At 38.9% G+C, this 72089-nt stretch overlaps 1 protein-coding gene across 1 annotated transcript; it reads left to right on the top strand.

The window, feature by feature from the left end:
- Nucleotides 1-15225: 15225 nt before the first annotated feature.
- LOC136403444 (cytochrome P450 3A12-like) lies at nt 15226-53703 on the top strand. The gene is made up of 13 exons (XM_066382182.1): nt 15226-15382; nt 19073-19166; nt 21292-21344; nt 24315-24414; nt 32146-32259; nt 32518-32606; nt 33908-34056; nt 35906-36033; nt 37466-37532; nt 44063-44223; nt 48172-48398; nt 50563-50725; nt 52928-53703. The coding sequence occupies exons 1-13, from the start codon at nt 15312-15314 to the stop codon at nt 53021-53023; spliced, it is 1512 nt and encodes a 503-aa protein (XP_066238279.1). The 5' UTR covers nt 15226-15311; the 3' UTR covers nt 53024-53703.
- The last annotated feature ends 18386 nt before the right edge of the window (nt 53704-72089 follow it).

The raw sequence follows: 72089 nt of genomic DNA, 5'->3' as shown, positions 1-72089 counted from the left end.
CTTCTTGTTAAAAGAAAATACATTACACAATTTGGGATTACTTTTTAACTTTTGTCCCTCGCTGACATTAGTTGAACTGTTTATGAGTTCACCTGGGTGGACATTTTTAGATGATCCTGCAGCAGTCAGATATCGGCTGAACATTGTGATATATTCTCTTCAGTCACAGCCTTCATGAGCCAAACTTAATATCTAGGCCTGAAGCTGCTGCAGCTCACAAATCAGGGTCATTCCTGGTAAGAGCTCCTTTGCAAAGGAAAGACATAATTATTAATGCTTATTTTATGAGGCTAAGCTGTTTAACCCCTATCGTACTGCATATCAGTCACATTTGGTGGATGCCTACTAGCCATCTGTTTAAATAACAGAGAACATACATCATACATGTCCTTGCAGTCCATACAAAGCTCAGGGGACAACCAGGCCAGGTTCTCACCACACTATTTCCTTGTCTCCCTCTATCTGGTATGTTCTCAGAGTTTCTTACCCAATGTGTTGTGCAAAATTAAAATCCCAGAAGAACTATGACTTCACAACAACTAGGGTGGCTATAAAGAAAAACCCCCCACAAGTGTTGGTCAGAGTTTGGAAATACTGAAACCCTTTTATGTTGTTTGTGGAAATGTAAATTGGTGTAACCAGTGTGAAAAATAGTTTGGTAGTTCTTCAAAAAGAATTACCAGACAAGCCAACAATTCCACTTACAGGTATAGACCTAAAGAGAACTGAAAACGATTTCTCAGGCAAATACATGTACCCACATGTTTAAAGAAGCCAAAAGGTGAAAACAGCATAAAACTGTGGATTACTGGATAAGCAAATTGTGGTATATATATACAACTTAGTAGTATTTAGTCATAAAGGGAATGAAGTACTGATATGTGCTACAATAAGAATAAACCTTGAGGCCCTGGCCGGTTGGCTCAGCAGTATAGCGTCGGCCTGGAGTGCGGGGGACCCGGGTTCGATTCCCGGCCAGGGCACATAGGAGAAGCGTCCATTTGCTTCTCCACCCCCCCTCCTTCCTCTCTGTCTCTCTCTTCCCCTCCCACAGCCAAGGCTCCATTGGAGCAAAGATGGCCCGGGAGCTGGGGATGGCTCCTTGGCCTCTGCCCCAGGCGCTAGAGTGGCTCTGGTTGCAGCAGAGCGACGCCCTGGAGGAGCAGAGCATCGCCCCCTGGTGGGCAGAGCGTAGCCCCTGGTGGGCGTGCCGGGTGGATCCCGGTCGGGCGCATGCGGGAGTCTGTCTGACTGTCTCTCCCCATTTCCAGCTTCAGAAAAAAAAAAAAAAAAAAAAGAATGAACCTTGAAAATTTTACCATAAATAAAAGAAACAAGATATAAAAGCCACATATACATAATTACATTGATCTAAAAGGGGTAAATCCATAAAGCCAGTATGTACATTGCTAGTAGTCAGGGGCTTAGGAGAGCAGAAAGCAAAAAGGCATTGCTCAGTTGGCACAGGATTTTATCTTCAGTACAATGGAAACGTTCTGTAAGCACAGGGATGTGGTGGCAGTGCAGCATTGTGAATGCACTAAAAGACAATGAACTATTTATTCTAAAATGACTAATTTTATGTTATGTGAATTTTACCTTGATCATTTTTTTTTCAATCCCAGAAATGCACCCTAATAAGTACAATACACATCAACATGGGGCCTGCCAAGCCCATTGGCTATTTCCAGAGGATCTGCTCAGCCTTCAGCACCCTACTGTCTGATCCAGGGTTGACCCATGACCCTAGAAACAGAAGATCCTCAGCTTTGCCTGTGAACTGATTAGTTCCTTATTAGCAGTAATAAAAGTTGACATGATTCAGGCACTGTACTTTTCAGTTAACAAATGGTAAACACGATCAACAATGATAAGGATGGTAAGCTAAGCCTTTCTCACAGCCTGAGGTGCTCTCTCTTTTCCTTCTTCTGTTTGAAAACTCCTCTATCTATGGTAGTACAACCAGAGTGTCACCTCCTCTGGGAAGTCCCTCACCCAGGTTGCTCCAAATCCACCTTAACTCTGCTTTCCTCAAGCTCCCAATGCCTTTGGAGGTATCTGCTTGCAGTGGAGCACTCCACCTAGGTCCTCTGCATAAACACCTTTGTGACGTTCTTGTTTGTTCTTTGTCCCATGTACATCATAACACCAGGCACAGCGACAACCCCATTTAAACTGATAAGCAAGGTCTGTGGCTCTGGAGATAACCTGTGACTGATTGAAACAGGGCATCTTGTGCCGGACCTCAGGAGAGGATTGAACTTGGCTGACCCCTGGCAAAAGTCAGTGGGTATGGCAGGCAGCATGGTGACATGTCTCCTTGGGAACCATTATGATCTGCACAGAAAATGAGTGTTTGTTTATCTTCTGGGGAGATTGTTCATTACTTTTAACTGATTATCAAAGGAACCCACGTTCTGACTAAAGGTCAAGAACTCCAGCTTGTGAACCCAGCTTTCTCCCTTCCCCACTCCCCTTGCTGCCACTAGATCTGGTCAGTTCATGCAGTCTCATAGGGATAAAAATAATTAATTTTTTTCAGTAATTTTATACTTTTCATTTAGGATTTCATAAGCAGGATTTCTGACAAAACTAAGTAATGATGTTCTTTCTATTAACAGCAAAAACAAATTCACTGATGGGATTTTATTTATTTAAGAAGTTGCTATTTTTGAGTGAGAAGATGGCAGCAGAGTAGGCAGAATCATTCACCTCCTCCAAGGCCCAAAATAGAATGACAACTAAATTATTGACCAATTAACCTCATAACTAACTGAAGAGTATCTGAACAGAAGCCTTATAACCAAGGATCTTCAGAAAAAACACAATCAGACTGGAAAGAAGGGCAGAGATGTGAAAAAGGCTACTACTGCTCCCACATACACTGACTGAGAACCCAGAGAGATACCTCGGTTGCAAAGGTCCCCCCTGAGGAACATGGGGTCCCAACTCCATGCCTAGTTGCCATGCCCTGAGCAACAGAGCCAGGAAGAGAAACCCACATAACATCTGGCTGTACAAATCAATGGGGATTCTGTATGCTAGGAGAGATGAGAGTCTGCTAGAAACCCAGGTGCCCTCTTAAGTGGTCAGTATACAATATGTAATTTGCAGCCACTCACTCTGGGCTCCAAAAAAAAGAAGTATGACTAGTAGCAGACTGGAGTTCCATGTAGACAGCTGGTGTGGGTTGTGTGGCTCTGAGGGAGCTGAGGGACAACCACAAGGGTCCCTGTGCTAAGTCCCTCTCCTGTGCCACTCACAAAAGCCATCTTTCCTCAATCAAGCACTCCTCTTCAAACTACATTGGCCTGGAAGTACTGCACAAATCCTACCTTCTTTACCTCTTTTCCCTTGCCCTGATGAGCTAATGCCCTACAGACAAATATGCTTCCTGATCGTGTGGTATAGATGTTTCTGTAGGGATCTTGAGGGCAAACAAGGGAGAATCAAAGACAGAGTTGTGTGGCTCTGGGGTAGAAGATGTTTCCCCTCTTCTTCCCCATAACATACTAGAGCAGAAACACCACACACAGCACCTTTTCTCCCTACATGGACCAGAGTAGCTGCACCATGTCCACTCAGAGTGCCTAAGAAGTTGCACCCACTCACCATAGGCCAGAGCTTGTGCACACAGCACCAGAAGTGCCAGAGAAGCACTCCCAGTCCCTCATGGGCTAGAGCAGGGTTCACCTTGCCCCTATCTAGAGATGCACTAGCTCATCAAAGGAGAACCAATAGCTACACCCTCCTGAATCTTGGTGGCCCTACTCTACTGAGCTTGTGCATGGCAATATTGTCAGCAGGATGTGGCCAACCCAGTCCCCTAGTGCAAAAGACTATCCAGGAGATAAGGACAGACTCTGGGGAAAACTGAGTTGTGTGGCTCTTGGGCGGGGCCATTTTTCTCTTGCATAGATTGATGCTACCATTCCTATACAGAGCCCTGCTTTCAAATGGCCAAATCTTGGTCTATTTGGGCCTGATGAGCACTGCTGGCCTTACCCCAATGAATACTTAAGACCCTGTCCCATCACAAAGGTTTCAGGCACCTGATCGGTAGCAGCTGACCATGGTATACCCTTAGACACTTGCTGAGTGGCCTCAAACCCTGCACTGGCACCAAGTTTGGATCTGTATCAGTCTAGTGAACACCACTCACTCCTACCTGGTGACTCATTGAAAGCTTCTCTCATGCAATTCAAGTACCACAGAGGCTCTTCTAGTAACTAACAGGAAACTAACAGGTGAGGGTATATCTTGGGGAGCCTTGGACTCTTTGCTAATCTGTCCCCAGGCTCAAAGATGATAAAAACCAGCTTTGATATGCACCTCCTAAGCACAAGTCCTACATTCCTCCTAAGCACAAGTCCTGCAGAGGCAGCTATAAACTGTGGATCACTTTGTAGCTCCAAACCAGTAGCCCAAGGCTGGTCACAGGCAGTGCCTGACATTGACAAGCACTGAGTCCCCTCCTAAGTGGCCAAAGAACCAACATACCCAGTGGTTCAGATTACATCAGAACACAACCGAATTAGCTCCACAAATAGCACACTAAAATGGAGATCTTGATAGACAAAAGACCCTGTTTGGGCTAATTCAGCTTTGTGGAGTCAGTCCTTCAATAGATCATACATTGTACTCAGGGTTGACTCTCATACCAACCAGAGGGGCAACCCCACCATGATGGGCCAACAGCAATCAAGACTCAGCTACAAGATAGCTCATATAACCCACACAAGAGACATTCCTGCAGCACCTAGGTCAGATAATCAGGGTGACTTCACCTCTGAGCTCAACAGGACATCTACTACATAGGCAACCATATCAAGGCATAGCAGATAAATGTAATACAAAACACGGATACAGAGAGACAGCCAAAATGTGGATAAAAAGGAACATGCTCCAGCCTGACCTGTGGTGGCGCAGTGGATAAAGCATTGACCTATAACGCTGAGGTCACCGGGTCGAAATCCTGGGCTTGCCCAGTCAAGGCACATATGGGAGTTGATGCTTCCTGCTCCTCCCCCTTCTCTCTCTCCCCCTTTTCTAAAATGAATAAATAAAATCTTTTAAAAAAGAGGTTAAAAAAAAAAAAAAGAAACATGCTCCAAATGAAAACAGGAAAAATCCTGAGAAGAACTAAATGAAATGAAGGCAAACAAGCTATCAGAGTTCAAAACAATGGTTATAAGGAAGTTCAAGGAACTTAGTGAGAACTTCAACAAAGAGTTAGAAAGCATAAAAAAAGGATATAGTAATCATTAAAAGAACCAGTCAGAAATGTAGAATACAATATTTAACATGAAGGATACACTAGAAGGAATCAACAGCAAGCTAGAAGAAGGAGAAAATTCAATGATTTGGAAGACAAGATAGCAGAAAACACCCAATCAGAGCAAAAAAAATAATAAAAATTTTTTTTAAAATCTTCCGTAATCTGGTGAAAAAAAATAATACACATATCCAGGAAGCACAGAGAATCCCAAAAAGATGAACCCAGAGAGGCCCACACCAAAGTACATCATAATTAAATGGCAAAAGTTAAAGGAAAAAAAAAAGAAGCTTATAATCAGCTTATAATCACCAAAGACAGTTAACTACAAGGGATCTTCCATAAGACTGTCAGCTGATTTCTCAAGAGAATCATATCAGACCATAAGTAACTGGCATGAAATATTCAAAGTGATGAAAAGCAAAAATGTATAAACAGGACTACTCTACCTAGCAAGGCTATCATTTAAAATGGAAGGAGAGATAAAGAGCTTCCCAGGCAAGAAACAGATAAGGAACTGCATTACCACCAAAGCAATATTACAAGAAATGTTAAAGGATATTTTTAAGAAGAAAGAAAAAAGAGAGAGAGAAGTTAGTTATAAACAATAAAATGACAATAAATAGATATCTATCAATAATCACTTTAAATGTAAATAAATTCAGTGCTCCAATCAAAAAACACAGGATAGCTGAATGGCTAAGAAATCAAGATCCATATATACGCTATTTATAAGAAAGTCACCTCAGAATGAAAGATACACACAGACTGAAAGTAAAGAGATACAAGCATATTTCCTTCCCAGTGAAAATGAAAAAAAAAAAGCTGGGGTAACTATACTTATATCAGATTAAATAGATTTGAAAACAAAGTTTGCATTAAGAAATAAAGAGGATGCTACATAATGACAAAGAGATCAGGATATAACAATTATAAACATTTAGTCACCCAACATAGGAACACCTAAACATTTAAAGCAAATACTGATGAACATAAAAGGAGATATTATCAGTAATATAGTCATAGCAGGGGATTTTAATATCTTATTGACATCAATGAAAATATTTTAGTTACAGAAAGTTAACAAGGAAACATCAGCCTGATCAGGCAGTGGCACAGTGGATAGAGCGTCGGACTGGGATGTGGAGGACCCAGGTTCGAGACCCCGAGGTCACCAGCTTGAGCACGGGCTCATCTGGCTTGAGCAAAGCTCACCAGCTTGGACCCAAGGTTGCTGGCTTGAGCAAGGGGTTACTTGGTCTGCTGTAGCACCACGGTCAAGGCACATATGAGAAAGCAATCAATGAATAACTAAGGTGTCGCAACGAAAAACTAATGATTGATGCTTCTTATCTCTCTCTGTTCCTGTCTGTTTGTCCCTATCTATCCCTCTCTCTGATTATGTCTCTATTAAAAAAAAAAAAAAAAAAGGAAACATCAGCTTTAATGACAAACCAGACCAGATGGATTTAATGGAAATTTTGAAAGATTTCACCCCAAAGCACTAGAATATACATTCTTTTCAAATACACAGAACATTTTCTAGGGTTGACCTCATGTTAGGACACAAGACAAATCTCAGTAAATTTAAGAAGATTGAAATTATATCAGGTATTTTCTCTGGCCAAACACAAGGAGGCTAAACAATGAATGGGTTAACAATGAGATCAAAGAAGAAATCAAAAGTTACATTGAAAAAAGTGTAAAAAATCACACAACCCAAAATCTATGGGATACAGCAAAAGCAGTCCTAAATAAGAAATTCATAGCATACAGGTCTAACTCAAGAACAACAACAACAAAAAACTCAAATAAACAATCTAATCTTACACCTAAATGAACTAGAAAAAGAACAAAGCCCAAAGTGAATAAATGGAAGGAAAGAATAAAGATCAAAGTGGGAATAAATGATATAGAGACTAAAAAAAAAAAATACAAAAGATGAATGAAACCAAGAGCTGATTCTTTGAAAAGATAAACAAGATTGACAAACCTTTCAGACACATCAAGAAAAAAAGGAGAGAGGATTCAAATAAATAAAATTAAAAGTGAAACAAGAGAAGTAGCAACTGACACCACAGAAATATAAAGTATAATATTATAAGAAAATATGAAAAACTATATGCCATCAAATTGAACAATCTGAAAAAATTGGATACATTTGTAGAAATATACAATCTTCCAAATCTGAATCAAGAACTATAAAAAAACCTGAACAGCCTGACCAGGTGGTAGCACAGTGGATAGAGTGTCAGACTGGGATGTGGAAGACCCAGATTCAAAACCCGAGGTTGCTTGAGCGCAGGCTCAACAGCTTTAGTGCCGGGTCTCTGGCTTGAGCATGAGATCATAGACATGACCCCATGGTCACTGGCTTGAGCCCAAAGGTTTCTAGCTTGAAACCTAAAGTCTCTGGCTTGAACCCAAGTTTGCTGGTTTGAGCAAGGGGCACTTGCTCTGCAGTATCTCCTCTGTCAAGGCACATATGAGAAAGCAATCAATGAACAACTAAAGTGCTGCAATGAAGAATTGATGCTTCTCATCTCTCTCTTCCTGTCTGTCTGTCTGTCTCTATCTGTCCCTCTATCTGACTCTCTGCCTCTGTCAGAATAAAAAAAAAACCCATCAAAAAACTAAACAGACCGATTACAACTAATGAAATCAAAGTAGTAATCAAAAGACTCTCAGGAAACAAAAGTTCTGGGCCAGATGACTTTAGAGTTGAATTTTATGAAACATTCAAAGAAAAACTAACTCCTATTTTTCTCAACTGTTCTAAAAAATTCAAAAGGAAAAAAGACTCCCACACTCATTTTACAAGGCCAGAATTATCTTGATTCCAAAACCAGGTGAAGACAGTACAAAGAACGAAAACTATAGGCCAATATCCCTGATAAACATGATGCAAAAATCCTCAACAAAATATTACCAAACTGAATCCAACAATACATTAAAAAAGATCATAAACCATGGCCCTGGCAGGGTAGCTCAGTTGGTTAGAGCGTCATCCCAACATGCCAAGGTTGATTCTGATCTCCAGTAGACCAGAGAGCATATACAAGAATCAACAAATGATGGCATGAATAGGTGGAACTACAAATCAATGTTTCTCTTTCTCTCTCTGTCTTTCTTCCCTTCTTTCCAAAATATAATTTAAAAAAAAAAGATCATACATCGTAAGTAAGTGGGATTTATTTCTTGGTTGCAACTTTGATACAATATCAGTAAATTAATTAACATAATGCAACACATAAACAAAATGAAGGATAAAAAATATCATATGATAGCCTGACCAGGAGATGGTGCAGTGGATAGAGTATCGTGCTGGGACGCAGAGGACCCAGATTGGAAACCCAAGGTTGCTGGCTTGAGTACAGGCTCATCCAGCTTGAGCATGGGGTCACTGGCTTGCGTGCAGGGTCATTGGCTTGAGCATGTGATCATATAACATGACCCCATGGTCGCTGGCTTGAGCAAGGGGTCATTCACTCTGCTGTATCTCCCTGGGCAAGGCACATATGAGAAAGCAATCAAGGAACAACTAAGGTGCCTCATTGAAGAACTGATGCTTCTCATCTCTCTCCCTTCCTGTCTGTCTGTCCCTATCTGTCCCTCTCTTTGTCTCTCTCACAAAACAAATTTTAAAAATCTACCACAAACAAACAAACAAACAAACAAACAAAAAACATGATCATATCAACTGATGCTGAAAAAACATTTGACAAAATCCAGCACTTATTTATGGTAAAGACGCTCAGCAAAGTGGGAATAGATGGAACATCCATTGATGGGATTTAGTCAGTTTGCACTGGTTCGGTAGAACCGATACCTAATTTTTGTTGAGTTCGGTAAACCAGTTGTTAAAATGGCACTTGTAATCAGGGTTCTCTCTAAGGTGGGCAACTAGGCAGCTGCCCAATGTGGAAATCAGATTACATTCATTACTCTATTTTAACGTTCATCTGCACAACTGCATATTCTAAGCGCCTGTAGTAATGTATATTCCGTCTACAGATGAAAAAAATTGCAAGTGAGGACACCAATCAAGAATCAATATGGAGCCCTGGCCGGTTGGCTCAGTGGTAGAGTGTCAGCCAGGGCACATAGGAGAAGTGCCATTTGCTTCTCCACCCCCCACTCCTTCCTCTCTGTCTCTCTCTTCCCCTCCCGCAGCCAAGGCTCTATTGGAGCAAAGATGGCCCGGGCGCTGGGGATGGCTCCTTGGCCTCTGCCCCAGGCGCTGTAGTGGCTCTGGTCACGGCAGAGCGACGCCCCGGAGGGGCAGAGCATCGCCCCTGGTGGGCGTGCCGGGTGGATCCCGGTCGGGCGCATGCGGGAGTCTGTCTGACTGTCTCTCCCCGTTTCCAGCTTCAGAAAAAAAAAAAAAAATCAATATGGAAATATCTTAAATAACAGTTTTATTGTTTTTTGTTAGATATTATTGTATATTTTTCATTAATATTTTAAAACTTTCTTATAACATAATATAGTTTTGTTTACCTCTTTTATTGTTCTTATTTTAAAGCTTTTTTTTTTAAATATAGGGACAGAGATAGAGTCAGAGAGAGGGATAGATAGGTACAGACAGACAAGAACGAAGAGATGAAAAGCATCAATCATCAGTTTTTCATTGTTTTTTTTTTTTTTTTTTGTATTTTTCTGAAGTTGGAAATGGGGAGGCAGTCAGACAGACTCCCACATGCAGCCGACCGGGATCTACCTGACACGCCCACCAGGGGGCCATGCTCTGCCCATCTGGGGCGTCGCTCTGCTGCAACCAGAGCCAGTCTAGTGCCTGAGGCAGAGACCACAGAGCCATCCTCAGCACCCGGGCCAACTTTGCTCCAATAGAGCCTTGGCTGCGGGAGGGGAAGAGAGAGACAGAGAGGAAGGAGAAGGGGAGGGGTGGAGAAGCAGATGGACGCTTCTTCTGTGTGCCCTGGCCGGGAATCAAACCGAGGACTCCTGTATGCCAGGGCGACGCTCTACCAGTGAGCCAACCGGCCAGGGCCAGTTTTTGGTTTTTGTCACCTTAGTTGTTCATTGATTGCTTTCTCATATGTGCCTTGACCATGGGCCTTCAGCAGACCAAGTAACCCCTTGCTCGAGCCAGCAACCTTGGGTCCAAGCTGGTGAGCTTTTGCTCAAGCCAGATGAGCCCACGCTTAAACTGGCAACCTCGGGGTCTCGAACCTGGGTCCTCGGCATCCCAGTCCGATGCTCTATCCACTGCACCACCGCTTGGTCAGGCTATTGTTCTTATTTAAGAATTAAATACATGAAATAATAAACCACCTTTTGGTATATGGTTTTTTAATACTTAAAATGGTCATTAGGGCAGAGAACTGATTGTTAAATTACTTGAATCCCACCACTGAACATATCTCAATGTAATAAAAGCCATATATGACAAACCCACCGCTAACATTATATTCAACAGGGAAAACCTAAAAGCATTTCCCTTAAGATCAAGAACAATACAGAGATGTTCCATTTTCATCACTCTTATCATGTTAGTACTTGAAGTCCTAGCTACAGCAATCAGACAAGAAGAAATAAAAGGTATCTAATTGTTTAGGATGTGGTGCTGGCTACATTTTAGTCCTAAGGAATGACTAGCCTATGGCTGTTGGGCTACATTCCAACCTGCTGGACCAGTCCTTAAGGTGAATAGGGCCAGGCGGTGGTCTATTAGGCTTAGTTATGAAGTCAAGACAGCTAAGTGTGATTTTATAGGAAGAATAAAGCACATTAATTTCCACAAAGTTTTGTTTCCAAAAAGAATAATAAAAGCTCTGTGTTTAGGTGAGTGAATTAAGTTGTCACTAGTTATCAGATTAACCTTACCCTTTCCTTGTTTGGTGTATTATGTGTACTTCTCCGGCTGGGAGCACAGAGGGGAGATCCGAACCAATAATACCTTTAGTAGTCATGACTGGCATCTGTCTTTGTTCCCGTTCAGATGAGTTGGAGTCTTTTCACAGGAAGACCCACGGGGGTGTTGCTGTGGGGGGGGGGGCATGAAGAATCAGAATTTTAATCACTTGCCATTGTAGCCTTGAGTCTCACCAGTTCCCATAGTGACCTTTATTAGGGAACAGCGTTGAATATTGAATATTGGTGTTTAGGAGCAGCAGAAGACTTTTCAGTCTCCATTCATATTAGCTTATTTTTAACATGTTGCCACAATCCATAGCTTTTGTGAAGCCACTGCAGTTACTAAGTCTCAGCCTTTACATTTATAAACTGGGGAGAGTAGCATAACCTTATTAAACATTACTCAGTAATAGGCAGCAAATTGGGCCAGACTAGTTGAAATTCCTGGGATTTTTTATGCTACTTTTCCTGTGGATCAACTTCTAGCTCCTCATTCCTGTCCTTTGTTGGTATTCCAGCTTGCAGCCCGTTCTTAGTTACCTCACTGTAAGACTCCATTATTCAAGATCTTCTAGAGGTGTGCTACATTATGGCACATCTATATGTCCCTCTCCCTCCGCTGAGAGGCTGTTCCCGAGGACGGGAACTGTATGTCTTGTAGCCCACAGCCTGGCATGATAACATTCATGCACTTGGCTTTGAGTCAGTGCACAGAGAAATAAATGTATTTGTGTTACACTTTCCAGTGGCAGCTATGGAATTTAACAGGTGCCTCCTGGAGAAAACCTTAATGCAAAGATGACACACTCTGATGGTAGAACTTTCAGGCTGCATGACAAGCTTCTAAGTAAATAAAAGGAAGTCGGGACTTACTGCATTTTAACCAATGTGACATCCACCTACTCAGTCCAGTTTCATGTAACCCTTGAGAATTTCAGGCCCCAGGGACCTAAAGAATTGACAAGTGAGTATCACTTTCTGCAGAAGGGCTGAAAGTGAGGAAGGATAAAGAGAGAAGGAAGTACACAAACACAGCTCAAATGTTTCCTGTTCCTTTGAATTTTAAGAACATTTAAGGTTTCTTTTTGACATAATCTACAGTCTCTCAGGCCAAGCAGACATAGAACACGGGTCCAAGTGATGACAACAAGTTAGTAGAATTTCCAAACCTTCAGTACTTGAATCTCTCCCAGCAGGAATGTGGCAGAAAGGTCACAGGACACTGACTGCTATTAGAACCCTCCTACCAGCTCTTCACAGCCCATAAGAAAATTCCCACTAGTCAAAAAACAAGGAAGCTTTCTTCTCTCAGCTACATTTCCCCAAAAGAGCTCATGTCATATTTCTGGAGTCCTGTGTGCTATGTGTGCTGCCCAGAGTGACATATATCATGTCAGTGGTGGCTAAGGAGTTCAGGGTTCACTTGGCCATCTGGGCTGCTGTTCTCTTCACATCCATTGTTCTTGGACTTGTTGTCTTTCCAGAGAAATAAGCCATTATTTATACATGAATCTGTTTAACTCCCTGTCTTTGCAGGGCCCTCTGAGGGGTAAGATAGTAAGCTGGATGAATTGATGAGCTTGGTGTAGACATGATCATCTCCTCCAAGTTCTGCCTTTCCTTCAGGGGCCCCTGTTCAACACAATCCTGATGGATCCGTCCTGATGCATCAATGTGCAGCAATGAGGAGGCAAGGCCAGGCCCTCTTGTTGTGTTAACAATCCCGGAAGACGAAGTGGTCACCAAAGAGCCACAGGGAAAGGAAGCACACGGGATCCTACAATATCACTTCTATCAGCTCAACTCCACCAACCTTTCTCAATGCCTGCTATATATTATATAAAGTGTTCTTTATGCTTAATAATAATGAATAATGACATAATGGTGACTAACACCCAAACTGTGCCCTTGAGAAACTCTTACTGGTAAAGGAAATTGATGTGGAGAACAAGAGTGCTGCTGGATGGTACAGAGGATGATACTGACTCCAGATTTGACTGCCTGCCACTGAAACTTCAATAATTAGAGACAAGAGCTGGTGCAAGGAACATCGGTGTATCCAAGAGCCAGCAGCCTAAGAAGATGGTGGACTAAGGTTACAAAGACCATCTTTACATGTCAGTTCAGGCAGGGTTTTTTTTATATATAAATTTTTATTAATGTTAATGGGGCAACATCAATAAATCAGGGTACATATATTCAAAGAAAACATGTCCAGATTTTCTTGTCATTCACTTATGTTGCATACCTATCACCCAAAGTCAGATTGTCCTCCGTCAACTTTTATCTAGTTTTCTTTGTGCCCCTCCCCCTCTCCTCCTTCCCTCCCGCACCCCCCTTCCCCTCACCCCGAGTAACCACTACACTCTTGTCCATGTCTCTTTGTCTCATTTTTATGTCCCACCAATGTATGTAATCATGTAGTTCTTGGTTTTTTCTGATTTACATATTTCACTCCGTATAATGTTATCAAGATCCCACCATTTTGTTGTAAATGATCCGATGTCATCATTTCTTATGGCTGAGTAGTATTCCATAGTGTATATGTGCCACATCTTCTGTATCCAGTCTTCTATTGAAGGGCTTTTTGGTTGTTTCCATGTTTTGGCCGCTGTGAACAATGCTTCAATGAACATGGGGCTGCATGTGTCTTTACGTATCAATGTTTCTGAGTTTTTGGGATATATACCCAGAAGAGGGATTGCTGGGTCATAAGGTAGTTCTATTTTCAGTTTTTTGAGGAACCATCATACTTTCCTCCATAATGGTTGTACTACTTTACATTCCCACCAACAGTGGATGAGGGTTCCTTTTTCTCCACAGCCTCTCCAGTATTTGCTATTATCTGTCTTGTTGATAATAGCTAATCTAACAGGTGTGAGGTGGTATCTCATTGGAGTTTTGATTTGCATTTCTCTAATAACTAAAGAAGATGAGCATCTTTTCTTATATCTGTTGGCCGTTTGTATTTCTTCCTGGGAGAAGTGTCTGTTCATGTCCTCTTCCCATTTTTTTATTGGATTGTTTGTTTGTTTGTTGTTGAATTTTATAAGTTCTTTGTAAATTTTGGATATTAGGCCCTTATCTGAGCTGTTGTTTGAAAATATCATTTCCCATTTAGGTGGCTGTCTGATTATTTTGTTGTCAGTTTCTCTTGCTGAGCAAAAACTTTTTAGTCTGATGTAGTCCCATTCATTTATCTTTGCCTTCACTTCTCTTCAGGCAGAGGTTTTGATGAGAGGGGAAGGGAAGGCAGAAAAAGGAAACCGGAGAGAGGGAGGCAGTTGTGGGCTCCCCATTGAGTACGCTCTGTGGGAGTCAACACAGTCTATCAATAATCATCTGACATTTAAGTGATGGTCTGGTTCCATCATTCTTGGTTTTTGGTCTAAGGTGAGCAAATCACCTCGAGCCAAAACACCTAAAGGCTGGAGTCTGCTTCCTTTCCTCTTAGAATCCTTTAAGCAAACAGACTGTTTATCCATAACTACATGTGAATTTACAAGTCATCATTTACAGAAACACCGTTAAAAGAATGGTGGTGGTGGTGGGTTTACAAGGATAATAATAAAATTGTCTGCAGAGAGTAGAAGTTCCTTAAAGGTGGAAGCAGTTATATCTGTTAAAGGAGATTGGTTAGGAAAGATTCAGACAAAAAGGGTTCTTGCTAAACTGAGTATGAAGGATGAGTAGGAGCTTTTTTGGGCACAGAAACAGTCTTGGCATAGAAAACTGCATGAGTAAAGATCTGTGAACCTAGCCTGTTTGAAGGATTTCAAGTATTTATTAATGCAGACAGCCATGGAGTCAAGGGCAGGTTAGTGATTTAAGTCCAGTGGCTTTACTTGAGTTTCAGTAACCTTTGGCCTTACTGATAAAATGGAGTGAGTTGTTCATTGATTTCCCACAGAATATGAACTCAAGGAAGATAAAAGTGGGAGTGTCTGTGATGCTTTGCCAACTACCAGGGTGGAGAGGCCACCTCAGTTCAAACACAAATGGCTTTTCTACTGGCTGCAGCTCAAGCTCCACCCCGACTCCCAGTACATAAACTTCCAGTCTCACTATATCCACTAAAACTCCACACACACTGCCTGCTAAGAGCACACGCTAACTACAAGGAAAACTCAGACGGCGGAATCTTGGAAGGAAAGTGGCCATGGACCTGATCCCAAGCTTTTCCATGGAAACCTGGGTTCTCCTGGTTACCAGCCTTGTGCTCCTATATATGTGAGTTACTGTTCAGGCTCATGACCTCTGTAATCTGGGACTTGGGGAGCTCCTCAAGCCCCCTTTTCCCTTATCTATTTTCAAGATCCAACAGCTAACAAAGGGGTAGTTGCTTAAGAATTGGGGGCTACAAACACCAAAGGGGTTATTATTGATATTCCCTGACCTATTGAGGGAGTAGACTCCTTGTCCGCCCAACTCCCAATTTCTGTAGTGCAGAGGATTTGGTGACATTATTTGGTCCTGGGGATGATTTATTTTATTTGGAAAATTAAATTTAACAGGGAAACGTTGATCAACAAGAGTACATAGATTCTGGGTAAACATCTCCACATCATCTGGATAGTCGATTATGTTGTTTACCCATTTGATTGACTACCGGTTTGGTAAACATAGACTAACCAGAATTCAACAGAGGCAAATTAAAAACAACTGGCTCTGTGCAGTGGAGCCCTCTCCACTCTGGGTTCCTGGAGGCAGGAGGGAGTGGCCTGGGGTTTTGTCTCATTATCTTCACCTCCTGAGATCTGGGTCTGCTACAAGAGATGTGTGTAAGGATCGGTCCTTGTGTGACTAGGTTTGTTCCTGCTCCCTCCGTCCCACTGCCTGGCATAACTTACACCATGTGCCAGGATGAGCCCCAGGCTTCATGGGAGGCTAGAGAGTGCTGCCCTTCTCTTCACATCAGCTCTTTTTTGTTTGTTTGTTTTTGAGAGAGACAGAGAGAGAGACAGATAGGGACAGACAGACAGGAAGGGAGAGATATGAGAAACATCAATTCGTTGCAGCACCTTAATTGTTCATTGATTTATTTCTCATATGTCTCAGAACGAATGACCCCTTCCTCAAGCCAGCGACCTTGGGTTCAAGCCAGCGACCTCGGGGTCATATCTATGATCATAAGCTAAGGCCAGTGACCCAGCGCTCAAGATGGCAACTTTAGGTTTTGAACCTGGGTCCTCTGTGTCCCAGGCCGAAGCTCTATCCACTGCACCACAGCCTGGTCAGGCTCCACACTAGCTCTATTCTGTGTCCCCTCCCCCAAACACTCCTATCCTAAGACTCAATTCCCATCCCTGTCATAGGCAGAACCATTCCTCCTGGGTGAGAAAACTTTAGAGCAGAAAAACTTGGCAAAAATCTTATTATTATATGCTCTTCTTTCTCCTTTTTCACTAATCTTTGGGGAGGGTTGGCATCATTATAGAGATTTATTTTCCTGCAATATGTAATTGGCTAACTGACAGCACAGGCTTGAGCCCAAAAGCCAATTTTGATTTAAATATTTTTTTTTCCATTACGTTACAGTGCAGGAGGATGAATCAAACCATCTAGCAAAGGAAAAAGTTCCTTTCAAGAGTGAGATTTCTAGCATCATGAAACAGGTTGGGAGAGGAGTTATTTTGGACATGTGGGTAGGGACAGCCCCTTCATGTCCCACTTGACCTCTACCTCAATTTGATTTTCAATAAGGGTAGGGAATCATGATAACATGAATACAGAAAATATGAACTTTGTTTCAGTTCTATGAAAGAAATATTATAAACACAGGATATTGTGGCAACATGTTTACTATCTGATGATGTTTTAAAATTAATTGATAGTATTTAATTTCATTTAGTTTAATGCTAGATTTTTTTACTGAGATAGGACTCTTTCTATCGTGTTCTTTCTGTAGGATAAAAGAGGCCGTTGGTACAGAATTTGTGGCTAAAAAGGTGTGTAAATATCCTCCCACTACTAGAATAATGTCAGGAATATGAGTTCAGTGAACAAGCATATACTTCTGTGGCGTAGATTGTATATGTGTTTTTAAATATAAGTGCCCAGCTGGTTACTTTAATCTCACAGTAAAGGTATATAAGTGAAACTGTGAGGCTGTGATAATAAGAGAGGCATCCAGGTAGCAGTCTGGATGGAGTGGGAGAATATTTCTCCCAGATACTCCTGGTCCTGGCCCCACAGGAGGTCTTTCAGAGGGCAGCAGGGTAGGCATCTCCTCTGCTTGAAATCTGGGGTAGGGACACCATCTAAATCACACTGTGTGGCAGTGGATCTGTCACTAGATACTGTCACCCCTGGATAAACAACATTGTAGCATTGATGACACTGGGACAGCCAGGCATCAGTTGCTGTAGAGCAGACAAAGTTCTCGTATGACAACACAATGTAAACAGAATAGAAATGATTGGCTTTATTGTTAGCCCCCTCATTTGCCTCGCAACAGAGAACTGGTGTAGCTGAAAAGCACTGCAATGGAAGTTTTTTATTGGACCAGAAGTTTTATTGGGCCCGCAGGCAGAGTTTTGTGTGCCCACTGCTCTCTGCCTCAGATTTTCCTTTCTGCAAAGGACAGGCTTGTTTCTCCGATTTTAAGCCCTGAATACTGGTTTAATTGTATAGAAATAAGTACACTGTGGCTATTCAAAAGCCTTTTTATGGTGATTGTAAAGCCAGTATCCACAGCCATCATCACAGCAGCCTGGCCCATGCAGGTTTGCATTTGATTCGAACAGACAGTAATGAAACAACAGAGCCAAGAACTGGTGGGCCATTAGTTTTAATCCTAGCTTGCACCTGGCAGGCAAGAAATATACACAGTGGGAGAACACTTCCCTTTTCATTCAGGGCTCCCAAAGTCACTGACTTATCCGAGTTTCCTAGAATCAAAGGTTTCTACCTCTCCAGCCTTATTCATCTCTTTCCCCATCTGCTTCTCTCTGTACAAACTGGCTTCTCCTTCAGCACTCCGCCGTCTTGGATGCTTCTCCTCTCCTCCACGTGGCCTTTCTCTGCTCTCCTCCAGCATGGGCTCCTCTGCCCCATTTTTTAGTATAGAAATTAAAACCTTTAATCTAATATACAAACAAGGAAGTCTCTTATAAAAAGTCACTTATCTGAGGCATAATGAGATTCCTCATGACTGTGCACCACCCCCTATCATGCATCAGTCAAGGGTGTGGGGAAAAGCTTAGTCTTTAAAATTAAGCCTTAGGCTACAATGACTTTACCAGTTTACAGCTTGTCTTCCACAGCCAAAGTGAGCAAACATATATGTCATCTTTAAAAACTTATTTGACCAACAGTAATATATTTAAGAAGAACCAGATCCTGAAACTAGGTCAGGGCAGAGAGGGAAAGGGAAGGTTAAAAGTCACTGAGCAAACTGTTAGGACCATGTCTCAGTTGGCTCATAGTAACTCTGTTATTAAGTGGATACATTAAGCCAAATCTCATCATTGGAGCAGATTGTGTGTGTGTGTGTGTGTGTGTGTGCGCGCGCGCGCGCCCGTGTGTGCATGTGCGTGCGTGTGGACACACATAGAATTAGAATCTCCAAAGTCATGGGTGAGTCAACTTATTAAAAACCATAACTGAATTATCTGAAAATATTCCAGCCTGAACCTCTCAGGAGCACTGTCAATGGAAACACTGGTCAAGTATTCACTCTGGCATTGGGTCCATGCAGTCTTCAGCTGCTTTATGTAATCTCATTACTTTCTGTGGGTCTCACAGCAGAAGTAGAAAAAGAGATGATGAGTGAATGTGATTACTGCTATTGTTACTGTTATTATTTATTGTCTTTATGTGACCTGTCTAGCTTAGTGTTCAGGTTCTGCATCAATGACTGGGCAGCTCCAGCACCTATTCCACAATTCCCATAACCTGGCTTTCTCTTTCACTTTAAAGATATGGGACATATCCACATGGAGTTTTTAAGAAGCTGGGAATTCCTGGACCGACACCCCTGCCCTTTTTTGGAACTGTTCTGTCCTACCGGAAGGTGAGTGTTTGAGTTTCCTCTTTTGCTTCTCTGTGGTTACAAATCCCAGCTTAGCTCCATAGTAGAAGGGACCTCCTGGGTTCTGAGGTTTCACACTGTCCAGAAAGGGCATCAGAGGCCCCGCCCAGCACAGGGCGGGGTTTACCCCAGGGCTCGGTCAGCTGTTAGGAGCCTCAGATTTTGCCTCCATGGGCAGCAGAGCTCTCTGGCTGATTCAGCACAGGACTTCACGTTCCAGCTGTGAGCATCAGCTGTGAGCATCACGAGCAGCATTTTCTTCCTGCCCGTGCAGATTCCCAGGAAGACATCATCGTACTCAGTATTAGGAGAAAAGCGTGGAGGGGGCCTGGTAGCGCCTCATGAAGTTGGATACTCTGGAGTCAGACTTTCCTGTTCTTAGGTTACAAGGCTGTTAGCCTGTTTTGTTTTGTTTTTCTTTGAAACTTCACTATAATAAGAAGCCCACGAATTTGCCATTGGGTAATTTGCATATCCGTACCTGAACTCAATCCCTGCATTTATTTCCATGGCTCCAACTCACCCCTTGCTCTCCTGACATCATTGAGGGTATTTGAGAGACATAACAAGAGCTTTCTGCTTTACCTCTCTGCCCTTGGCTGAGTCTAAGTGGGAGTGGGTGAAACTGAGACAAGATGATATTTGTACATCAACTTCAGATATTTAACTTCTGAGTTGTGGAGGGTTTTTTTGTAAAAAAAAAAAAAAAAACCCAAAAAAAAACAACAACAAAAAAACCCCACAAAAAACCCCAGTTACTTAAAATGTAATTACTAACAGCAAAGGATTTGACAAAATTATTTTAAAATTAAATTACCTGAATGAAATGTACTAGGTGACAGACACATGGACTGCGAATTTTGGTGAAGTCTTTGTGGTTCATCCAGCCCTGATGCTTCACCCAGGGCCTGACCCTTGGACGGAAAGTGATGAGCTCTCTTTATTGGGCCCCCAGGCAGAGTCTTGTGTGCCCACTGCTCTCTGCCTCAGGTTTCCTTTCCTGCAAGGGACAGGCTTGATTCTCAGATTCTAATTCTCTCAGCTGAGGTCTCAATGCTTCATTTGTCTGAGAACTTCCCATACTTTCTTGCCTCTAAAAAATAATCATTTCCTTTCTACCTTCCCAGATCACCTTCTCATAGATAGACCCCAATACCCACATTTCTGGGACCTTCTTTTGCATAGTTAAAATATCTAATATCTCAGCTGAAACTTATCAATGGGAAGATTTCTTTGGTAAGTTATTGAAGTGAAAACTCAGAGAGTTTTAGTTTCCTCTGTCCTTGTGGAGTGGCGGCATCTCCCCCTCTTTCCCGTGTTGAGCTGGAAAACTGGGAAGTGAGTCACTGCCATTCATTCATTCACGCATTCACTTTCTCACTCAACCAAGATGTCTTGGACTTGCTTAAATCTTCTAGACCAGCAGTTCTCAACCTGTGGGTCGCGACCCCAGCGTGGTCGCCTAAAGCCATCAGAAAATACATAATGCATATCAGGTATTTACATTCCGAATCATAACTGTAGCAAAATTGCAGTTATGAAGTAGCCACCAAAATTATTTTTTGGTTTGGGGTCACCGCAACATGAGGAACTGTATTGCGGGGTCACGGCACTAGAAAGGTTGAGAACCACTGTTCTAGACTAAAGGGGTCACTGGTGTCTTGAACTTCCTAATTCTGCTAGAGTTCTAGAGAGGGCCCATCATATCAATGAAAAGGATGCTTAATGAGGAGATGAAAGAGTGTGCGGTCTCTCATCCTCTTCCTCAGCTTCAGTTCTGGAATGTCTGTGGAGGTAATAATTCAGGAGGTTATGAGAATTTGAGGCAGCTCATGCACAACAAAAACCCTTCAGAAAAACAAGGTGTTACTCAGTATCCTAGATAAGGGTAAGCTGAGTATCAACACTATTTGGAGAAATATCAAGAATGATTTTAGATTTTTCATTTCAATTTCTCCATGTTCCTCAAGACATGTCTGAATAAGGGCTTCCCTCTATCTGTCAGTGAAAGACAGCCTGATATCATTGGATTCAGGTCATTTTGGTTGGAATTAGAGTTAGAGTTCAGTACACTTAGATTAATAATCTAATTTTCTTTCTCCTTCAGGGTTCTGGGAACTTTGACATGGCATCTTTTAAAAAGTATGGAAATATGTGGGGGTAAGTATTTGGGAAACTCCCATTGGATAGACTTGCTGTTACAACAAAGGCCACAAAGGTGTGGAGGAAGTCTCAGCCCTGAGCCTCTTGGTAGGAAGTCAGCTATTGTAAAGCTTTTGGAGACTTGTCCTAGCAGGGATTCTCAATGTCACCAGGTGTCCAGGTCTGTTCAGAATCAAGCTGGGGAGTTGCAGGCTCTTATTACTCTAGATGTTGATGGCCCTGGACTCCTGGTGTCCCTTTCTGGCCAGTGTCTCATTATTCCCTCTTCTCCAGTTATCCTTCCTTAGGTCTGCTTTAATTGAATAAAATGCATTATTTCAGACCCTTCTACTATATGCTCATAAATGCATATCATAACCCTTCTCACATGATTGACTATTAATTAGAAACCCAAATCCATAATTTTATATTTGGATTTGCTGCATCCTTTTGAAAAAAAACTGTAGGTATAGAAAAACAGAATGGGAAACCACATCTGCTTAGCTTTTTAAAAACTTTCTTTGCAAGTATGGAGTTTTATTTTATTTTATTTTATTTTATTTTATTGTTTCTTAAGTGAGAAGCAAGGAGGCAGAGAGATAGACTCCCTCATGTGACCTAACCAAGATTCACCCAGCCAGCTCCCTATGAAGCAATGCTCTGCTCATCTGGGTCTATTGTTCTGTTGCTTGGCAGCCATGCTATTTAAGCACCTGAGGCAAGACCATGGAGCCATCCTCAGAGCCCAGGGCCAACTTGGCTACAAGAGGGGAAGAGAGAGCTAGAGAAAAAGAAAGGAGAGGAGGAAGGGTGGGGAAGCAGATGGTCGTTTCTCATGTGTGCCCTGACTGGAATCAAACCTGGGACATTCACACACCAAGCCGAGGCTCTACTGCTGAGCGAACCAGCCGGGGTCTGGAGTTTGGGTTTTAAAAAATGTTTAAACCAAGACTTCTCACTAGAGGTTTAATTTGTATAAGTATTGCTTTATCTACCCTAATCTACTAACTCTGAAGAGAGGCAGGATATTTCTGAACCACACTGTTTCCTGGCAGGTCAATGGACTTGAGGATTTTGTAAAGTGACCTCAGCCAGTTGCAGCAGCTGTTCCCAGGGGGAGCGCTGGCAGTGTGGTGAGGCCAGCAGGAGAGGTGTGACGTGGTGCTTGTGTCCTAGAAGCACATGGGAAAAAGGCTTTACTTCCCAGTACTTTTTCATCTTCTTTATAATCCTCAGAAACCATAAGGTCCACTGAGTCCACATGGTCCAGAAAGGCTGTGCTGTGCAATAGAAATACCACCCAACATGGGTCACTGGTGGTGTAGATTCCACTGAGCTTCCTACAGTCCCTACTTGTGAGCTCTGGATGCAGTTACTTTCTTTAGAAAATGGTTCTCATGCTCAGGTGTGTGCAAGAACCACCTTGGAAAGATTGTTAAATACAGAGTCTTAGGACCTACCCCCCACCCCGCCCCAGCAACATCAAATCTGGAGAATCTGAATGGAGGCCCAAGAATATGAATGTTGTGAGATCATACATGCAAAGTGTTTCCCAAAGCCTTAGGTCTCTCCACCCAGATGTTTTTGAAAAGCACAATGGGAAGAGAGGAATCATCCAAGAAATATGATCAATCTGATCAGCCTGAGAGCCACCATAGGTGCTTACATCACTACTTCAACACTAAATGTACTTGACATTCACTTAAATCTTCTCTGAGTTTTAGATTTTTGGGGAAATGGGCAGAATTAGTGCAGAAGTTTTCACCCATTAAAAAAAAAACTTTTTAAGAATTTTATTTATTGACCTTAAAGAGAGGGGATGAGAGAGAGAGAGAGAGAGAAAAGCAGGGTAGAAGAGTGGGAAGCATCAACTCGTAGTTGCTTCTCATATGTGCCTTGACCCCTAGCCCTGGGTTTTGAACCGGTGATCTCAGCATTCCTGGTTGATGCTTTATCCACTGTGCCACCACAGGTCAGGTGGTTTTCCTCCATTTTTATGTGTGATCACAAAACCATTTGAAATTCCTCTGAGGAATCAAAGTAGGTAACACTTGTAGAAAATCTTCCATTTTGTTCTAGCTAACGCAAATGATTTATAATAAAAAATAAAATGCCAGAAGACAGTGTTATTAAACTTAAAGTAAACCTCATGTAATTAAACTTATAGTAAACCAGTCAGGAGTTCAAGACAAATTGGGATATATCACACAGAAAGAGTCAGCTTTGTGTGGTATGTCAGTCAAAAGTGGGCTGGCCCTGCTGCTAACAGATGTCACTCACGTGGGGCTGGAGACCCACTCAGGACCATTTACAGAATAAATATAACTAATAAAAAGAAAGTATTTTTTAAAACTAATTATATGTGCTCCTTTGTATTTTTTAATTTTCTTTGTCCTTTTATTTTAAATATTTCTAGACTTGATTCTACAAAGGACTTCTCTTTAATAGTTAAAATATTTCTTTTAAGCAATTGTGAACTAGGGAACCAAATTTAGCTAATAGGGCAAAGAAATCATTTATATTCTTACTAAATCTTTTTGAAAATAAATCTTTTTTATTTGCAGGCACATTTTTGCATATTTATGATCACTATGTTTACACTTTTATCTAATATATAATATGCATTTTATGTTCTTGATATAAATTCAAAAGTGTATATATATATTTTTTTCAAAAGTATATTTTTAAGTGACTGAATGGATGGACTCTTCTTATTTGTTTTCTGTTCTCAGATAATTGACTTGCCATTATCTATTTACTAACTTCCTTTTGATATGAAGCATTTTAAACATGCAAAATTATAAAGAATGGCATAGGAAATACTCATGAACACACACTATCTAGACTTGAATTTTCTAATGTTATTTCTAACCATAATCTCTAGGAATATGGATTATGTAATATCAGAATGGAGTTTGGACTTCCAGGAGTGGCTCCAGCTGCAGAAACTGGTTTGTTATGTTAATCAGCTCTGCTTTCCCCACACAGGTTCTATGATGGTCGCTGGCCTATGTTGGCTATCACTGATCCAGACATGATCAAAACAGTTCTAGTGAAAGAATGCTATACTGCCTTCACAAACCGGCGGGTAGGCACCCATTCTGTTTTTAATTTAATTTTTATTTATTTAATTTTAATTTGAATTAATAATAGATTAACAGGAAGCTGTCCCCAAAATATCCAGGTAGGTCCTATGTCATGTACCTTTCATTCAGTTTCGACCAATAGTAATATCTTGTATAATTGTAGTACAATATTAAAGCAGGAAATTGACAGTGGTACTATCCACAGAACTTATTCAGAGTTCATCCGTTTTATGTGCTCTCATTTATGTGTGTGTTGCTTATAAAAATTTATCATGTATTAGATTTGTGTAAGTATAATACTACCACAATCAATATACAGAACTGTTCCATCACAACTCTCCTTCTTACTATTCTTTTGTAGTCACAGTGTGTACCTTGTATTTTCCTTTTATCAGAATTTTTAGCAGCGCAAAATTTTTTTGGTTTTGGTGAAGCTAATTTATCAATTTTTCCTTTTATGAGTTAGGCCTTTTGTGCCAAGTCCGAAAACTCTTCACCTAGCCCTAGGTCCCAAATTTTCTTCTCTTTTTCTATACAGTATATAGGTTTGTGTTTCACATTTAAGTATATGATCTATTAATTTTCATATAGGGAAGTGTAGGTCAAAGTTCTTTTTTTGCTATGGATGTGTAATTGTTGTAGAACCATGTGTGAAAAGGCTATCCTTCCTCCAGCCCCCTCCACACCCTTCCCCCACTCTTCCCACAGAAGGTAGTCAGGAACCAGCCCACACAGAGCCAGGAGGAGTGTCTGGCGGCCTTGCCTAGAATACAAGAGTCTCAGGCTGCAGTGTGGGGAATGACAGGAGGAAGGAAAACAGAGAGGGGAGACCAGCACAAAAATACACGGCCTCCTCTCCTAATAGCCCCTGTATTGTTTTCTTAAACAACTATATCTTTGAATATTGCCACACAGCAAGATCTAAGGCAGCCACACCTGCACACACAACTGGACCTAAGGAAGCCACACCTGCACACACAACTGGACCCCAAGATCCTCTGGCACATACCTCATATGCTTGTGAGGCTCATATATCTGAGAAGCAAAGTTAGTGTTTCTAGTGGAGGCTTGAACTGGCCAAAAAGATTGTCGTTTGAGCTTGGTCTCATGTACTGGCAGATGAGATCTGCCTACTCCCCTAGCAATGTGAATCTTGAGAAGAAGTGGACTGCAGGAACTGTTGGAAACAAGGGCCGGTCCTGCTTAAGAGGTGCTGGGTTGGAGAACATAAGAGGGGAGGCTGGGTTTTGTTCTCTCCAGATGTGTGTGGTTGGGACCCACAGGCAGCCATTCTGATACTGAGTACTAACTGAACTCCTATTCCACACACCACACTGTGCTAAGCACCACAGGGCACAGAGGAAATACAAAAGAAATGGAAGCTATCTGTCCAGTCCCAAAGAATTAGAGACAAGACACATACATAATAAACCAAGAACTAATACCAGACATAGACTCTGCAAATACAGTTGTAATACGGCGCAGAGCACATACAGAAGGGCTCTGGAATGTGCAATAAAGGAGTGACCAGAAAATGAAAAGAAGACAAGGCTATCCTTCCTCCTTGAATAGCTTTTGCACCATTGTCAAAAATCATTTGGGCCAATTTGTGTAAGGTTATTTCTCAGTCTCTGTTCTGTTCATTGATCTATGTGTCTGTCCTCCACCAGTACCACACAATCTTATTACTGTAGCTACATAATAATTCTTAGCATGTAGAATGGTTCCTTCTACTTTTTGTTTGAAAATTGTCTTAGATATTCTATGTCCTTCACCTTTCCACTCAAAGTTAAAATAAGTTTGTCTATATTACAAAAAGATGTTAAGATTTTTTTTAGTATTTTGTGTAATATTTAATAAAGTTTTTTAAATTTTTTTAATTAATTTTAATGGGGTGACATTGATAAATCAGGGTACATATGTTCAGAGAAAACATCTCCAGATTATTTTGACATTTGATTATGTTGCATAACCCTCACCCAAAGTCAAATTGTCTTCCTGTTGAGATTTTGATAAGAGTTTAAAATAACCATATAGGTCAATTTGGGGAAAATCTATATTGTTACTAGGTCAAGCCTTTAAATCCATTAACACAGTATATCTCTTCATTTTATTAGGTTTTCTTTGATTCCTTTCACCAGTTTTTGTAGTTTTCAGCATAGAAATCCTATGCATGTTTTGTGAAATTTTCACCTAAAGAATTTCATTTTCTTTGACATGATGGATGATAAATAGTATTGTGTTTTCAAATATTCATTGTTATTATATTAAAATGTGGTTTATTTTATTTTACTTTATTTTATTTTATTGCAAATGAGACAGACAGACAGGGAGAGAGATGAGAAATGTCAATTCATAGTTGTGGCAATTTAGTTGTTCATTGATCACTTCTCATATGTGTCTTGACTTGGGGGCTCCAGCTGAGCCTGTGACACCTTGCTCAAGCTAGCAACCTTGGGTTCAAACCAGTGACCATGATGTCATATCTATGATATGATGCTCAAGCTGGTGACCCCTCGCTCAAGCTGGTGACCCTATGCTCAAGCTAGATGAGCCCGTATTCAAGCCAGCCACCTTGGGGTTTTGAACCTGGGTACTCAGCATCCCAGGTAGACGCTCTATCCATTGCACCACCACATGGGCAGGTTTGATTTTTGTTTGTTGAGCATGTATTTTTACAACATTGCTGAGCTCATTTATTAGTTCTAGAGTTTTCTTTTAATATTCCTTTAAATTTTCCACACAGATAATTGTGTCACCTGAAAATAAGGACACTTTATATTTTCCTTTCCAATCTGTATGCCTTTCACTTCTTTTTGTCTTACTGTACTGGCTAGGACTTCCGGTATGATGTTCTATAAGAGTGGTGTGAGTGGACATTTTTGTATCATTTCTGATCTTAGAAGAAAGTATTCTGGGTTTTGCCATTTTAATTTGTATATTTTCCCTGGCTGATTAGCTCAATAGTAGAGTGTTAGCCCTGAGTGTGGATATCCTGGGTTTGATTCCCGGGTTCAATTCTTGGTCAGGGCACACAGGTGAGTGACTATCTGTTTCTCTACCTTTCTCCCTCTCTCTTCTCTCTCTCTCTCTTCCCCTTTCACAGCTATAGCTTGGTTGGAACAAGTTGGTCCTGGGAGCTGAGTATATCCTTACCTCAGGTGCTAAAAATAAGTTGGTTGCCAAGCAATGGAGCAACGGCTCCACATGGGTAGAGCATTGCTCTATAGGGGGCTTGCTGGTGGATCCCAGTTGCAGTGAATGTGGAAGTCTGCCTCTCTTCCTCCCTACTTCTCATTTAGGAAAAAAATTTTGTATAGTTATTTGCAACAAATAAAATGTACATATTTAAGGTATACATGTGATATTTTTACATATGCATATATTATAAAATAATTTCTATAAATGAGTTGACATATTCTCAGTGTGTGGTAAAAACACTCAAGATCTACTTCCTCAGTGAATTTCAAGTATACAATACCGTATTATTAACTATAGTCACCATGCTGTATATTAGGTCTCCAGTACTTATTTATCTTATAACTAATTTTGTACCCTTTGATTAGTATTTTAGTTCCACACTCCTAGGCTTTGATAACTATCATTCTATTTTGTTACTCTTAGTTTGACTTTTTTATTGATTCATGTACAAGTGAGATCACACAATGTATGTCCTTTTGTGCCTGACTTCATTTACTTAGCATGTTTTTCTCCAGGTTCATGTACGTTGTTGCAAATAACAGAATTTTCTAATTTTTCAAGACTGAATAAAACTCCATTATATATATATATATATATATATATATATATATATATGTGTGTGTGTGTGTGTGTGTGTGTGTGTGTGTGTGTGTGTATAAGGACTTACTAGTGTCATTTTGTTAATCCAGGTGTGATAAATCCTTTGTTCCTTATCCCTCTCTTCTTCTTGTCATTTTTTTTTTGGATTTGATAAAATTTTATAGTCATATGCTTTGATTTCTTTTCCTTTCTATTTCCTGTGCCTCTTATAGGTTTCTGTTTTGTGGTTACCAAGAGGTTTACATTAAATAGTTTATAGATATAATAGTTTATTTAAGCTGATAACAACTTAACTTTGTTCTCATTCAGAAGTTCAATGCTTTTACTATCCACCTATTTTAAGTTTTTGATGTTATTTACATTTTATATTGTATTATATATTCATTAATAAATTATTTTATCTATAGTTATTTTAATTATTTTGTCTTTTAACTTTTACACTAGAATTATAAGTGTTTTGCACATCATTACAATATTACTGTATTTTGAATTTAGCTATATATTTACATTTACCAAGTTTTATACTTTTATATGATTGCATGTTACTGGTTAGTATACTTATATTTTATCTTGAAGACCTCCCTTTAGCATTTCTTGTAAGGTAGTTATAGTGATAATGAACTCTGTCTACTTTTGTTTGTCTGAAAATGTCTTTGTTGCACCCTTATTTCTGAAGAATCACTTCTCCCAATAAAGCATTCTTGATTGGTAGGTGTTTTTTTTTTCTTTCAGTACTTTGAATATATCATCCCAGTCTTCTGGTCTTCAAGATTTTTGTTAAGAAATCTGCTGATAGCCTTAGAAGGGTTCTTTTATATGTGATAAGACCTTTTCTTTTGTTGCTTTTAAGATTTTCTCTTTGTTTTTGATTTTAGACCATTTTATTATGATGTATTTTGATGAAGTATTTTTAGATCAATCTGGTGGGGACTTTTGAGCTTCATGTGCTGGAGTTTCCATGTATTTCCACAGATTTTGGAAATTTTCAGACATTTTTTAAAATAGCATTTCTTCCCTTTTGTTCTCCTCAACTTCTAGGGCCCCCATAATGCAAATTCTATCTGATAGTATCTCATAAGTTCTCTAGACTATCTTTATTTCTATTCATTCTTTTTTTCCCTCCTGTGACTGGATGATTTTAAATAATCTGTCTCCAAGTTCACTGATTCTTCAACTGCTTTACTGAGTCTGCTCTTGTAGCTCTGTTACATTTTTTAGTTCAACCATGTACTCTTCAGCTTTCATTTTTTTGTATTTTTATATCTTTGTTGAACTTTTTATTTTGTTATTGTAGTTTTGTCCATGTGGTTAAACTTTTAAAAATTAAATTGGTTAACAACAACACACTGACACCATTGCAAGACTACAGGGATTATGAAAATTTTAGAAAACATTACAGTAAATGACCTTTTTTTTTTTTTAGGAAATTAAATTTAACAGTATGACATTGATCAACAAGAGTACATAGATTTTGGGTAAACATCTCCACATCATTCGGACAGTCGATTATGTTGTATATACCCATCACCCAAAGTCAAATCATCCTCTGTCACCTTATATTTGTCCCTCTTTATACCTTTCCCCCAACCCCCTCCCATGAACAGACACTTCTCCCAAGAAGAAATACAAATGATCTTGTTAAATTTTTTTTGTAGCTCTCTGAGCTTCTTTAGAACAATTATTTTGAATCACTTGTCACACAATTTGTGATCTTCATTTCTTTAAGGTCAGTTACCGCAAGTTTATTATGTGCCTTTGGTGGTGTCATAATTCCCTGATTCTTCATGATTCTTGTCATTCTTCAATAGTGTCTGTGTATTTGAAGAACCCATCAACTCTCCAGACTTTATGAAATGACTTAAGGAAAGACCTTTACTTGGGGTTTGGGACATATTGGAGTGTTCTTTGGTCCTCAGTGCTAGTTTGGGCATGTGTTGTGACTCTAGGTCAGTAGAGCATGGTTGCTTAGGCAGCTGGAATTCACAACATCATCAACTGCATGATCCTTGGCAGCATGAGCTGTTCAGTCTCCATCGTAGCTGCAGGGGCTTCTGGGGTCATCACAGCAACAACAGGTCCAGCAGCAAGAGACTGTCAGGCAGTAGTAGTAGCCAAAGTTGCTCATATAAAGCATTCACTGGTGGGCGCTAACTGCATATGTATGCCCAATGGTAATGGCCAGAACCAGTGTCAGGAACTGGGGCCAACTGTGGGCACAGTTTGCTTAGAGTGCTTGAGCTGTCAGTGTGCACTCACGTGGCTGCATGGGCTGGCTGCAAACACATGCACTGCTGTGGGGACTGGGGACTGGAGTTGAGGCTGACAGTGTGCATGTGTGCAGCTGCAAGGGTTAGCTGTGGACAAATGTGGTTTAGTCCACTAACAAGAGGCAGGGCTATCAGGCCCCTGAACAGCTGCAGGGAACTAGGCTAGTGTTAAGCACATGGTCAGCCACATATGCCAACGCTTGCTGCTGGAATGGATCCAATGTCTCAAGGTGGTAGCACAACTTAGGGCAGTTCTGGTGGGTGTGGGGTGTAGTAAGGCAGAATTCAGACTGCTAGAATCTCCAAATGTGAAATCCAGTGGAGCTTCAGCAGCAAATTCAGCAGGGAATTCACAGTGGCTGTGATGGCTATTGGTTTCCTCAGCATCAGTCTTTTGGTGTCTTCTGCAGAGTAAGTAGCACATGGAAAAGCATGACAGCTTCTGACAAATGACTGATACTGGCAGTTCTTGCTCTTCTTTGTTTTTGCTGTCACTAGATTTTTCATCTATGCTGCTATAGTGAAACCAAAGCAGGCCATTTATACAGCATCCTGAAAGGTTACAGAACATTACTACTTACCTTGTTTGTTTGTTTGTTTTTCTGTAGGAAGGGGAGTCTCCCAGGCTGAGGATTTCCCTCCTGGCACTGAGCAGTGCCAGCCTGGGGATGAGAGGATGCAGGCAATATAAAACTATTCTCCCTCATTTTGTGCAGTTATTCTCAGGGTGTTTGCTTCATTCTCTTGCTTTAGCCTCTTGACTGAACTACTGAACTCTCCTAGACCTATTTTTGTGTGTGGATAGCTGTCTAGATGTTCTTTGTGGGGAAATAGATGCTGGATTCTATGCCATCTTGGTGCTGTTGCTCTGGGTTTTCATGATCAAATGTGATGTTAGCTGCACATTTTTTAGTAAATGCTCCTTATCAAGTTGAGAAAGTTTTCCTCTCTTCCTAGTGGGTAAGTTTTTTATCAGGAATGCTTATTGGAGAAATACGTTTTAAAACAAAATGTAGTGTTAAAAGGTGGAAGAAAGACTCAAATAGGTTGGTTTGATAGGCCAGTCCCATCCCGAGAAATAAAATTACCTCTTCCTTTTTTCTTTTATTCCTGGTAGGAAAATGTAATAGAAAAAGATTTCTGTGTAATTTTATCATTCTTTAATAATAGCAAATAGGTTTCTAATCTTTAAGTATTAATCACTTTTTAAAATCATTATATTAAGACATCCTTTTTAAAGTTGGTTATGTTGCACATATAAGTAAAAATAGAATTGGTCTGAGGCAATATACTGTTTGCCAAGACTATCTGGCTATCTGACAAGAATCCCTTCCTATTATGCATAACCCTGAAGGATGTAATAGGTCTTATTCTTATCTATTCCCTGGAAAAGCAGTTTCCCTATCACATGATTCATTTGCATTAAAAAAGTGATTAGAATAAAGGCTAGAAACCATATCAGAGAGCTGAAGGTCTCCTCCATCCTCCCAGGGTGCTAGACATTGGGGATAGGTATTTATAGAGTATCTAGCACAGGGCATAATACTAAGTAGACAGTTACTAAATATTTGTTTGAATAGTTTATGCCCATTTAACAAAATTTCTACAACTGTTCTGACTTGCAGAAGTTATGTAAGGCAAAATGTCGTTTGCTTTTAATTCTAGCCTTTTGGTCCAGTGGGGTTTATGAAAAGTGCCATTTCTGTGGCTGAGGATGAAACCTGGAAGAGAATACGAACATTGCTGTCTCCAACCTTCACCAGTGGAAAGCTCAAGGAGGTAGGAATATAAGAGGACTTTTAATCAGGTACTTGAAAGGATGCATCTGGGGACAGGTAGAAAATATGATAGTTTCTTTCCAAGGGTAGCTGCTGAATTTGAGCTTCCTAAAAGTGATCTTTACTTTTATGTCTGAGCAGTGACATTTTAAGATTCACTATAAAATATCACTTACTGCTCCATGCTTGTGAAAGCCAGGTCCTTCTAGGACTTGATTCTTCACAATTAACTTTGGATAATGTTATATTTTGTGTCTAGATGTTCCCCATCATTCACCAATATGCAGATGTGTTGGTGAACAACTTGAGGAAGGAAACAGAACAAGGCAAACCTGTCAACTTGAAAGAGTAAGTAGGAGCCCAGATGCTGGGATTCTGAGCTCTACCTTGAGAACCTGCAGCTGCCATCAGAGAGCTGCAATTCCCACTGTTGAGTCACTCTTGTGACCAAACAGAAGTAGGTGTGTGGTGTTAGAACTCCAATGGGCTACCCACCAAGATGTGCTCACCCAGAAAAGGAGGGCAGCTAGGAGAGAAATGCTTTCTCTTGGGTACATAAGCAAAGATTAATTTGTCCACTTCATTGTTACCTTGGATACTCTGGAAGACAAAAATACAGAGTTTAAAAACAAGAAACACGATCATACTATAAAGTGTTTAATGTAGAGTGTGAGATAGTGGCAGAGGAAGGCACTGGTGCATATCGATGGGCAGTGGGTAGGGCAAGGATGTTACAACATGAAACTTGGAACAACTTCAATCCCTTCATGATTTTGTTGAGGGTACCAGCAAAATACTAAATATTAAATCTTACCAGCATTTCTCCTTTCTTTATTACCAAAAGAGAGAAGGTCCTATACAGACTAGGGGTAGGGTGACCATATCACTTATTGTCTAGAGTAAGGTATTTTTAATTATGCAGGAGCAGCAGATGTAAACTGGCAAAACTGGGGACATAAGATCATTTACCTATGGGATTCCCCCAGATCGATTTTAGACTGATTTATTTTTATTATTTTTAAACTAGGGACATTCTTCTTACACTTTACAGAAATGAGTCTGCCCTCGGGGCAATCTCAGATCACTGGAATTGAGGAGAGGGGGTCTTTCAGGAGCTTTAGCAGGAAATCAGAGAAGGAGGGATGACATTCCAGGCAACTCTGAGCTGGGTGCTGCTGTTCTGTGATGGGCTGAAGAGGAATCAGCTCTGAGTATAGAGACTGTGGTGAGGCAAGACTCAGACCAATGTCAGCTTTCTTGATCCCACTAAAGAGTTAGTTATCTACCCTCTGTCCTGCTCGAGCACAGTACAGCTACTATTGTCCAGACTCAAAGCACACCACTGTAATTTGTCTGGTTACGAGTCTCTAATCCTCTGACTGACCTCCCTGCACCCATAGCTGGGTCTAACTTGCCCTAGTGTCCCCATAACCCCAGCACAGGGCCAGCTGCATCACTGGCAGCTGAAAACACGTCATGATGAGTGTGACAAGAGCATAGATTTTTTAGATGCTCTAGCAGGTGCTTTGGACAGTTGTTTGACTCTTTACTTGGACATGAGTTGACATGCCGTTCTTGTTGTATGTGTTGGATGAGGATAGTAAAGAGGTGCTGACTCTAATTGTCCATGTCTTTCTTTCTCTACCCAGCTTCTTTGGGGCCTACAGCATGGATGTAATTACTAGCACATCATTTGGAGTGAACATCGATTCCCTCAGCAATCCGCAAGATCCCTTTGTGGAAAATACCAAGAAGCTCTTAAAATTTAACTTCCTCGATCCATTTTTTCTCTTAATAAGTATGTAGACTACTATATTCCTCTTTCTTTCTCCCTCACTCCACCCTCCCTTTGTCTCTTCCTGCCACCCTCCTTCCCCCCCTCTCTCTCCCCATCTACCTTTCTTCTTTCTTTCTTTTAAAAGCTTTATTGAGATAAATTCACACACTATATAACTCATCTATTTAAAATGTACACCTAGTTTACTACCTAGTTTCCATTGACAGATAAATAAATAAAGAAAATGTAATATACACACAGGCATGCATACCCACACACAATAGAATACTATTCAGCCATAAAAGGAAGCAAATTCTGCCACATTTGACTACATGGATGGGCCTATGAGGTATATGCTAAGTGAAATAAATCAAACAGAGAAAGACAAATACAGTATGACTCCACTTCTATGCAGAATCTAAAACAAGACAAAACAAAACAAGCAAACAAACAAGACAGAAATAAACTCAAGGATACAAAAAAAAAAAACTGATGGCTGCCAGATAGGAGGGGTATTGGGAGGATGTGTGAAGAAGGTATGATGAATTAAGAAGTAAAAATTGTCAGTTATAAAATATAGTCATAGGGATGTATAGTATCAAATAGAAAATATAGTCAATAATATTGTAATAATTCTGTGTGGTGTCAGATGGGTAATAAACTCATTAGGGTGATCATTCATAAGGTATAGAAATGTCTAATAAGTATATCGATCACCTGAAACTAGTATAATATTATATATCAACTGTAATTTAAAAATAATTTAATAATTTAAATGTAATTGAAAGAAAATTTAGTTGACCTTAGACACATGAGTTTATTTTGGACTCTAAATTCTATTCTGTTGATCTATATGTCTGTCCTATGCCAGTACCACAGTGCCTTAATTATAATAGCTTTGTGGTAAGTTTTGAACATCAGGATGGGCCCTGTCTGGCTGGCTTAGTGGAGAGTGCATTGGCCCAGCATATGGACATTCCAGGTTCAATTCCTGGTCAGGGCACACAAGAGAAGTGACCATCTGCTGCTCTCCTTACGCCCTCTACCCCTTCTCTCCCTCTTCTTCTTTTGCAGCCAGTGGTTCGATTGGTTTGAGTGTCATCCTGGCACTGAAAATGGCTCAGCTGGTCTGAGCACATCAGCCTCAGAATCTAAAAATACCTCAGTTGATTCAAACATCAGCCTATGATGGGGCTGTCAAGTAGATCCCAGTCAGAGCGCATGTGGCAGTCTTCCCACATCTTCCCCTACTCAGAAAGAAAAGAGAAAAAAAAAAAGAAAATCAGGAAGTTTGAGTTCTACAAGTTTATTCTCCCTCACCATTTGGCCATACTGGGTGTATCCTTTGCAATTTTATAAAAATTTTAAAGTTAACTTGTCTATTTCTATAAATAAACACGTTAAGAGTCTGATAGCAAATGTGTTAAATCTACATAAGACTCACCTATAATTAAACTCTTAGATACAATGATTGTTGATATTTTGATATATAGTGTTTCACATTGTTAATGCATGTGCACCTGATTGCTATCTCTTGAACAATGTGATTAATTAAAGTATCAGAATCTAGTCTGGTTTATTCAAAGACAGTCTAGTTTAATAGATAAAAGGCAAAGCTATTCCAGAATGTAATCCTGTTCCTTTAGTCACCCAAAAGATGAGAAGGGGCCACTGACCTCACTGGTATAGTGGTGCCCCGCATGTGTGGACATGCCCTCGCTCAGTCATGGCCTTGTGTCTGAGCAAAGGTCATAGAGGGAATGGCTTCTGGTTAAGGAGCCTGGTGTCTTTTACTCTTCTGGTTGGTAGAGAAAATTATAACAGCTCTGGGTACATTTCATATTTTCATTGGCTTTCTTTTTTCTTACAGTGCTCTTTCCATTCCTTAACCCAGTTTTTGAAGCATTAAATATTTGTATGTTTCCAAAAAGCGTTACTGATTTTTTCAAAAAATCTGTAAAAAGGATGAAAGAAAGTCGCCTTCATGATAAAGAAAAGGTAAAAATCTGTCTGTAGTTACATGCGTGTATTCACTTTTTGATAATTTATTGAACTGTATACATATGATATGCACACTTCTCTTTTTCTTTTCAACATTTTTAAAATTTATTTTAGAGAAGAGAGAGAGAGAGAGAGAGAAAGGGGAGAGGCAGGAAACATTACCCCGTATTTGTTTTTGAACAGGCAAGCCCTGGGTTTTGAACCAGTGACCTAAGTGCTCAAGGTCAATGATTTATCCACTGCGCTACCACAGGCCAGGCCCTGTTTTATATTAGGGGATTTTTTTCCATGCATTTTTAAAAAGACTTTACTTATTCAATTTTTAGAGAGGAGAGAGAGAGAGAGAGAGAGAGGAGGGGGGAGGAGCAGGAAGCATCAACTCTCATATGTGTCTTGATCAGGCAGCCCAGGTTTTCAAACAGGCGACCTCTGTGCTCCAGGTCGATGCTTTATCCCACTGCGCCACCACAGGTCAGGCCTCTTTTTCTAAAGGGAGGCAGAGAACTCTAGGTTTACAGGAGGAAAGTTAAAACATTTTGTGGAGAATGAAGAAGGTGAAGGTTAAGAAAGGAAATAAAACTGAGTCAGAGAGGCATTGTTTAAAATGTAATAATAAGCACAAAGATTATATTACTGCATGAATATTATTAAGATAGAAGTTAAGCACTAACCTTCAGTAAATAATCAAAGTATAAAAATTACTGTTTAAAAATTATTTTCCTGGTATCATAATTCCCTAGATTTTAAATTGGCAAATAATCACATCAATTCCAAGCCTATTTGATCTATTCTGCAATGGCAGTTTCCATCCGGAAGCAGGTGGAGCGCACTCGATCCTAAATTGAAGCCTGCTCAGAGACTGAGAGGGCAGGCGTCTTCTCTGGGCATTGAGGTTGCCTTCACAGGCCTGGGGGCCTGCACGCAAATGTCTGCAGGTCATGGGGATAGGGCCAGGTACCCAGGATTGCACTGAATGTTGTGGAGAGTTCTGGGATAGGGAGGCATTTGAAACTGCTCACAGAAAAACTGCCAATAATGTCATTAAATGTCAGGAGATTAATCTGTGTGGCCATTTATTAAGAATTAAGGTTAGAGAAAAAAAAGGATTGAGGTCAGAGACTTTTTTGTGAACTAGCAGGTCTGACAAGAGAGGGAGCAGGCAACTCTTTAGCCAGGAAGCCTTGTTCAAAAGCCAGAGAACCTGAAGATCAGAGAGATGGGGGCCAAAAAGCACCTGGATATAATGGCTGCATTTCTCTCAGGGAAACATCCTGCTCTCTAAGATTAGTAGCTGGATGTTTCTATTCGCAATGACTCAGGCAGCACTGGTCACACTTCTGGACTTAATGGGGCCATATTATCAGGAAAGAAATTGAATATTGCACGCTTGACTTATTTCTAACATTGAAATTTCTCCTTCTGCTTCCAGCACCGGGTGGATTTGCTTCAGCTGATGATGAACTCCCAGAAGTCCAAAGAAACAGACTCCCACAAAGGTAAACAAGGTGTTCTTCAGAGGGCCATTGTTGGGAAGCTCCGAAGTAGGAGCTGGTTCTGAAAATGTGCATGAAGTTTTCCTGGCAGATAAGAATTTCAGCCAAATTTAGAAAGACATGTTTATGTTAAGAATTTCTTTAAGGTTTGGACTCGCAAGGCAAAAGACACACCAGATTATATATACAACGGGCAGAGGACTGAAACTCTTAGGTGGGTCTAGCCCCAAGAAACAGCGCCACTGCATATTTATTGAGTTCTAAAAGTCGTAGCTTAGCAGTTAAAACTAGAAAGTTACACAAGCCTTTTTCCCATTCGTTTCATTCCCTACCCTACATATCTACTGTTTCTTTTCATGAAGAAGGGCTCAAGAAGAGTCCGAGTCTCAGAGCTTATCAATCACAAAGGCCATCTGGTTCTTGCAGGTATTCCTCCAAGAATTCTGCGTACCTGCACTTGAGTAACCCAGGCCAGTGTCTCTCCATGGCCAACACACTGCAAGATCTCCTGTCTCTAATTAACCCTTGCTTTGCAGTTAATTGCTGTTTTTACTGGTGCAGAGTTATCTCCTACATGTTTCGATATAAATGGTAGTGAGAGGCACTTTCTACAGGCATGCAGACAGAATTTTGTTCCAAGCTTAAAGGGCCCCATAAACAAGAATTTATTTTATTTATTTTTGTATTTTTCTGAAGTGAGAAGCAGGGAGGCAGAGAGACAGACTCTCGCATGTGCCTGACCGGGATCCACCTGGCACGCCCACTAGTGGGCGATGCTCTGCTCATATGGGCGTTGCTCCGTTGAGCCCAGAGCCATTCTAGCGCCTGAGGTGGAGGCTAGGGAGCTGTCCTCAGCACCCAGGCCAACTTTGCTCCAATGGAGCCACTAGACTGCGGGAGAGGGAGAGAGAGATAGAGAGAAAGGAGAGGGGGAAGGGTGTAGAAGCAGATGGGCACTTCTCCTGTGTGCTCTGACTAGAAGTTGAACCCAGACTTCCATACACCAGGCTGACACTCTACCACTGAGCCTACCAGCCAGGGCCATAAACAAGAATTTTATGCCCAGAAGTCAGCAGTGGTTTGTGAATAACTTTCATCAGAACCTCTGGAGAGCTTGTTTTCAGTGTCCTTCTCTGGTCTCACCCAGTCCCACTGACTCAGAACCTCTGTTTGGAAATTTGCATTAAGCTTTCATCATGTTAGGAGGCACATTGCCCCAGTGTTGGTAACCTTAACTTGGAACTCGTGGTTAAAATTGTGTTCACTAGATTAATTGTGAAGTTTAATTTTCCTCTTATATTAATAAGTAACTTTTGGGAAGCTGTTGAGACTAAGTAAATATTCTGTTTCTCTTCAAACTTTCACCTGCTACTTTTATCATCCATTATTGAATTTTAACTGAAATCATTATTATTTTAATGGTTGCAAAATGATAGCTTTCTTTTCATTTCTTTTATATTCATGAATTACTGCTTCATTGTAAGGAAAACCTTTTCATTCTTATTTATTTTTTTATTTATATCAATATGAACTAATATATTATAAATTTACACTCTTACATTATTCTTTTTTTTTTTTTTTTTTCATTTTTCTGAAGCTGGAAACAGGGAGAGACAGTCAGACAGACTCCCGCATGCGCCCGACCGGGATCCACCCGGCACGCCCACCATGGGGCGATGCTCTGCCCATCCTGGGCGTCGCCATATTGCGACCAGAGCCACTCTAGCGCCTGGGGCAGAGGCCGAGGAGCCATCCCCAGCGCCCGGGCCATCTTTGCTCCAATGGAGCCTTGGCTGCGGGAGGGGAAGAGAGAGACAGAGAGGAAAGCGCGGCGGAGGGGTGGAGAAGCAAATGGGCGCTTCTCCTGTGTGCCCTGGCCGGGAATCGAACCCGGATCCTCCGCACGCTAGGCCGACGCTCTACCGCTGAGCCAACCGGCCAGGGCCTCTTTTTTTTTTTTTTTTTTGATGGCCAAATTCTCACAGATTTGTTCACTGGGGTTTTTTTTAAGTGGGCTCTGGGTTCCTTCCTCCCTTTTAATTTTTAATTTTTCCAAAAGATGTTATTTTTTAGGACACTTTTAGGTTCATAGCAAAATTGAGAGGAAGGTGCAGAGACTTCCAGTACACCACTTCTCCCTACCTGTACACAGCTTCCCTGATGATCAAATCCCTCACAGGTGTGGATCATTTGGCACAATCAGTGAACCTACATTCACACTTGAGTTTCTATTAGGGTTCACTCTTGGTGTTGTACATTCTTAGTTTCTCTTTATTTCCCCAGATCAGTCCTCAAATCAGTCACTTCTCAAAGGAGCTCTGGTTCATTTTAGTGAGATGCGATATTTAGAAACCAAACTCTGTGATCTGGGCGTGTTCATTCCTACCAGGGTATTTTTGTTTCTAGCTCTCCTTGGTGAACAAACCTAAGAACATCAAATATATTTACATAGATATGGCAAACAAATATTTCCATATATACCCATAAGTAGACCAGTGATGTAAACATATTCTCTCTCCATCTCTGCCTCTCAAAAATCTCTGATTTAAAGTTTATTTCCATAATATAAATAATCCCATCATGGTTAATTTTAAAGTACCAATAGTTTGACAACCATCTCACAAAATGGCTATCTAAATATTTAACATTTGTTTCTAGAACGCAGGTATGAGATGACTCTAACACAGCACTATACATGGATATCAGTCTAGAATTATTTCCTTCCTTCCTTCCTTCCTTCCTTCCTTCCTTCCTTCCTTCCTTCCTTCCTTCCTTCCTTCCTTCCTTCCTTTCTCCCTCCCTTTCTTCCTTCTTTCCTTCCTTCCTTCCATTCACCCATCCACCCATCCATCCTATCTTCCTTTCTATTTCTTTTATTATCTGTTCATCCATATATCTATCTACAATGTCCACTACAACCTTCGTGATGAGGGAAAGTGTATACCTGTACTGTATTTTTCACTACATGAGACGCATTTTTCCCTCCTAAAAGTGGAGGGGAAAATGCCCGTGTGTCTTATGGAATGAAAAATACAGTATATTATTAAATATTTTAACACACCATTTCGTTCAGAATATTTTTTCTTATTTTCCTCCTTAAAACCCTAGCTGTGTCTTATGGTCAGGCGCGTCTTATGGAACAAAAATACGGTTATATGCATTACTCAATACAGTAACTACTAGACACACGTGGCTATTGAGCATTAGTTTTGTAGCCAGTGCAACCAAAAACATAATCTTAAATTGTATTTAGTTTTAATTAGTTAAAATGCAAATTTAAATGATCACTTGTGGCTTGTGGCTACCATATTAGACAGGACAACTTTAAGCTATGAATATTATGGGGTGTATGCTAACTGTGGGAAAGAATTTGATAGTTGAATTTATCCCTCCCAAAACATCACAGAAATCCCATTAGAAAATCAGAACTTTATGTCGACCTTTGTACACTTATTTTGAGTTGTAAATTACATGGTTGGGTGAGCACCGTGTTTATTTTAATGCCCTAGGTGTCTAAAGGTCCTAATATGCTCCAAACAGCGTAGAGCTTAACCATGCTTTGTATCTCTAAGGGTAAAATATAAAATGAGGTTGATTTGAACACAGGGGCTATTTGCTGAGCATAAAATAGAGCAGAGAGAAGGGCCACGTGCTGAGAAAGATGATATTCAGGTTGTGATTGAATAAACATTGCTAATTCCAGTCACTGAACCCTACATTTCTATATTTCATACTGTCCAATGCCCTTCTATTGGCACATTCTTCTGCTATTTTAATGCCACAAACACACACATACAAAATAGACTAAGACCAGTCACCAATCTTCTATTCTTTTTTTTCTATCTGTCATTTTTGCACATATCTGAGACCATTCATTTTGAAGAAATGTGTCCCAGGTCTTCAATTACCTGATGGCTCTTAAAGGTATAATCCATGCTTACCAAGCTAGATTGTACACACAAATCACATCTCTTTGGTAAATACTATTCTTTAATTAGAGTTTACATTTAATATTATCTTGTATTAGTTTCAGGTGTACAATTAGATTGTCAGTTAGATAATCATATACTTTACAGAGTGATCTAATTCTTCAAGTACCCACCTGACACCATATGTAGTTATTACAGTATTATTGAGTGCATTCCCTATGCTGTCCTTTACATCCACAGTATTATTTTCTAACTACCAATTTGTACTTCTTAATCCCTTTACCCTTTTTACCCAGTCCCCCGTCCCCTTCCTCTGGGAACCATCAGTCTTTTCTCTGTATCTATAAGTCTGTTTTTACTTTATTTGTTCATTTATTTTGTTCTTTAGGTTCCACGTATAAGTGAAATCATATGGTACGTCTTTCTTGATCTGATTTATCTCACTTAGCATAACGCCCTCTAGGTCCATCCATGTTGTCACAAATGGTCAGATTTCATTCCTATTTATGGTCAAATAATGTTTTATTGTATATATACCATTTCTTTTTTACCAACTCATCTACTGACAGGCACTTGGGTTGCTTCCGTATCTTGGCTACTGTAAATAACCTTGCTGTGAACATAAGTAGGCCTATAGTCTTTAAAATTAGTATTTCAGATTTCTTTGGATATATACCCAGAAGCGAACTATGAGACATAGGAAATTTCATTTTTAATTTTTCAAGGACCCTCCATACTGCTTTCCACAGTGACTGTAACAATCTGCATTCCCACCAACAGTGCATGAGGGTTCTCTTTTTTCCACATTCTCACCAACACTTGTTGTTTGTCGATTTATTGATATTAGCCTTTCTGAGAAGTATGAGGTGATATCTCAATATGATTTAATATTAATTTCTCTGACAATTTCTGGTGTTGAGCATCTTTTCATATGTCTGTTGGGCATTTTTATGTCCTCTTTAGAGAAGCATCATTTCAGGTCCTCTGCCCACTTTTTAATTAGATTGTTTGGGGGTTGGCTTTGAGTTGTATGAGTTCTTTATTAATTTTGGATACTAACACCTTATGAGATGTTTCATTGGTGGATATCATCTCCCATTCAGTAGGTTGTCTTTTTGTTTTGTTGATAGTTTCCTTTACTGTGCAAAAACTTTTTAGTTTGATGCAATCCCATTTATTTATTTTTTATTTATTTAACCTTGTTCAAGGAGATATGTCAGAAAAATTATTACTATAAAAAATATCAGAGATTGGTATCAGAGCATCAACTCCCATATGTGCCTTGACAAGGCAAGCCCAGGGTTTCGAACCGGCGACCTCAGCATTTCCAGGTCGACGCTTTATCCACTGCACCACCACAGGTCAGGCCTTCTTCTGCTATTTTAATGCCATAAACACAAACATACAAAATAGACTAAGACCAGTCACCAATCTTCTATTCTTTTTTTTTCTGTCATTTTTGCACATATCTGAAACCATTCATTTTGAATAAATGTATCCCAGATCTTCAGTTACCTGATGTCTCTTAAAGGTATAATCCATGCTTACCAAGCTAGATTGTACACACAAATCACATCTCTTTTGTAAATACTATTCTTTAATTAGAGTTTACATTTAGTATTATCTTGTATTAGTTTCAGGTGTACAGTTAGATTGTCGGTTAGACAATCATATACTTTACAGAGTGATCTCTCTAATACTTCAAGTACCCACCTGACACCATATATAAACTAAATGACCATATAGTCATGGGTTCATTTCTGGGCTTTCTATTCTGTTCTATTGATTTATATGTCTGTTTTTATGTCAGTATCATGCTGTTTTGATTACTATAGTGTTATAGTATAGTTTAATATTAGGTAGTGTGATACCCTCAACAACTTTTCCCCAAGATTTCTGTAGCTATTTAGGGTCTTTTGTTGTTTCATATAAATTTTTGTATTTATTTGTTTTTGTTCTGAAAATCATCACATCTCTTGACAGTTCATATTGTGAATCAATAGTTCTAGTATGGAATTTGAGATTCCACATTTCGAATAACCTTCCAGATACTGCTGATGATGCTGGTCTATGGACAATATTTACAGTAACCGTATTTCATGTATAGCCCAATATTATTCTCTTAAGTTTCTGCAAACATGTTTAGAGGAAAGATCTTTTAATTTTTCCTTGCATAAGCCATAGTGCAAAGTCAAGAATTTTCTGGGTATATTTTATCTAGAATAATATAACTTTTTCCAGGGAGTAGAATACTATCCTTTATTACTTGTACTTAAGCTACTTTTAGGATTCTCCAAGGGACATACTGATAACACTGAGTATGTAACACAGTTATTCTATCTTTTGAAATTTCATAGCTATGTTGTGGGTAGGTTGGTATAACTGGAAGGAGAAGGTCAAGAACAGTATAGACCTTGGGGAAAAACTAGATTAAGACAAATTTTTGTCTTTTTATGGCTCTGAAACATACACATTCCAATTTAAGCTGAATTGCTTTTTCAGTTTTTCCCATAGAGGTTTGGGAGTTTCATTTGGATTTCTCATCATTTACTCTGTGATGTTGTACATTGACCTGCCTTATAAAATATCTTTCTTCTCCTTTAGCACTGTCTGATCTGGAGATTGTGGCCCAATCTATTATCTTTATTTTTGCTGGCTATGAGACCACTAGCAGTTCCCTTTCCTTCCTTATGTACTTTTTGGCCACTCATCCTGATGTGCAGCAGAAACTGCAGGAAGAGACTGATGCAACATTTCCCAATAAGGTGAGTGGGTGATACCTGAAGAGAGAGAGAGAAAGTAAAGCTTTAGCAAGCATGCCTCCTCACCACTTCTTAGGAGAATGTTTTCAAAACCATAAGCATCAGTTCCTTTACCTGTGCTACTTAGGAAGATGTAAAAAGACTAAAACAAAGAAATATAGGTAATGTGTGTTATTCACAGATATATAAGATCTTTGAAAAAAGTGTCCTGTTCTGTCAGTGAAAAAAACCAAACAAACCTCAGTGGCAATTAACAATAGCAATTTATTGCGCAAGTGTCTGGGTAGTTACACATTGATATTTGACTGGACTTGCTTTGATCTGGCTCTTGTCTCGATAGTATGGCCTTGGCTAAACTGGCGGGTTAACTCCACCTGTTTCTGATACTCCAGACAAGTAGCCTGGCTGTGTTCTTCTCAGGCAATAATCCCATCATACGGGTGTCTTTCAAACTCTACTTGCACCACACTTAGCCAACATTACATTGGTTTAAAGCATGGCACATGGCCAACCCCAGCATCATAATGGGAGGGCTAGAAGTTAGATGATTAAGGGCATGGATATTGGAAAGGGTGGAGAATTGGCACCATCACTGTAATCTACTACCTTGGAAAAACTTTGCGGTCTAGTAGAAGTCTGGTATGCAGGAAAGAACATAGGGTAGAAAATAGGAGACATGAGTTTGAGTCCAGATTGTGGTTTTGGACAAGAGTTAAGACCTTTCTGTGTCATAGGTCCTTCAGATATAAGGTAAAGATATATATATTTTTTTTTGTATTTTTCTGAAGCTGGAAACGGGGAGAGAGAGTCAGTCTCCCGCATGCGCCCGACCGGGATCCACCCGGCACGCCCACCAGGGGCAACGCTCTGCCCACCAGGGGCGATGCTCTGCCCCTCCGGGGCGTCGCTCTGCCGCGACCAGAGCCACTCTAGCACCTGGGGCAGAGGCCAAGGAGCCATCCCCAGCGCCCAGGCCATCCCTGCTCCAATGGAGCCTTGGCTGCGGGAGGGAAAGAGAGAGACAGAGAGGAAGGAGTGTGGGGGTGGAGAAGCAAATGGGCGCTTCTCCTATGTGCCCTGGCCGGGAATCGAACCTGGGTCCCCCACACGCCAGGCCGACGCTCTACCGCTGAGCTAACCGGCCAGGGCCTAAGGTAAAGATACATTTTAACATCCCACTAAATTAGAGATTATCTTTCTTCTCTGGGTAAGCTTATACTGGGATTCATTTGATTGTAGTAAGATGGGAAGGTCACTAAGAGACAGACTAGCTAAAGCATTATGTTTTCCCTTTCTTATAATAACTACAATGACAACAACACTGATAGCTAACATATGCTCCTTACTACATATATATATCTGTTCTAAATGCCTTATATCTATAAATGAATTTAATATTTTTAAAAAATGTACATCAAAAATAGAAACAGAATCACAGATAGAGAACAGACTGACAGCTGTCATAGGGGAGGTTGAGTGAGGGCCTGCATAAAAAAGGTAAAGGTTTTAAGCAAAAAAATCCCTCATAAACATAGGCAATAGCATGGTGATTATCTGAGGGGAAGGGAGAAGAGGGTAAAGGGAGGATAAATGTGATGGAAAGAGACATGAGTTGGGGTGGTGAACATACAATACAATATACTGATGATATATTATAGAATTGTACACCTAAAACCTTTCTAACCAATGTCACCAAAAAAATTCAATTGAAAAATTATGTATTAGTCAGGATAAGCTAAGTCAATGGTTCTCAAAGTGTGTGCCAGGGCACACTGGTGTGCCCTAGAAGATTTCCAGGTGAGCCTATGGTATTCCAGAGAAATATGCTCCTGTTGGGGATCAAAAAACCAACAGGGTTTTTGGAGTTTAGATTTTTGGGGACAGAAGTGTGGGGACTTGGCTGTAAACTGACAGTCTGCCCCACCCCCCACCCACTTCACTTGCCTGATTACATTGCAAAAGGCTGTTAAGCTGTGTGCTGGATTGTTTACACTACCTCCCCCATGTTCCCCAGAAAGCCTGCAGGCAAGTTTCTTCTGTCCTTTGTTTGGTGTAAAGTTAAGATGATATGTATGGTGGGGGTTTTCTGTACTCAACACAATTAAGAGTAAAAAGAGAAGAATTCTTCAATGTATTGATGAGGAAATGAGAGTTTGCCTTTCAAATATATGCCCAAATATTGAAGAAATCGCTAGGACACATCAGGCTCATGTTTCTCATAAACACAAGAATGAAAACACTTAACACATTTGTGCCAGGACCTGCCAAATTTACTAAATCTTACTAAGAATGTATGTATATATATAAAAAGATAACTTTTTGTTGGTTTTTAAATTTTTTTAACCCCACTTTCTTACGAATTCTAAAACGCATAACTCAAAAAATATAACATAAACATGTTTTTTAATGTCAGAATAAATTTAATTTTGTCATATTTATTTAATTTAATTACCATAAAAGCACACTTGAACTTTATATTTTTTCTTAATATTTGACTTAATTATTATAACATATTTCTCAGAAATTTGTATATAGTGCGCCTACAATTATTCGTAGGATTTTAAGTGCACCCCGACTTCAAATATTTTGAGAACCACTAGACTAAATTATGCCACAGCTACTAATTAGCCCTCTATTCTCAGTGGTTTTACATAGCAAAGGATTATTTCCACCCTCACATGTCCAAATGGATTGTTAGAAGAGGATGGGAGTGGGAGTCTCTCCTTCACATAATTTCTTGGAAATATAAGCTAAAAAGTAGCTTCTAGTAGCTGCACTCTCTGGAACACACAGCCTTCATGTTGGTTGGGAAATAAAGAACTAGATTGTTGCTCACTGGCTTTTTAAATGTTTTGGCCCTGAACTGACATATGTCACCTCAGCTCACAGTCCATTCTCAAAGCTGATCTCCCCTAGCCTCCAGTGGGCTGGGAGATGTGGAGACTACATGGATATTGGGTGAGCAGTGATTGTCTCTGCCACACAGCCATATGAAATGTCATCTCTAATTATCTTCATGTAAATGTCAGAAAACTGAGCTACAGAGATGTGAAATAACTTTTATACACAAGTCATATGGTAGTGGTAAGATGCCACTATCCAAAGCCTTAACTTCTACAATATTGCCTCTTCAATATAACACCAAGTGATACTATATATTACCCATACTGTTTTCAGATAGCTGACAAAACTGGAATTCTTGGCATGAAAAGATTGGGCTCTGGGGCTGGAGAAGCTTGTTTGAGAACTTCACAGTTTAAAGTCAAGCCCTGAAGCCACAGCCTGGGGACTGTTCCAGCAAGGCAGCATGGGACTAAGTGAGGTCCCACCTCTTTATAACTTCCACTAGAATGAAATTATGTACCCTGCTAGCTGGAATACAGCCATACTGGTCTTTTGCCAAATTTGGTTTAGAAAGGAACTCGTTTCTCTTTAACTTATTCATAGAATTTCTATATATAGAGTGTTTCTCTCCAGATTTTATATATATCATTTAAAGAGTTAGCAAGCAGGATTTTCAACTAAAAATCAGTATGCCAAATAGGGATTTTGCTCTTTTACACATTCTCTTTCTTTGGTACAGAATTGTGACTTCCCTTTTGAAAGGAAACAGTTAGTTTGGCATACTTTAGTTAAAAGTAAGGGTCATAGTCTATTAGTCACATTTGTTTATATGAGAAAAAGAATCACTACATGGTAACGTGAGGGATTTCAGGTCTTGCTTAGGGAATTGTCCCAAAAGTCTCCATAGTCATAACTACTCCACACATCTCAATGGGCCAATAAACAGGTCAAAGGACATGATAGATATTAAAATGTCTATTAAGTCCTAAGGTCTTTTACCAAAACACATTATTCTTTGGAGCTCCTAACATTTCTATAGAACTGCATTGACTGAGTTGAAAGTTGATCTCAAATCTCAATTTTAAAAACCTGTTTCTCTCTTCCCAGGCACCTCCCACCTATGATGCTGTGGTACAGATGGAGTATCTTGACATGGTGTTGAATGAAACTCTCAGGATATATCCACTTGCTGGTAGACTCGAGAGGTTCTGTAAGAAGGATGTGGAAATCAATGGTGTGTTCATTCCCAAAGGGACAGTGGTGACGGTGCCAATCTATGTTCTTCACAATGACCCAGCGCACTGGTCAGAGCCTGAGGAATTCCGTCCTGAAAGGTACTGGGCCTCTGGGAAAGGGAACCCCCATGATCCAGGCTGGCTGGGGCGTATTCTGATGTCTGTTAGTACAGATGACAAACTGTGGTTGTACAATCATTTATATGTACATTTTTCAGAATTTTATTTTTTTATTATAAAAGTGATCATTGTTTGTTAACAATATTTTACAAACTCTAGACTACAGAAAATTGTATCTGTTGATAGTCTTAACATTTTAAGATAAACTTCATTAATAATGTGATATGCATTATTATTAAGATTTTTCTAAGCATATATAGATTTTTTAAATTAAAAGAGTGATGTATTTTATTTTGTACTGCTTATTTAACTGTAAACTATATAAACAATATCTATTATATATAACCATTATATATAAACATACAAAGTATAAATGTTTATGTGTGTGTCTATATGCAAATACCATAAATTAACCATTATCTGATTTTAGAAACATGGGCTTTTTTATTTCTTTAAGTTTTTTTATGTTGTTTTCTTTAGCTCTCTAAATTTACTACCAGTGTTCCCACATTCTGTTTTTTACATCGGCTGCCATGCCTCTAGCATTTATTGCAGTGCAGGCTGACAGCCTGAGAGGTCCTCATCCGTAATAGCTTAAGCAGCCTCTTTGAGCACAGAGGAAAACAAAGATCCTCTGGTGCTGTCTATGACTGCAGTCCTGTGTCAGCTTCCTCCTACTCTCAGTATATGATGACTCTTCCGAAGGGAAGTCATCTATCTGCTCTCTAGAGTCTGAGACAAACTCCCTAGGGTGATATTTAACATATTCTTTTGAGTATTCAAAGCCACGTCCAGCTTTGGGCACAGCTTAAACTCTAGAGAGAGCTGTTGTTCCCATTTATTGTACTGGTGTGAAAAAGTGGAATGAACTATTGAGGGCACTAACTGGGATCTAGATTTTGCTAAGATCCCTAATAAGAAGAACCTTACCTCATTTGCCATGGTGTTCTTCGTAGTAGATTAGTATCTACACATAAATGCTTGTTAAAAGAATAAGTCAGAGATGACCAAACCGTCTGTTTTCTGGACCAAGGGATCTCTATGGCTCCTCCAAGCTCAGTAGCTTCCCCTACTGTAGCTTCATGAAACCAGAACCACTGATTCTATTTCTCTTTGATCAACAAAGATCAGTGTCAGGAAATGGGCAAAGCGTGAGAAATCTAAGTATTAAAAAAATGCCTACTATGAGGAATTTTTGACACTTACACAAATATATGTGTATTTGACATATAAAAAAAGCATTTTCTATGACAAGTTTATGAAATAATTTTAATGCGTCTATGTGTACTCAGCACCTGCCTTATAGCCATCAACCCATGTCCCTTGCCCCATCCACACGCCTGTACTACCATCCTCCTGACTTCCATATAATTTTAAGGCATACTATTTGTAAATATTCCAGTGTTTTCCAAAATATAAGAGCATTTTAAAATACATAACCACAATGCCATGATTACATTCCCAAACCCACATTTTTCCTTAATATAATCAAATATTGAGGAATCAAACTTGAATAAAACATAGGCTTAACCTTCAAGGACTTTGTAGCGTAGTAGAACAGAGAGACAAGGAAACCAGTGATTATACTAGGGGAGCAGGATATGCCCATGTAAGTTATCTGACTTAAACTATTCAGTGGGAGGGAGAGAGACAGAAGGGAATAGGTGAGTGGAGGAGAGGGAACGGAAGAAGGGGAAAAGTAAGGAAAAGAAAAAGAAGGGAATGAAAAAAATAACAATGTGACTAATGAGAGATATGAGTCTTATTTCCTGCATGAGCATGTGACCAACATGAGTTTGATGAAAGCAGGAACCTATCTTTTCTTTAATTAGTCTCATTTCCTACTTGCCTTTCAAAGTATGAACATCTCAACAACCAAATGTATTTTCAGTGTTTAAAGATAAATTTTCCTTTAAACAACATTCATCTTGTTTCTTGAGACTAAAAGCTCCTATAGGGTAAATGGAATGGAAAGAATCTACAGCTTACAATTCACACAGCAAAATAACCATAGCAGGATCTCACTGACTAGCCCACAGAAGTTTACAGATTCGACTGAGCCTAAGTGAGAACAATCCCAATATGTAGCTATCATGACTTTTTTGTTTCATTAACTTGTTTTTATATACTTTTGTGAAACCAGGTTCAGTAAGAAAAACAAGGACAGCATAAATCCTTACGTATACATGCCCTTTGGAACTGGACCCAGAAACTGTATTGGCATGAGGTTCGCTATGATGAACATGAAACTTGCTATCATCAGAGTTCTGCAGAACTTCTCCATGAAACCTTGCAAAGAAACACAGGTCAGCCACTTAACATGTTACCACTCTGCCTGCATAAATAATGATTGATTTTCTTAATAATAATGATTGATTTTCATAAATAATGAGTTTTTCTTAAACTGAGGTGTTTGTGTATACACACACATATATGCATGAATGTGCTCATTCATTGTCTAATAATTTGTTCTGTTGGCCAGAGAATCTATTTGGAGCCACCTGTGACCTTTAAGATCCCATTAGTCTGGAGTGCTAAACCTTTGGCTTTATAAATAGCCAAACTATAAAGGCCATCTAGAATCAATGCAGTTAGCATGACATGATGATGCCACATCCTTTGAGCAAAGTTTCAAATTTGGTTTTACACCCACTGGAAGGAAGGAAAGGAAAAGCACTGTGCACAGTCCTGCAGTACATTGATAATAACAAGGTCGTCAATTTGAATGATGCTCTTCTCCACCAGAAGTGACAGAAGCTCTTGTGATAGTGGTTCTTGATGACTGGCTGCACAATGAAATCAGTGGGATACTTTTAAAAACTCGATCCCTAGGTCATCTCAGATTCTAACATAATTCATCCTGTGCAGCTTTAAAAGCACCCCCTTATGTTTCCATTTGAAGCTAAGGTTGAGAATCATTGATTACAACATTTCTGCCTGATGTGAAGAAGTCCCACAGTCCACGGCCATCCTGGCTACTTTAACTCTGCTTCTGGGAGTCATGCTGCAATTAAATTGGGTTTCTTACATCCTAATAAAAATCTTTCTCAATATGTTCTCATCCTTTAACTCCTAGTTTACTCCCAAAGTGTCTCCAAAAGTCTTCCACATCTAGTCCAGAGCCCAATTTTTCCTCTGGTCTGGTTTTGCTACTGCAGGATGGTATCATCACTCATACCACTTAATTTAATACTTTTTCATTAAACCATCCAGTTTGGTTCTCTGCTTTATTTGTACCTATGAATGTCTTTTACTCTATCACCTCACTTTATTCCTTTCATTTGTTCGCAATGGTACCTGGCAGTCATCCAGGAATTGCTTGTAGAGATTTTGCAGTTGATTTGGCGATATTGGATACAAATTTTAAATTATTTAATTAAAAAAACTTAACAAACAATGTTTGCAATGTGCTTTTTCTATGTATGTTGGTCTGTGTACAGGGGAAATCTATGCATGCAATTTGAAATTTAAAATAGAAAGGTTTTACATTAATAGAAAGATATGGAATCTGTCCTCTGAAGAACATGAACAATAGTTGTCCTTGATTCATGTCAAGCAAGGCCCTTTAATAAAGCCTATTTCTAGGACTCATGCATGTATTATGCAGCTCTTTTTATTAAGTAGGCTTTATCAGAGAAGAGGAGGAGGATGGAGATGATTTCTATCTTAGTTGTGGCTTTCGGCAGCTATGTAGCAGCCCTGTAAGTGTGTACAAACAGAGGACTCAGCCCTGAGAAGGAGTGGTCCTCCAGCACACCTACTGTGGGGAAGACACTACCCAAAAGCTCCTCGTCACCCATGATTGGTGCTTCTCACTCTACAGACAGTTTTCTGCCCTTAAGTCAACTGAGATCAGAAGGTTACTCTGTTGGTGGCTCTCCCAACACTGAATTGTTGAGAATAGAACTAAAGTTGGTCAAAACACTGTATAGGTCTCCAGAAGTTCACCATTTACACTCCACATGGGAACATATTAGAAAACAGGCACAATGCTTCCCAAAGACCTTTTCCCATAATGAAACTGGAAGGTTTCTACTGAGGGAGGTAACTGGCCTTTTTGAAGGCTAGGATGTTTCAAATAATTAAAATGTATAACATGTACTTGGATCACCTTGCAAGCTCCAGCATGCACAAAATTAATTCTCTATGGCTTTTCCAAATAGTTTGCCACAATGCCTACAAATCTGATTTAAATTTTAAAAATTCATTGTTTTGCTTAAAATTTAAACAAAAAACAAACACAAACCAATATCATTTGGTCTCTGGCATGGTACAGAAAAGGTGTTTATTGATATTTTCTTGAATGAATGTATTGATGAATGCTTTCACAGACCAGTCTTGAGGTAGCTTATTAAATATGTGTAAAGAAGTAAAGATATATTATGCTAAAAGTAATTTTTATTAGTATATAAAACATCATTGTTCTCAATGAATCTCATCTCCTTTGCTTCTGTTGTTGACAGTATTTCATTAAAGTTGGTAGTCACAAGCTTTTTTAATATTTGCAGATCCCTCTGGAAGTAACCTTTACAGGACTTATGCAACCAAAAAAACCCATTGTTCTTAAGGCTGAGTTGAGAGAAGGTACCGTATGTGGAGCCTGACTTTCCCTAAGGACTTAACACTTTGTTCTTCAAGGGAGCTCTATCCACTGACACCAGAGATCTTTGTGGAGAAAATCCAGAAATGAAGATGGGCTTACCCTACTGCACTTGATAGATGACTAAAGATTCTGTACATTTATTTTAGCCTTTTCAGTGTCTGTACAGAGTGTTATATATTATGTAATATACTGTTCACAAAAATTAGGGGATATATCAAAATGAATATGAAGAGATAAAAAAGAAGCATTTGATTTTTTTATTAAACAAGAACATCATAAAAGCAAATGACAAGTCAAAGAAAGTTGTTTGATTATGCAAATAAAATGCAAAACCAATTTTATTTTATTGGTGAAAATACACTATATAAAAGGCTGAAAGTACTGGAGTATCTGCACATTTCCTGAACTCCTAATTTTTGTGAGCAGTGTATAAGTGCCTGATATGAAAACCCAGCTAATTGGGCTCTTACACTTCTGTCTCCATCAACCCTCACTTAGTACCATGTACTCTTCCTTACCACTAGTCAAGAATACAAATTTCTCTTCAATTTTGTCAAAAAACTTTAAGGACAATAAGAATTATTGTGGTAATGGCAGTAGTAACATTTGTTATCACGTTTTATTTTGAATACTTTATTGTATATTATATTGAGCTACTCAATAAACATCTTCACAATAGTATTATCTATTGCTTTCATGTACAGTAGGGGAAAATCTGTAGAATAAAATCAGTGGGAACCACTGACTAAATGTCTTTGGCCATCACAATTACTGGTTGGGTGGGGCCTTTTTCAGAACTCCAATTTGATATATTAATATAGATGAGAGTTATCCATGTGTGATTTTCCCATTGTTTAGAAAATACATTCATAATTTTATTCTATCTTTTTTTGAATACTCAGCTGTGGCATTTATTATGTTATTAGTTTTGATTTAATGTTTTACCTCATCTTGCCTGATGCTTCTGGAAGACAGGAAACATGTTTTCTTATATTCTTTGTATGTTATCCTCAACTCCTAACTCTCTTAACACAATGAACATTGAAGAAAGATAATTGATTGGTCAATTGATTGAGCAGAAATGTATAAGCATTTATCAGTTTCAGAAGCTGCACAGGGTTCTCCTTTTTCTTCTCTGCCCCTCCACTCCCCTTTATTTTTCCTCCCACCCTTTCCTGTTTTCCCCCTTTCCTTTCTCTTGCTTCCCCTTCCCTCCCCTTTCCCTTCTCTTTCCCTTCCTTTCCTATTTCCTCCCCTCCCCTCTCCTTCCCTTCCCTTTCCTTTCTTTCCTTTGCTTCACCTTCCCTTCTCTTGCTTCCCCTTCTCTTTCTTTCCCCTCCCTTCCTTTTCCTTTCCTTTTGGGATAATTCACTCCTAAAGCCAGTAGGCACAGCACAGCTTTATGGGCAGACATGCAGGGCAGAAAAAGGAGTCGCAGTGGTTTGAACTTGGAGATCAAATAGGGTGGTAAGGTGTCCACATTGGGGGTAGCCCAGTATGGGTGTGGGAGCCCACACAAGGTGATCAACGTGCCCATGCAGAGGGGTGGCCTGGTGAAAGCAGCCAGAACTTAAATAGGGTGTGGAGAACCCAGGTAGGATAAGGAGGGTATTCATGAGTGGAAAGGGATGGAGCAAGGATTGGTTACGTAGAGGAGGATTGATCAACGAAGTAAATATATTAAGGATAATGAAAGTCAGTTTTCCAACTGTTGGAGAAGGGAGTCTCTGGCTCAGAAAAAGAGGAAAACAGAATGAACCCAATGGACTCAGAGATTGAAGATGAACAGATTATGTAAATTTATGCTTTTCAAGATAGATAAATTAGATGATAGATAGATTGATAGATAAATAGATGATAGATAGATGAATGGATAGATACATACATACATACATACATACATACTACATACATAGAAAGATAGATATTTGTGTGCATTTTGTGTTTAAAAGCACACATTCTCTATTTCTCTCCACTGAGAGGGCTTAAAAACTTTATAACAATGAGCACACCTCCTGCCCAGATCTTGGTTTATAAAAACCATTTCCACCTAAAGGAACCCAGGCTCCTTGGAGAAATTGCTGATTTGAGGGCCAGGGCTGAGAAGATGCAAGATGAGCCTGAAACATCTTGTGCTAGAAAGCAAGAAAATACTGAACACTGAGGGGGACCTGTCAAAAAGACATAGAAGCCAGGCTGAGGGGCTTCCCCTGACCAAACCAGGGATACTTTGAGCCTCATAATAAATAATAATAGCAAGAAATTATAACACATTGAATGAAGTAGGAAAAGATGATGCATGCAGACATGTACAAATAAATGGATAAATTGCAACTGGGTGAGTATATTTACACAGTTTCAAATAATACTGCTCAAAATATCATTTAATTGCAAAGAGGAAGGACAGCTTCACAGTGGAGGACCCTGGGAGACACTCCCTTAATCAAATGACCAGGTAAGTATCATCAGATAAGAGATAAATTGACCATGCATCACCCGATTGACACAGTGAGAAGAACTCAGCCCTGCCTCTGCAATAGATCATATACAACTTCCCTCATCTCATGGATATGCATATGTGTTAGTCATAATCTGTATGTTTTCTCAGTGGACTGAAGCTTTCCCTTGTAGACAAGCTACTTCCCCTTTTGTGGCTAAAGTCCTGTTAGGAAAGATTATCCCTGCCTGGAGAACTCCTCTCAAACTCCATAGTGATTGAGGAACACATTTAACTAGTCAGGTACTTCAACAAATCTGTGCAGTTGGCTGATCTTATGATATTTTTGTTGTGCTTACCATCCTCAAGCCTCAGTTTTAGTCAAACATACTAATGGCATTATTAAAATTCAATTGGCAAAATTTGTAGAGACCATTCAGTACTTTGGCCATAAGGATTGACATTGGTCCTTTTAAATCCATCTTTGGAACTTATAATATCTCACCTTTTAAGAAAATTACTGGATGCCCCCATTCATTTGACTCCTGCTTCTTTTGATCCACGGTTAGTAAATGGAGGCATACTTCAATACAGTAAAAGCTTAATTGCTTCTATTGAAAATAATGATGCTTTGGAGTAATGTCAGAAGAATAGAAGCATGAGGAGTCCCCTTTGTCTCTCCCCTTGAAGTTTTAACAATTTTAACAGCTACAATTCCACAAAGGATTCACTGCTCAATATACAAACACGTCCAAGTGATCTCCACATTGAAACATCTGAAGGTGGGCAAGTGACAGGTGGGAAGAAAGAAGAGCTGAGAGGGTCCCAGGGATGCAGCTCAGAGCTCACAGCTCAGAGCTCTCTGTAGGTCTCATCCTGGAGAGGGCAGGAATCAGGTTGCTTCTGGCACTCCCTTCAGCTAGGAGGAACAGAGAGATACATTGAATGTTCCTGCAGGAGTGGTCAGTATGAGCTTCTACTGAATCCAGTGACCTGGGCAGGGACATGCAGAGAGATGTAGCCACACTGGTCTGGCAATTGATATTGCAGACAGAGAAATAAAACCATGGAAACTGACTGCCTTTCTTCACACTCCCATAGCTGGCAGCAGGTCCCAGGAGAAGGTGTAGCAGTGAGTGTTGGGTTGCAGAACACATTATCTGCAAACCCAAGGTCTGGTACTACAGAAACAGGTTTTCCCTGAGCAACAGGCACAATCTGCGATTAATCTTAGGGTTGGTTGAAGACACAGAGGGAGGCTGCATAGATCTGCCAGTCACCATTACTGGGAGAGCAAAGCCACAAAGGCAGGAGGCAGCTTCCCTGAGTTCACCCCATCCCTACACATCACAGCTGCTCTGCTAGCCATGTCTGACTTCAGGGGACAACACTGGGATTTCAGATTTGGAACCCCATTGCCCACCACATTCCCCCCATGGAATTGGTCCCCTCACACAGTGAAGACATCTATTTTCTCAGGGAACAAAAGCCATTTTCCGTGGCCCTGAAGATGTCTGAAAAGCCAGAGCAATGAAAAAGAACTAAAAAAAACCTTAGTGCCCTAACATGTGGTCCAGAGAATGTTTCATGTGCACTTGAAAAGAATGTATATTCTGCTGCTTTGGGTTGAAATGTTCTGTAAATATAAATTATAAATCCATCTGCTCCAGTGTGTTATTTAAGGTTGCTGTTGCCTCGTTGATATTTTTTTGTCTGGAATATCTATTAATTGATGTCAATGAAGTGTTGGTTTGTTGTTTTTTGTTTTTGTTTTTTAACAGAGAGGCAGGGAGGCAGAGAAACAGGCTCCCGCATGTGCCCTGACTGGGATACACCCAGCAAGCTCCCTACCAGGGGATACTTTGCCCATCTGAGGTTACTGCTGAGGTGAGGCCATGGAGCCATCCTCACCCAGGGCCAACTTTTTCAAACCATTAGAGCCATGGCTGCAAGAGGAGAAGAGAGAGGGAGAGGGAGAGAGAGAGAAGGGGGAAGAGGAAGGTTGGAGAAGCTGACGATCACTTCTGTGTGCCCTGACCAGGAATCGCACCCGGGACTTCCACACGCTGGGCCAATGCTCTACCACTGAGCCATGGGCCAGGGCCTCAGTAGAATGTTAAAATCTCCTACTATGACTGTATTACTCTCTCCCTTAATGTCCAAAAAAATTTTCTTTTTATGTATGTGCTCCTATGTTGGGTGCATTTGTGTTTTCAAGTGTTACTTCCTTTTGTTAGATCAATCCCTTTAGAACTATGTAATATCTTTCTTTCTTTTAAATGCCTTGTTTTGTAGTCTATTTTGTCTGATATAAGTATTGCTACCCCAGCTATGTTTTCATTTATATTTACATGGAATATTTTTTCCCATTCCTTCACTTTCAGTCTGTGTGTATCTTTTATCATGAGGTAAGTCTCTTGTAGACAGCATATATATGGCTCATGCTTTGTTATCCATTCATATTTGTTTTACATGTGGGCACTATATACCTGCTACCCAACATGTTGCTTAAGACATACTCATCAAATATTTGTCAAACAAATTATATAAATGTAATGTAGAGATATCATATTTTGGTGAGGAGAGCACCAGGTGAAAGCATTACATAGTAGGTTTTGAAGAAAGTGATAATACACAGAATCTATTCTAAAACTAAGCAACAATATGCAGCCAAAATAAACTCAGTGAAATAAAAAATTTTAGTATCTGCACTGAGATAGGGAAACAAAGAAGTTCAATATATCCTTACTATGGTGAGGAAGCACAGGGTATATAAGAATGACATGATAGTAAATAAGAAGGTGATATAGGAATATGCCATTTTCTTATTTTACTCCTGTAACTGAAATCTCTTGACATTTTTAATGTAATACTATAATAATATATTAGATTGATATATATAATATACTATAATTATATGTAATAGTATATTATTACATTAATGTTATATTAATATCATTTATAAAACTGGAATATGGGTGGGATATACTAGTGGTGATTTCCTGCCTCCATTCTTTGACTTCTTTTTATGACTATGGCACATGGGAAACAGCATTGTGTGGACATTCAAGACTAGATGTTTATCAGACTTTGTTCTCAAAAGGGTTGAATAGAAAGGGGCTAAAGAAATGTGGATTCTACTACTCAGCCATAAGAAATGATGACATCAGATCATTTACAGCAAAATGGTGGGAACTTGATAACATTATACGGAGTGAAATAAGTAAATCAGAAAAAAAGAAGAACTATATGATTCCATACATTGGTGGAACATAAAAACGAGACTAAGAGACATGGACAAGAGTGTGGTGGTTACCAGGGTTGGGGGGAGGGAGGACATGGGAGGGAGGAAGGGAGAGAGTTAGGGGGAGGGGAAGGGGCACAGAGAACTAGATAGAGGGTGGCGGAGGACAATCTGACTTTGGGTGAGGGGTATGCAACATAATTTAATGACAAAATAACCTAGACATGTTTTCTTTGAATATATGTACCCTGATTTATTAATGTCATCCCATTACCATTAATAAAAATTTATTTAAAAAAACAAACAAACAAACAAACAAAGAGAACTGGTAGCAGCTCTAATCTAGTATAATTTGTTACTATATAAACTTTTCATATGTATCTATAATTTTTTAATGTTTAAGAAAATGATGTTTTTGTTTTCTGGAAATGCATTGGCTACAAATTTAAATATAGGATGTTTGCATTTGTTTAATGTTAATAACTACATGTATATTCTTCAAATTACTATAACTTTCTAAACTGTCATGTTATCATTTTACAAGTAAAAGTAATAAATAATAGCTAAGATATTATTTGTCATATTAAATGAGGTAATAAATGTGAAAATGCCTGTTAGAAAAAAAAAAGAAATGTGGATTCTGCCTGACCTGTGGTGGCAGAGTTGATGAAGTATGCTGAGGTTGCCGGTTCGAAACCCCAGGTTTGCCTGGTCAAGCCACCTATGGAAGTTGATGCTTCCTGCTCCTCCACCTGTTGTCTGTATCTCTATCCTCTCTCTCTCCTCTCTTTTTCTAATAAAAATGAATAAATAAATTAAAAGGAAAAAGCTACAGAATAAATCATCAATTATTTTTAAAAGAAACGTGGATTCCAAGATGAAGAATAAGCCAGAAGCTCCTAGGGATTGTTTTTGCTCCACAGTTAATTGGCCCTGGGAAAATAATAATCCCATGTTATCTTTAAAGCCACACTCTCCAAAATATCTCATTCTCCTGACTCCTTCAAGTAAACTCCAAACAAAGCCCTTTGGGAATTCCAATCTCAAGGCATACAACACGGCTAACTACGCATTTTGAGAAATGGTTTCCAGAAGAGACTCAGGATGAGTCCTTCGGGTTGGAATGCCTGATGTCACATAGGTATTGTCCTCAATTTAGAAATCTTAGGTTCTAAGGGTTAGGGTTAGAATTGTTTTATTTCTCACAGATGATGCTCCTCTTCCTTCATGATTGCTTATATAAGGCCAAATGTATCCCCACTCTAATATTTCTCATTGCTGCTGAGAAAACATTCAGGAAGGGGATTAATTTAAAAATAACAGTGCTGGATCCAAATTCATATTTATTAGATGGGGAAGGAGGTAAAGAACTAAGAAGACAGTGCCTTGAGTGATCTAAAATCTCTTTCTCTGCCTGGCTTATTTCACAGCCTAATAATATCTAGGTCCATCCATGCTGTCGCAAATGGTAAGATTTCTTTATTTCTTTTTTAATTTATTTAGAAAATTAAATTTAATGGGATAACATTGATCAATAAGAGTCTATAGATTTCAGGTAAATATTTTTATAGCATTGGAACTATTGATTGGGTTATGTGCCCATCACCCCAAGTCAAGTCATTTTCCATCACTGTGTATTTGTCTCTCTTTACACCCCTCCCCTGGTCCCTCCCCCACAACCTCATCCCTTTGGTAACCTCTTCACTTTTGTCTATCTCCATTAGTCTCATTTTTATATCCCACTTATGTGTGAAATAATAAGTTCATAAATTTTTCTGATTTACTTACTTCAGTTAGTATAATGTTCTCAAGGTCCATCCATGTTGTCGTAAATGGCAATATGTCATCATTTTGAATGACTGAGTAGTATCCCATTGTATATAAGTATCATTTCTTCTTCATTCAATCCTCAATGGAGGGACACTTTGGTTGTTTTCATGTCTTGGCCATTGTGAATAACGCAGCAATGAACGTGGAGTTGCATGTGTCTTCATGTACAACGTTTTTGAGTTTTTTGGGGTAGAGGAATTGATGGTCATATGGTAGTTCTATTATTAATTTTTTGAGGAACCACCATACTTTCTTCCACAATGGCTGTCCCAGTTTACATTCCCACCATCAGTGAATGAGGATTCCTTTTTATCCACAACCTCTCCAACATTTGATATTACCTGTCTTGTTGATAACAGCTGATCTAACAGGTATGAGGTAGTATTTCATTGTTGCCTTCATTTACATTTCTCTAAAAGCTAGTGAAGACAAGCATCTTTTCTTATATCTGTTGGCCATTTGTATGTCTTCTTGGGAGAAGTGTCTGCTCAGGTCATCTCCCCAATTTTTAATTGGATTGTTTGCTTATTTGTTGCTGAGCTTTGTGAGTTTTTTTTTATATATTTTGGATATTAACCCCTTATTGGAGCTGTGTTTATAAATATCATCTCCCATTTGGTTGGCTGCCTTTTTGTTTTGTTGTCAGTTTCTTTTGCTATGAAGAAGCTTTTAGGTTTGATATAGTCCCATTCATTTATTTTTGCCTTTACTTCCCTTGCCTTTGGGGTCAAATTCATAAAATGTTCTTTATGGCCAAAGTCTGTAAGTTTAGTACTTATGTTTTCTTCTATGTAACTTATTGTTTCAGCTCTTACGTTCAGGTTTTTGTTCTACTTCTGGATTAATTTTTGTTCATGGGGACAAATTGTAGTCAAGTTTCATTCTTTTGCACGTGGCTTTCCAATTTTCTCAGCACCATTTGTTGAAGAGACTTTCTTTTCTCCGTTGTATGTTTTTGGCTCCTTTGCCAAAGATTACTTATCCATATATATGTAGTTTTATTCCTAGGATCTTGATTCTGTTCCATTGGTCTGAATGTCTGTTCTCCTGCCAATACCATGCAGTTTTGGTTACAGGGGCTCTGCACTATAAATTTGAAGTCAGGTATTGTGATACTCCAGCTTCGTTCTTTTTTCTCAGAATTGATTTGATTATTCAGGGTTTTATATGGTTCTATACAAACCTGGTAATTTTTTGTTCTATTTCTTTAAAAAATAACATTCATATTTTAATGGGGATTGCATTAAATTTGTGTATTGCTTTGGGTAATATGGTCATTTTAACTATGTTGATCCTTCCAATCTACAAGCATGAAATATTTTTCCATTTCATTGTGTCTTTTTCAATTTCTTTTTTTAAATTTTTTATTTATTCATTTTTTTAAGAGAAGTAGGTGTAGAGAGAGAGGGTAATAGAGAGAGAAGGGCAGGGGGAGGAGCAGGAAGCATCAACTTTCATTGTGCCTTGATCAGGAAAGCCTAGGGTTTTGAATGGGCGACCTCAGAGTTCCAGGTCAATGCTTTATTTATCCACCGTACCACCACAGGTCAGGCCTCAATTTCTTTTAATAATGTTTTGTAGTTTTCAGTATATAGGTCCTTCACATACATTGCTAAGTTTGTTGTTAGGTATTTTTGTTGTTTTTGTGCCAATTTTGTTCTCTAGTTCATTTAGTTCTGCTCTAATTTTTACTATTTCCTTTTTTCTGCTGGCTATGGGTTGCCTTTCTTCTTTTTTTAGTTCTTTAAGATGAGGTGTTAAATTGTTTACTTGGGATCACTCTTGTTTCTTGATATAAGCTTGTAATGATATAAACTTTCCTCTTAATATTACTTTCACTGCATCCCAGACGTTTTGCTATGCCATGTTGTCATTCTCATTTGTCTGTATATCTCTTATGATCTCTGTTTTATTTTTCCATTGACCCAGTCACTTTTTAAAAAGTATGTTGTTTAATTTTCACATTTTTGTAGGTTTCTTTACTTCCTTGTTGCAGTTGAATTATAATTTCAAAACCCTAAGGTCAGAGAATATGCTTGGTATAATTTTAACCCTTTGAATTTGTTGATGTTAGTTTTGTGATCAAACATGTGGTCTATCCTTGATAATGTTTCATGCACACTGGAAGAAAATGTATAATCTGATGTTCTGGGATGGAATGTTCTGTAAATGTCTATTATGTCCATTTGGTCTACTGTGCCATTTAAGGCCAATATTTCTTTATTGATTTTCTGTTTGGATGATCTATCTAAAGCAGTCAATGGTGTGTTGAGATGTCCAAGTATGATTGTATTTTGGTGCTCCCTGACTCAGTGCATATATATAAAGCAGTGTTATATCTTCTTGCTACAATGTTCCCTCTATCATTATGAAATATCAGTCTTTGTCTCTTGTTACCTTTCTTGTCTTGAAGTCAGCATTGTCAAATATTAGTATGGCTACATCTGCTTTTCTTTGGGTATTATTTGCTTGGAGAATCATTTTCCAACCTTTCACTTTGAGTCTACTTATGTCCCTGCAGCTTAGATACACCTCTTGAAGGCAGCATATAATTGGCTTTTGCTTTGTTATCCAATCTGCTACTCTGAGCCTCCTTATTGGTGAGTTCAGTTCATTACATTTAGGGTAATTATTGATGGTTGAGGATTTCCTATAGTCATTTTATATTTTGTTTTCTGGAGCTCTGTGTCTCCTTTGGTTCTTCTCTTTTGTGTTTCTTTCAGTTGTTTTGTTTGGTGGTATTCCATACTTTTTATACCTATGTGTTTCAGTATTGGTTTTTTCATGGGGGTTACCATTAGATTATTAAGAGAAAAATTTTTCTATATACAAGAGTCCTTTGTCTTATGAGTGCTTCTGCACTCCATCCTTTTTTGCTACTGCAGATTTTTATCCTCTCCCTTTTTATGTTATTGTTGTCACAGATTATCGCTGTTTTTATTTTAACCTTGTTGGAGCTTTTACTTGTAGTTTTGTTTTGTTCTTGTATCCTGTTAAATAACCCCCTTGAGTATATTGTGTAGTGGTGGTTTTCTAGTGATAAATTTCCTCAGCTTCTGGATGTCTGCAAAAATTATTTCTCCTTCATATTTAAAGGATACTTCAGTGGATATAGTATGATTGGCTGGTAATTCCTCCGTTTAGGTACTATGAATGTTTGGGTCCACTATCTTCTGGCTTATAGAGTTTCTTCAGAGAAGTTTGATAATAACCTAATAGGCCTTCCTTTATATATAGGTTTTTCTTCTATATATAATAGGTTCTTCTTTTCCTTAGGTGCTTTGAGGATTTTTTCTTTGTCATTGATTTTTGACAATTTTATTATGATGTACCTAGGAGAAGGTCTGCTTGGGTTGAGGTAACTCAGTATTCTGTTTGTTTCTTGGCTATAAGGATTTAACTCTTTCTATAGGCATAGAAAGTTCTCATCAATTACTTGTTTGAATAGGCTCTCCATTCTCTTCTCCCTCTCTTCTTCTTCAGATACACCCATTTTTCTTACTTATATTGTTCTTTCTGATGGAGTCAGATAATTCTTATAGAGCTCTATAACTTTGTTCAAATTTATGAGCTTCTCTTTTCTTCTCTCTGTAGCATCTCTAGTTGCCTGTCTTTGATGTCACGGCTTCTCTCTACTATCTGGCTTGTTCTATTAGCTAAACTTGCTACCTCATTTTTCAACTCATGTATTGAGTTCTTTATCTCTGTTTTTCAAGTTTTAATCTCCTTGGTGAAGTACTCATTTTATTCATTACTTTGTTTTTTGAGCTCATTAAATTTTCTATCACTATTTTTTCACATCTCATTGAGCATTTTGAGAACTTCAATTTTGAATTCTCTATTGTTTAACTCCAAGGTTTCCATGTGATTGAGATTGCTTTCTTGAGATTTTTCATTTTCTTTCTGAACTACATCTCTTTCTTGTGTAGCCATAGTATTTGTTTTCTTCTTCCTTGATGACATTTGAAGGTAGTATTATTAAGAAATCTAACAAAAAACAACTAAAAAATTAAAATAAAAATACAATGAAAAATTGAAAAAGTTTAAAAATAATGAAAAAAAGAAAACCACAAAAAAACAAAGAATGAAAACAAAAAACATAATTTAAAAAAATCATAAAATATCCACAAAACAATAAGAATGAAAAATATAAAAATTAAAGAAAATGAAGTTCAAAAGAAGAATGAGATTTCAGTTTTAAGAGGTTTTTCTTTTCTTCCAGTAGGCAGCACTATATTACAAGTTTTAGCTTGGTGAAATTCCTGAGCTGACCTTTGTTAAGATGTTGCTGTCATAATGATGTGGGTGTGGCTGCAGTCCTTATGGTACATGAGTCATGTTGTGAGGGCTTTACAACTTTTGTAATGGTGATCTCAGTCTTCTGGGGGCTCCTCCCCACATCTCAACAGACTAGGGGACTAGACACAGCACACCTCTGTCCTTCAGGGGATAGAGTGGCTCTGTAGAGCTAGCTGTGGGGTAAGTCTCTACCCCTCTCTGTACCCGTGAGGTGAGGGAGGGGGATCTGGGAGGCTGGGGGGGCACACTTTGTTTTTCTGTACTGAGTACAGGCTGCCTGTGGTAACACTTGCCAAGATTTCGTTCTGCCGTGCTTTAATTTAGTATTCTCTGCACTGTCCCTACATCTCACAGCTTCTCCCAGCAGAAGAAAACCCAGTCATTTCTGGTTTCTCCTCCCTCTGGAGATAAGTGTGAGTGTATCTTACCTTTTGCCACACTTCTCAACCCTTCTTGCCTTTAGCTGATTCCATGTGCATATCTTTTTAGGCAAGCCTATGATCCAAGCTGGTGTTCTTTTACTCTGTTATAGCTAATAAATTCATTGAAATTCAAGGGGAGAGATCAAGGGTATCTCTCATGTCACTATTACTCTAATGATACCCTTCAGATTTCTTTCTTTTTTATGACCCTGTAGTATTCCACTGTGTAAATGTACCACAGCTTTTTTATCCATTCATCTACTGACAGGCTTGGGCTGTTTCCAGTTTTTGGCTATTGTAAATAACATTGCAATAAACATAGAGGTTTACATAGTGTTTCAAATTAGTGTTTTAAGATTCTTAGAATATATTTCCAGAATGGGATTACTGGGTCAAAAGACAATTCCATTTTTAATTTTTTTGAATGTGGAAACAGTATGTGGAAACTCCATACTGTTTTCCACAGTGGCTGCACCAATCTTCATTACCACCAAAAATGTATCAGGGTTTTCTTTTCTCTACATTCTCACCAGCACTTGTTTGTTGATTTATTTATAACAGCTACTTTGAAAGATGTGAGGTGATATCTTATTGTGTTTTGTTTTGTTTTTACAGAGACAGAGAGAGAGAGAGAGTCAGAGAGAGGGATAGACAGGGACAGACAGACAGGAACGGAGAGATGAGAAGCATCAATTATTAGTTTTTCCTTGTGCATTATGACACCTTAGTTGTTCATTGATTGCTTTCTCATATGTGTCTTGACCATGGGCCTTCAGCAGACCGAATAACCCTTGCTCGAGCCAGCAACTTTGGGTCCAAGCTGGTGAGCCTTCTGCTCAAACAAGATGAGCCCGTGCTCAAGCTGGCGACCTTGGGGGTCTCGAACCTGGGTCCTCGGCATCCCAGTCTGACGCTCTATCCACTGCGCCACCTCTTGGTCAGGCTTATTGTGGTTTTAATTTGCATCTCGCTAATGATTAGTGGCATTGGGCATTTTTTTATACATACACTCACTATCTGTATGCCTACTTTGGAGAAGTGTCTATTCAGGTTTTTTGCTATTTTTTAATTGGATTGTTTGTCTTCCTGATGTTGAGTTCTATAAATTCTTTATAAATTTTGGATATATACCCCTTATCAGATGTATCAGCAAATATGTTCTCTCATTAAGTGGGTTGTCTTTCTCTTTTGTTGACAGTTTCTTTTTTTTTTTTAATTTTTCTGATGCTGGAAAAGGGGAGAGACAGTCAGACAGACTCCCGCATGCGCCCGACCGGGATCGACCCGGCACGCCCACCAGGGGGCGACGCTCTGCCCACCAGGGGGCGATGCTCTGCCCCTCTGGGGCATTGCTCTGTCGTCACCAGAGCCACTCTAGTGCCTGGGGCAGAGGCCAAGGAGCCATCCCCAGCGCCCGGGCCATCTTTGCTCCAATGGAGCCTCGCTGCGGGAAGGGAAGAGAGAGACAGAGAGGAAGGAGAGGGGGAGGGGTGGAGAAGCAGATGGGCGCTTCTCCTGTGTGCCCTGGCCAGAAATCGAACCCGGGACTTCTGCACGCCAGCCCGACACTCTACCGCTGAGCTAACCGGCCAGGGCATTGACAGTTTCTTTTGCTGTGCGCAAGATATTTAGTTTGATGTAGACACATTTGTTTATTTTTTCCTGTTTTCCTTGCCTGAAGAAATATAATATATCTGAAAAAACATTGTTAAAAGAAATGTCTGAAATTTTACTGCCTATATTTTCTTGTAGGATTTCTATAATTTCAAAACTTACATTTAAGTCTTTTCTCCATTTTGAGTTTATTCATGTGTATTGTGTAAGTTGGTGGCTTAGTTTCATTTTTTTGCATGTATCTGTCCAATTTTTCCAACTCCATTTATTGAAGATTCTGTTTTTTCCCTATTGTATGTTCTTGCCTTCTTTGTGAAATTTAATTGATCATAAAGGTATGGGTTTATTTCTATAGTCTTTTTTGTTTCATTGATCTATATGTCTGTTTTTATGCCAGTACCATGCTATTTTGAATATAATGGCCTTGTCATATAGCTTGATATCAGGCAGTGTGATACCTCCAACTTTGTTTTTCTTTCTCGAGATTGCTGAGGCTTTTCTTGGTTTCATATAAATTTTGAAGTATTTATTTTAGTTTTGTGAAAGATGTCAGTGGTATTTTAATAGGAATTGCATTGCATCTAGAGGTTGCTTGGGGTAGTATGAACATTTTAATGATGTAAATTTTCTTATCCATAAACACAGTATATACTTCTATTATTTGTATCTTCCTCAATTTTTTTCTTTATTACCTTATAATTTTCCATGTACAGGTCTTCTACCTTCTTGGTTAAATTTATTTCCAGTTAACTTATTTTTTGTTGTTTTTGCAATAGTAAATGGGACTTCTTTCTTAATTTCTCTTTCTGATCTTTCATTATTGGTGTATAAAAAATGTCACAGGTTTTGAAATATAAATTTTATATCCTGCTACTTTGCCAAATTCATTTATTAGATCTAATAGTTTTTCAATGGGGTATTTAGTGTTTTCTATATACAAAATCATATAATCTGTGACTAATGACAGTTTTACTTCCTCCTTTCCAATTTAGATGCCTTTAATTTTTTTCTTCTTGTCTCACTTCTATGGCTAAGGTTGCCAGTACTTAGTTGAATAAAAGTAGTGAAAGCAGACATCCTTGCCTTGTTTTTGATCTTAAGAGAAATGCATTTAGTTTTAGATTTGATTGAATATAATGTTGAGATAGGTTTGTCATATTATGGCCTTCATTACATTGAGTTATATTCCCTCCATTTCCACTTTGCTGAGAGTTTTTCAAGATCATATATTTTCTTATTTTAAATTTAATTTAATGGGGTGACATTGATCAGTTAGATTAAAGAACATAAGTTTCAGGTGAACATCTCTACAGCATTTGAACTACTGATTGTGTTGTGTGCCCATAACCCAAAGTCAAATCATTTTCCAACACCATATATTTCATCATAAATGAGTGCTGGATTGGTCAAATGTATTTTTTGTATCTATAGATATTATTATATGATTTTACCATTCATTTTGTTTATGTTGTCTACATGTTTACTGATTTGTGTATACTGTAACAACCTTGAATCCCTAGAACAAATCCCACTTGATCATGACATATGATCTATTTAGGATATTGCCGGATCTGGTTTGCTAATACTTTGTTGAAAATTTTAGCATCTATGTTCATCATGAATATTGGCCTATAGTTCTTTATCTTTGTAGTGTCTTTATGTGTCTTGGTAATTAAGATAATTCTGGTCTCATAAAATGATCTTGGAAGTCTTCCCTCCTCTTGAATTTTTTGAAATAGTTTGAGGATAGGTGTTAGTTGTTTGAAAGTTTGGTAAAATTTTCCTCTGAAGACTTCTGGTCCAGAATTTTCTTTCTTTCTTTTTTTTCTGGGACTTTTTGATTTCTGCTTCAATTTCATTAGTTGTAGTTGATCTTCTCAAGTTTTGTGATTCTTCCTAATTCAGTTTTGGAAGGTTGTGTGTTTCTAGGAATGTATCCATTTTGCCCAGGTTGTCCAATTTGTTGGCACATAGTTGTTCATAGTATTTTCTTACAATCCTTTGTATTTTTCTGTGGTCAGTTTTTCCTTCACCTCTTCCATTTCTGATATTATTTATTTGGATCATCTCTCTCTTTGTTTGTTGATGAGTTTACTTAAAGGTTTGTCAATCTTGTTTATCTTTTCAAAGAACCAGCTCTTGGTTTTGTTGATTTTTTATAATTTTTTTAGTCTCTGTGTCATTTATTTCAGGTTTAATCTTTATTATTTTCTTCCTTCTATTTACTCTGGACTTTTTTTGTTCTTTTATTTTTTTAGTTCTTTTAGGTATAGTGTAAAGTGTTTAAGATTTTTGTCTTTTGCTTGTTGAAGTAGGTCTGTAATATTATGAACTTTCCTAGCAGGACTGCTTTAAGAGAAAGACAAATACCATATGATTTCATTTATATGTGGAATACAAAGAACAAAATAAATGAGTGAACAGATTTTAAACAATCTTGTATACATAGAAAATAGACTGATGGTTGCCAGAGGGGAGGGGTTTGGCAGACTGGTGAAAAAGATAAAGGGATTGAGAAGTTCAAATTGATAGTTACGAAAGAGTCATGGGGATGGAAAGTACAGTATAGGGAATATAGACAATAATATTATAATATTTTAACAACTGTCGGGCCGGGTGGGTACTGGAATATTAGGGGAGCACTTTGTGAAGTGTATGATTACCTGACCACTGTGTTGCACACCTAAAACTAATACACAATAATATTAAATGTAAATTGTAATTGAAAATAATTTTTTTAAATAAGAAGGAAAGAGATTATTTAAATATGAGAAATAAATCCTTTTATAATTGCTTAATACATACTTAAAGGGACTTCTGCTTCTGACCAAAATGGAGTAACATGGGTGAGACCTTCTCTTCTGCCTGAAACAACTGAAAAACTTCACAAAATGTATGAAACAACAGTTTAAGACACTGGACATCAGACAAAATAAAACAAACAAAAAACAATATGACCTATATGACTTATTCCTTTAGAATTTTCAGGTTGTAGTGCTGGGAGGAAGAAATCAGGTAAAACTGAACCAATTCTTTAAATTGTAAAGATAGACTCAAGAGTCTGAAAATTCCAAGCTTACTGGAATTTGCAGAGCAAAGTACTGGACAGAAGAAAGTTTCACATAGAAAGAAATGCAGAATTGTACAGGAGATCTCCTTTAGGCATTTAGCAGAGTATTGATCAGAACATTTGCTTGATGAAACTACCAAAAGAGACAATAAAGAACTACCTGAAAATTTTGAAGAAACAGTACTTGGATCTGAACCAAGCCAGAAGTAGTGCCTGTTTCCACAAGTCAAACTAGTTTTGAAGTACTGGGTGCAACTCAAAAGGGTCTTGCCTCAGTTGAGAGGCATAATTAGACCTAGATTAAACCCTGTTATAGTTCAGCATACAAAGTGTAAAGTCAAATCCAAAAGGATCAGATTCCCAATAACTTAACTGTATTCTAGAACAAAGTTCAAGAATATTTGTTGGAATATAAGAACATCAAGCACACAACAATGTCTGACACCCAATAGAAAATTACCAGGTATGTCAAGAAACTGGAAAATATTGCTCCTAATAAATTTTTTAAATCTGTGGCTTGAAACCAAACCAGAATTGATGATATTCAATAGACCAATTTGAGATTGATCATGTTGGTTAGAACAGAATTAGCAGATGAGGACATTAAAACACTTATTACAACTGTATTCCATATATTTAAAATGCTAGAAGATTAAACATGTTAGTAGAGACAAGGAAGATAACACACACACACACATACACACAAACATTTTTTGAATTGAATACTACAATGTCTGAAAGAGAAAATTACAGGAGAAATTAGCATCAGGTTGGACACTGCAAAAGAAAAAATAGGTGCATAAAGACATAGCAATAGAAACTATTCAAAATAAAACCAGATATAAAATAGTTTTAAAAAAGAGAGTGAACCAAGCATGTGTGAGTTTTAGGACAACCTTAAACGTTCTAACATATAATTAGAATCTGAAAAAGCAGAATAAAGGTACAGAAAAAATATTTGAAGAAATAATAAGTTACTATTAACTAACTAAACCTACTTAACACTTACAGGACACGTCACTCAACAAAAGTGCATATGAAACATTTATCAAGATTGACCATATTCTGGGTTATAATAAAAGTATCAATAAATTTTAAAATAATTGAAGTTATACAAACTATTTTCTCAGAAGACAATACAAGAAGAAATTGTAACAAAAAATATCTCCTGAAAAGTCCAAAAATTTCTATATCAAAGGAAAAATTAAAAGAAAAATAAAGTTGGTTTTTTTTGGTGATAAAAATGTGTGACATAAGATCTTCCTCTAAGCAAATTAAGTACACAATGAAACATTGTTAACTATAGGATCTATGCTATACAGTAGATCTCTAGGACATATTTATATTTATAACTATAACGTTGTAAACTCTAACTAATACGGCCCCATTTCTCCCTCCCCAGCCCTTTGCAACCACCATTCTAATCTCTGCTTCTCTGAGTTTGATCACTTTAAATTCCTTATATAAATGATATCATGTAGTATTTGTCTTTTTGCTTCTGGCTTATTTTATTTAGCTAATATCCTTTAGGTTTATTCATGTTTTCACAAATGACTGCATTTTCTTTTTTTTTTTATTATTAATTTTACTAGGGTGACATCAATAAATCAGGGTACATATGCTCAAAGAAAACATATCCAGGTTATCTTGTCAATCACTTATGTTGCTTACCCATCACCCAAAGTCAGATTGTCCTCTGTCATCTTCTATCTAGTTTTCTTTGTGCCCCTCCCCCTCCCCTATTCCATCTCCCTCTCTCCCCACCCCCCGTAACCACCACACTCTTATCAATGTCTCTTAGTCTCACTTTTATATCCCACCTATGTATGGAATAATGCAGTTCCTGGTTTTTTCTGATTTACTTATTTCACTTCGTATAATCTTATCAAGATCCCACCATTTTGCTGTAAATGATCTGATGTCATCATTTCTTATGGCTGAGTAGTATTCCATAGTGTATATGTGCCACATCTTCTTTATCCAGTCATCTATTGAAGGGCTTTTTGGTTGTTTCCATGTCTTGGCCATTGTGAACAATTCTGCAATGAACATGGGGCTGCATGTGTCTTTACATATCAATGCTTCTGAGTTTTGGGGTAATATACCCAGTAGAGGGATTGCTGGGTCATAAGGTAGTTCTATTTTCAGTTT

Source organism: Saccopteryx leptura, chromosome 4 (assembly GCF_036850995.1).
Source record: "Saccopteryx leptura isolate mSacLep1 chromosome 4, mSacLep1_pri_phased_curated, whole genome shotgun sequence".
Taxonomy (NCBI): Eukaryota; Metazoa; Chordata; class Mammalia; order Chiroptera; family Emballonuridae; genus Saccopteryx; species Saccopteryx leptura.
The sequence above is the reverse complement of the archived record's forward strand: the minus strand, read 5'-3'. Positions and strand labels throughout refer to the sequence as shown.

Excerpts from the sequence above, each read along its gene's own strand:
- LOC136403444 (XM_066382182.1), top strand. The coding sequence starts at position 15,312 with ATGGACCTGATCCCAAGCTTTTCCATGGAAACCTGGGTTCTCCTGGTT. Across the intron at positions 21,345-24,314 it reads AAGTATGGAAATATGTGGGG|GTTCTATGATGGTCGCTGGC; the intron begins GTAAGTATTTGG and ends TTCCCCACACAG. Across the intron at positions 34,057-35,905 it reads TCCATTTTTTCTCTTAATAA|TGCTCTTTCCATTCCTTAAC; the intron begins GTATGTAGACTA and ends TTTTTCTTACAG.